Raw genomic sequence first — 60948 nt, 5'->3', positions numbered from 1 at the left:
GGGTTCCTGAGATTGCTGTCAACCAGCAGCAGCACAACAGATTCAACAGGATATGCTTCCTCGGTGTCGAGGAAGCTTCCCCTGTTGAATTCCTACTCGTGGAGCAGAGACGGTTGCCATGGATACAGCCCCCTTCGGTTGCTGCGGCCTCACAGCTATCCCAGAAGGCCACGCGGCGAGCCTCCGCCTAGGTCAACGCATCCCACTCGCCCCGCCCACAAGCCCTCTAGGTCCCGCCCACACGCAGACGAGAGGCGAGGGGGTCGCGCGCTATTTGCGTCACGGCGGCGACGTTTGTTCCCGGAAGAGGCAATGAGGGGCCGCATCCTGAGGGCTTGGCGGGGCGGGTGGAGCTGCGGTCGGGGCCGGGCGACGGTGGCCGGCGAGGCTCAGAGGCGGGAGAAGCCCCCTTGGAGGGTCTTGTTCTTCGGCACCGACAACTTCGCGGCCGAGACTCTGGGAGCGCTGCGGGCTGCTCGGTGGGTCACTCGGGGAGGGCGCGGAGGTCAGGGGGAAGCTGGATCAGACCTGGAGAAGGCGGGCAGCTCGGGTGGCCAGCTCCAGGTTGGGAAGTTCCTGGAGGTTTTGTGAGAGGAGCCTGGAGAGGGCAGAGTTTCGGGGAGGGAAGGACCTCAGTAGGGTGTAATCCCATAGAATCCATCCTGCAGAGCAGCCATTGATCTCTGTGGCCTGGAGATCAACTAATTCCGGGAGATCTCCAGCCACCTCCTGGAGGCTGGCAACCCTACCAAGGACTGGTGCGAAATGATGGGCCTGGAGGAAGGAGAGCAAAAGGGGGGAATTGAACTTGGGACTTACTGCATGCAAAGCTGACGCTCTTCCACTGAGCTACAGTTTCTCCTTGAGCTCTTTTTTTACCATCTGAGCACACTGGAGTGTAAGGAAGGGCTGTGGCCCAGTGGTCGAGCATCTGCCTTGTGTGCTACTGGTCTTAAGTTCAGCCTCAGGTACTTCCCAGTTAAAAAAGTGAGCTAGGACGTGACATGAATGGCTCCTGGAGAGCCCTTGCTCAGAGGACGTGAGGCTAATTGTCAATGTTATTCTCTCCTCTATTTTATTCTTTCCATTTTATTATCTTAATAAGGTTTGTCTGTTGTATGCATTGCAATGAAATACTTTGATCCCCTCTCTTGTATTTATTTGTGTCAGTTTAGTCGCATGGAGTGGAATCCCTGTTGGGAGCTGATTGTTATACTTGTAGATTGTATGGCATGAGCCAGTAGCCCCCATCCTTATATCTACTTGCTAATAAATGTGGATCTTGTTTTGGACACACCTGCCTCTACTACATGAACTCAAGAGCAGGAATCTTAGGGTCTCTCTACAAGAGAAATCTGACATGTGTCAGGAGATGCACCAAGAAGGGTAGTTTAAAAAGACAGAGCCAGCAGCAGGGCAAAGGCTTTGCTATACACTGGAGCTGTGCAAAGGGACTGGTGAAATTGACAGAGCCTTTGGGAGGTGAAGATGAAATTAACAAACCTCCTAAGGAGCGATCTCCACTGGCTCTGTCTTTTTAAACTACACTTCCTGGCTAATATTGCATCTCCCTATACTTGACAAACAAGCACTGAAGTGTCTTGTGTAGAGAGACTATTAGTGAATACCCTGTTCCTGACTTGCAAGCCAAAGAGAACATCACACTAATCCTGATAGACTAACAGTGAAATCCTAAACAGATTTAACTCTAGTCTAAGCCCATAGGATGTCACTGCAAGTGTAGCTTTGTGTATTCCCGATTCTGTTTTCCATTTTAAAGCTGCAAAGTGCACACCAGTGGCTTTTTTAGCATGCCCTAAAACATCCGTCTCAAGTATGCAGTATGCAGCAGTTCCTTTTAGTCCTCAACGGTTCTGAGAAACTGAAAAGCTTCCTTGCTGTTTTGTGATTTAAGTTGATCCTAATAACAATGTTTTATATAGCAGATTGGGGAACACTTTAAAATGCACTTGCATCTATAGTGTTTGACAGTTACTTTTATATTTTACTTATTTAGATATTTGTACCCTGCTCTTCTTACAAATAGGTCCCAGAACAGCTTACAATGTCTCTTCTCCATTTTATTCGTTCAATTTTATCCTCTCAACAAGGCAAATTAAGGGGAGGGGAGAGAGTGTGGCCTAACGCCACCCAGTGAGCTTCCATGGAAGAATGGGGACTTGAAGCTGGGTCTCCCAGATTGTAACTTGACCTCTGTATAAGAGTACTGTGTGAAAACATAGGTCACTGCTCCAAAGCTTCAACAGGTACTGGAAGGGAGATACAGATAGATACAGAAGAGAAACTGGAGAGGAAGGGGTAGCAGTGTGGGTATTGCAGTGACAGTAACTTGGGAGGGTCTTGAAGCCCTTCCTCAGGAATCTATTTTATCTCCTCCTGTTGCAGAGAGCTGGGACCAGATCCACTTGTAAATCGGCTGGAGGTGGTGACCTTGCAGTCTCAGCTGCCTAAGGGCCACGCTGTCAAGAACTACGCAGAGCAGTTTCAGCTCCCCATCCGCCTGTGGCCAGATATAGGGCCATGTGATGACTTTGATGTTGGTGTGGTGGCTTCATTTGGGCGTCTGCTGAGTGAGGACCTCATCCTGAAATTCCCATAGTAAGGCTGGGATAATGAGAACCACTGATTGCATCTGTATCAGCTTATTTTGCCGGTAGAAAAAATATATATAGCAAAGCTTTTATCTCTGAAGCTGTAGGGGAGATGTTGGGTAAAGAGATGTGTAATCAAACCCAATTCTATCACTAAAGGTGGGCAAGGCTTTGCTACCTGAAGTAGAGCTTTGTCGTATTTGAAAGCTTACACACAATAGCTCAGAGCCATGCCAGTATGAAGCATTAATCCAAGGAGATATATTCCCAGTGCAGTCCTTATTGAAGTTTCAGGTTTAAAATTTAGCTGGTCTTCTACTTCCAAGGTGAAGAATATAGGGTTTCCACCACAGAGATGCCAGAGCCAAAAGCAACACTGTTCTGCAGCTGTGGAGACTAATGCTTGTAAACTAGGTGGTTCTTGCCAATCACAAGGCTGGCAAAACCAGGCAGCCCACAGAGAAGGTATGGGCTCCCAAGTATACAGAAAATGACGATGGTTGTTGTGGGTTTTCCGGGCTGTATTGCCGTGGTCTTGGCATTGTAGTTCCTGACGTTTTGCCAGCAGCTGTGGCTGGCATCTTCGGAGGTGTAGCACAGAAAGACAGGGATCTCTCAGTGTCACAGTGCGACACTGAGAGATCTCTGTCTTTTGGTGCTACACCTCAGAAGATGCCAGCCACAGCTGCTGGCGAAACGTCAGGAACTACAATGCCAAGACCACGGCAATACAGCCCGGAAAACCCACAACAACCATCGTTCTCCGGCCGTGAAAGCCTTCGACAAGAAAATGACGACTTTGTAAAATGACCAAAGCAGGGTATGGGGAATGACCTCAGGAACACTACATATGCTGTAGGAGGCATGGAATGTAAAGAGTGATTCCGCACACGTTGGATAATGCACTTCCAATCCTCTTTATAGATCATTTGGAACGGATTTTTTTCATGTGCGGAACAAAAAATCCACCTCAAATGATTGATAAAGTGCATTGAAAGTGCATTATCCAACGTGTGCGGAATCATCTTTTAGAGGAAATAAGCCTGTACAAGGCCTAGAGTTTATGGAATCTGGGATGAGGTGGGGGTGAATTTCCAAATGGTTCCTCTTTCCTGCAGTTCCTCAGGTCACGGTTGATGGCAGCTTCAAATTTTAACTAGAAACTTAAACAGCATGTGTCTTTTTCTGTCTCTGCAGTATTGCCTTCTGGTTTGTATTGAACTGTGATGAAGGGCATTTTGTACAACTTTTGAGAAGCACGGCTAGAGCAACCAGTACTTTGTGCATTTTTACTCAGGAGTAGATCACATTAAACTCACTAGGACTTCCTTCTGAGTAATATGTGTAGATTTATATTGTATGTCTGACTATAATAGGGTTATAGATCCAGAGGAGTTAGCCGTGTTAGTCTGTAGTAGCAAAATCAAAAAGAGTGCAGTAGCACCTTTAAAACTAACCAATTTTATTGTAGCATAAGCTTTTGAGAATCACGTTCTCTTCGTCAGATGCATCTGACGAAGAGAATGTGATTCTCGAAAGCTTATGCTACAATAAAATTGGTTAGTCTTAAAGGTGCTACTGGACTCTTTTTGATTATAATAGGGTTAAATGCAATTATCCCAGGGTCATTATCGTGTGTTGCTTAGACCTGGAACAAAACAACCTAGTGTGGACCTTAATGTATGCACATGTACATCCACACTGTATGTTTATGCATGAGTGCAAACACGTATCAGCCTCTTTCCTGGCAATAACTCCACCAGCACCAGTATGCATAGCTGCTTCCCTCCGTCTCCACTTTCAAGCTCAGGTGGGATGCATTGGCAGGGCATAGAATTGTGCTTATGTGAGCATGCACGTCTTCAGTAATCCACCACCCATATCGGGTGTCTGGGCTGGCGTATCTGCTTTCTTCCTTTATCCTCCACCCCCCTTGTATCTTTGAGTGATTCCGCACACGTTGGATAACGCACTTCCAATCCTCTTTATAGATAATTTGGAACGGATTTTTTTGCGTGCGGAACAAAAAATCCACCTCAAACGATTGATAATGTGCATTGAAAGTGCATTATCCAACGTGTGCGGAATCAGCCTTTGTCTCTGAACTTCCTTCTGTTTATTTGCGGGGTGGAATGAAGAATCTAGCTTTTTCTTAAATATTTCTTTGGGGGAATTATTCAGTATGTTAAGCTGTTATTTGTAAGTACTCGCTAACATGGATAATGCCCACTTGTGTATGTTACAGAATTACTGGTCCTATTCTAATTTCCAAATGTTCTGATGCAGTGGCATGCTGAATGTCCATCCCAGCTGCCTTCCACGGTGGCGTGGCCCTGCACCAATAATCCACACAGTGCTCCATGGCGATAGAGTTACTGGGGTGACAGTTATGCAGATTAAACCGAAAAGGTATAGCAGCTCCTTCATTCCGGTTTTTTCCTAGTGTTTTAAATTTTGTTAACATATGCTTTGATAAAAATTGATGTGTTCAGAGCTGAGGCACTCTTATTTTTAAGAAGGTTTTGAATTGCCAGGTACATGAATGTGAAGACAGGTAGCTGCATTATAGCACTGGCTCATCTTGCCCACTACTGGTTACTTTGACAGGCAGAGGCTGTCCAGAATCTAAGACTGTAGAGTGCCAATTTCACCTAAATGGTTATTCATCGAATCTACGACTGTAGAGTGCCAATTTCACCTAAATGATTATTCATCGAATCCAAGAGAATGCCAGTTTCACCTAAATGATTATTCATTTATCTCCTCTGCCTGCGGTTGTTTGTTTATGCTTTCTTAGTTTTCATAGTCTGTTTTCAAACTATGTCTAGATCTTGAATTAGCAGAAAAGTTTAATACTCGTGTTTTATTTCAAGGTTCGATGTAGGTCCAGTCGTCAAACAGGAAACCTTTGATGTCCCGGCTGGCTGTTCAGCAAAAGAGCTGGAGCTGCTGTTGTCTAAAGTGGGTGCAAACATGGTGAGTTGGCGTCCCCTCTTTTCTGCAGTGTCGCCAAAAAATTTTTGAGGGAGAACGTTTCCGGGATACTGATTTACGGTTTCTGACTGATCAAAAGATATAAGAGGAAGTTTATTGCTGTGAGGCATTTTTTTGTAGGACATAATATATTTGGGGGGCTTTTTCTTTCTCGTAGCTCATTGCTGTGCTGCAAAATTTACCGGAATGCTTACGGAACAAGAAAGAACAACCAAAGGAAGGAATGACATTTGGTATGTGCTGGCTGTTTCATGCGTAATGTGGGTAAACCTGGTGGATTTATAGTTTTCGCATGCTTCCGCTGGTTAATTTTGATGGGGCTTCTCCAGAATCAAGTTTGCCATTTTCCATCTGTATCCACTCTCCCCCCACCCCGAAGTTCAGTAACTGATTATTCTAACGAATCACCTTAGAGCGTGGGAATGGGGAACAGGAGAGCAGTGAGAGAACTCCTTAGTTTTGGGGGGCCATCTGCAATAACCATTTCCTCCACCATGCACTGCAGTAAATGAATGCAAATAATAACTGACGTTGGGCAGTAGGCTCAGTTTAAAACAAAGCTAGAATTAAGAGTTGCAAGCCCCAACACGTGGTGTCCTGATGCCTCTTGCTTTTATTTCACAAGCTCCTAAGGTCACCGTTTCAATGAGTTTTGTCCAGTGGGAAGAGCAGACCTCTGAGCAAGTCCTGCAGCTGCATCGAGCCTTGGGAGCAACGGTAAGGCCAGCCTGGCAAATACGTTCACAAGTTTCTAGCCCATTTAAAAGAAATTCAACTTTTGGAGAGAGAGCTAGTTTCATGCTTGTAAATGTGTCGCACGTCTGGGGCTCTTGAGTCTCCCATTTTCTTGCAAGATTCTACTTAGTGACAAGCCAACTGGCAGTAAAGCAGAGTACTAGTCTCTTGGACGCCCTTGCATGGAAGTTGGCAGTATCTTTCTGGTGACTGTAGCGATCCTTGCTCTAGGTTTGTTTTTAAAATGATTTAATGAGGTTACAGTTAACTACACACCTTGTATTTTCATCCATAGAGGCCAAGGGGTCTCAAAAAAGTTGTACCCCATACCCCCCAAGTTTGGGATTATTGGCCCCTTATTTCCAGTACTGTTCGCTACTTGTAAAATATAAACATGCTCAGATAGCATACATGTCTATCTCGTGGCTGAGACTGTATCTGGGAACACTTCACTTCTGTTGATTTTCCCCCTGCCCTGAAATAGACTTTCTTCTAACTCAGCTAGATCAAGATGGGTAGCCGTGTTAGTCTGTCTGTAGCAGTGAAAAAGAGCAAGAGTCCAGTAGCACCTTTCTGAAGAAGTGAGCTGACTCTCATGAAAGCTCATACTCTTACCACTAATTTTGTTAGTCTTATAGGTGTTACTGGACTCTTGCTCTTTTCTAACTCAGCTGTTATGGTAGACATTGATGGTGTCATATCACATCAGTAAAATATGGGAATTCGCACCTGAGCATGGAACCAGGGAGTAGATATGAAATCTGGATTACTTTAACTGATATGAGTCTGCCTTTTTTCCAGATGCCTCTGCAAACACTTTGGATGGGCACCGTTATCAAATTGTTGGATATTGAGGACATGGACGCAGTCAATGGCCTTCCCGGTATTTAGTCCAATCTTTTAATGTTCCCAAGTGTGAGGCAGTAGTTAAGCAGAAAACTGGAAACGCTTGTGTAAAATGAAGGAGCTGTTTGCCCTTGGCTTTGATGTTTCCAAGAGAATTTCCATTGATTTGGCTCCTGACTGCCTATCAGCACAACTCAGGGCAATGCTTTTGATGTGTTGGAGGCAACTTTAATGACCAGCAAGGGATCAAAACCAGCATACCGAGGAAATGGCATCCTTTGTTGTATGCTGTTGTGACACCCAAGACCCAGCACAACAAATGAAATTGAAAATGCCCTCTTGCGTTTGCACTCCATAAGGAATTTGTAGGCTATACAGGGAGTTAGTCTCAATTGTATAACTCGTGAGCTGTTTCCTCTGATAGCTGGCCAAACCCTTGCAACCTTTCAGAGCTCTTGCAAGAGCTTTTAATTTGTGATGGCGTCGGATGTCTAAATTGGAGGCAAGAGGGGATAACAACAATTGACTATTATAGAAAAGCAATGTGTAGAACATGTATCTTTTGCATTCAGATAGGTTAGCAACTGAACATGGAACAGCCCCTGGATCGGTAGTCTACCATAAGCAGTTGCAGACGTTGATGGTTCGTTGCAAGGTATGCCTGGTGTTTGTCTCCTCCTCGGCTTTGCTGCTCCATGTGATTAAGGAAATGACTTGCATTTAACTTGCCTATTTGTGCCTATTTATTGCTTCTCTTATCTGAGAATAGAACCAAATAATTGTGCAAAGCCTACTCCGGGCACCAGAATCCCGGCATGCTCACCTCCCACTTTCTAAGATTTTATCATGCATCTCTCTGTGAAAGCATAGGTTGGGAAACTTGGCTTAAAGGCAAAATCGAAAACAGCAGGGGAATGAACCCTGCAGTAGATTCCTTACCTGCGCGGCATAATTGTGAGCGTGCTTGGCTACCATCTCTGCATTGTTTCCCCTTTCAGGAAGGCTGGGTTGGTGTCAAAGCCGTTATACTGAAGAAGAAGCTGACAGCCGCCGACTTCTACAATGGCTATTTGCATCCATGGTTTCAGCAGAATTCAGCAGAACTCTGGATGCCTCCCAGAGAGTGCAGGTTCCAAACGCTCAAGCTTCCCACGGCGAAAAAGAGTCCAAAAGGAACAGGACTCTGTGTGCATAACAGACAGCAGTGATATGGCAGGGCTTCCTGTGTTAGAAAACCTAGGTGCTTATTGGCGCTGGAATTTTTCCTGTTGGATCCACACATGAAATTTGATGGTCTGCGCAGACATCCAGCATGATTGAGAACTGTAACGGGAAGGATGGAAGGAGCAAAAGTCTGGCAGAGGTGGTGCAGTTACACAATTGCGATGGGTCTCCCAAAGAAATTCAGACTACCAGAGAACATTGAATGGTGTACTTCAGTGCTTGGAAATTGACCAGCTTTTCAGTTTTCCAAGAGGGGTTTACTAGGAACCTGATCTTGACGGTGAGGAAATGGTTTGTTTTGTTGTACTAAAGTGCAGGATTGCAAAGTCACTAATGCAGCAATTGCGGCCTTATTGTATTAATGAACAATAAATTATTTTTGTACGTATGTTTCTCTGACGCGTTCATCTTGTAATTTCTAAACAAAAATGTAAAAGGTTTTTATGGCCTTTGTCGAGTTGGATCCCGTCTAAACCGTGTGCACCGAAGCACAGCTTTCTGGACTTCTATCTCCTGAAGCAGCCATAAATGCTCCATTAAATGCCACACCTGCAGCATGAAGCCTGCCCTGGGGCAACAGGAATGGAGGAAATTGGTCCCCCCCCCCCCTCCACAGGCAAACCCATAATATACATTCAACAGACTAGTATTACAGAGTGAGTACTTAATAAAACAGTCAAGTTTCAGAGCCCCAGGTGTTATATTTGGGGTTCCCATGCCGTGCCCCTCTTCACTACTGACCAGCCCTCAACCCACTCGCCATCACCAAGATTGCTATGTCGTGTGCCTTCAGACACATCTGAGCTCAAAATACTAGCATTCTAATACATGCAAGTGCATCTACGACCCAAGTTCGATCACCCTCTGGTGCGCCCAAGAAATTAGAAGCAGGTTTGGTTCTCAATGGCTGGGAGTATAAAATAAAGTGTGTGTGGGGGGGGGGGTAACCTTGCATGTGCTTCTCTCCAGTTTTTGTTTTGCCATGCAGCCGAGCTACAACCATTCAGTCCTATGAGAAAAATGAAAGCAATCCGTTTGGGGAGATTTTTGATCATGACAAATCATCTCCTGGCACCGGTTGGCACAGGAGTGTGTGTGCCTGTGCAAAGGCTCACTGCAGAGAGGCACACTTAACCCCCTGGAAGCCACTGGAGTCCTTGGGAGGTGCCCATATGATCCACCCATCAGAATGGATATTTTGCCAGTTAGTATACTAAAAAGCCAGTAGAGGGCCCTCTGTGTTCTACATTTCATATATTTATGTTGTAGTTGAGGGTTATTGTTTAGTACTGCTTTGGTGCCCGCAATGGGCAGACTGGACTACGCTCAAGATTTTTGCCACCAAACTCAGAACAGGATCAGTAGGCCACGGGCAAACTTTTATCTGCTTTTCATCCTAAAATAGGCTCCTGAAACAGAAACAAAATCAGTACTTAAAAATCCAATGCAAACACTAATTAAGATTGATCTGACGTTGCAATATAACACAATGCATGCGGCAAGGGAATTTTGCCTTTTAAAGCCACCTGATTAAAATGTCCCAGCTGAAGGAGCGGCTGGTGCTTCTATATTGTTTTATTGAATGTGAGAAGATTGTAGGTAGAAAAAAGGCCCACCAATGGCCCTGGTAAATAACATCTCTGTGTGGTGCATGGTATTACATTTCTGCTGTGAGCTTTGAAGCAAGACGGACAAATTTTAGGATCTAATGTTTAAGCTGCCCAGGGGCCAAAACCTCCCCTAAAGAGTTGGACTGATCCTGGCAATGGCTCGCTGAAATTTCAGGCAGTTCTACAACAGTGTATTAATCCATGAATCCATACCAAGGAATTCAGACACACATAAGAGAGCAAATTGGAGCAATAAATATCATTATTCACATTTCAAGTACAAATTCTTACAGTTACGTTCACTATGAAGGAATCGCTTTATTCCTTTTTATTGGTTACCATTGGCTAACGAGACTGGAAAGTCTACATTATCAGGAAAATAGCTTATATACATTCCTTTACAGCTGATATTCTTGTCCTCTCTCCCCGCCTTGCTAACTTTTTACAATATTTAATATTCTGCAGAATTACAAATTCATAGTTGCTAGGTAGACGTTTGAACAGGGCTTATGTTTCAAATACAATATTACTAAAATGCAGTTCAAAACAGAACTTCAATATTCGGAGAAATCGGAACTGGAGAGTTGTTAAAATAGTTATGCCCAGTCTTTCCACTGTTGCTTACTGTGGCTGTTTGATAATGGTGCATGATTTGGGCCTGAAGCATGTGGACTGAGGGTATCATCTTTAGCAGGAGTGCAAAAAATGTTTGCAAGCCAGCAGAATTGGAGGGTGGAAGAGATGGAAGCCAGAGAATAATAGCAAGAAGATGACTTTGTTCTGGGTAATCTCGCCTGACCTTTAAGTTCTGCCTACCCTGCATGCCTTTGAGAGCCAAGCTACAAGTGGCGAATTACACTTGCCTGGCAAGTGAACAGACTCGTGTATTTCTCCCTGTTCACTTGCACTCCACTTGATCAAATGGAGAGCAAGTGAATGGCAAGTGAACAGGGAGGAATACACGTGAGTCTGTTCACTTGCCAGGCAAGTGTAATTCGCCACTTGTAATTTGCAAGTGTAATTTGTCACGTGTAGCTTGGCTCTCAGACAGTACTGAACTGATAAGTGTCAGGGTTCACGCTAAGAAATCATAATATTCACTGACACAAAGTGCCTATTTATAGGCTCATTTATAGGTGCACGTGGCTACTGGATGCTTAGATACCTGAACCGCTGCCTTCCTTTTATAGCGAATCAAATACTGGTTATCTATAAATGTTTCAATGCACTTTTAGAACGAGACCGAAATATCTATGAAGGGCATGGGGTGGCCAGCTTCATATCAGTTGAGGCTTTCCTCATGCTTTAATTTGTGGAAAAATTCTGTGCATTGCCACATAAAAAGTTCACTGATGGGCACTGAGAGGCACAATGCTGGCTCTTGCATAGAGTAAAGGCCTGGTATACAACATTTCATTGGGCTCTTTGAGGAATTCTAACTGAAGGGACACTTTTCCCCTGGATCTGAACCACACGTTTTTTGTTTGGTCTCCTTACAGCTGTTCTTTCTCTAAGGGGGCTTGCTGGATACTGGCTAGGCAGGTTTCGCAGTGTTTGGAACAAGCTTTGTTGCTGGGCATCTCTTTCCGGGCAGTTAAAAGTCAATGCTATACCCACGTTGTTCTTCATAATTCTTGAAGAACCATCCGACGTTCCATCAAAACATCGGCCCAGGGCTATTTCCTTGGCTGTCCTAGGATCCTGGTCTGTAACAGTGTAGATCCCATAGTTGTGGCCAAGAGGATCAAGAGGCGCCAGCATAGTATACTGGCTGGAGTCATTATTAACGGCTACCGGAAGATGATTCACCAGATACTCGTGTAGCATGCTGTTGACGCTCTCTCTGTGACAATTACCTTGCGGGATAATTTTCACCAATGTCCTGTCCACACGTTCTTGGTCATACAGCATGCCGCTGCACTTGAATTCCAAACATGCTGTTGAAAGATTGGGTCGCTCCAAGTCCCGGATGCTGCGCACATCTCTGATACCATACAACTTGCCGACGGTCCGGGGATGCGTGCCGCCCATGTTGCGCGACCTTACGTTAACCTCGAGAGGCCCGTTTATTTTCACCTTCACGAAACAGGCCCTAAACTCCATCGGCTTTGGCCACCAGGCCAAATAGTCTTCTGTCCAACTCATGGGGTCATCCTCGTTGAAAGGAACTGTGTTATAGTCATACCTGTCTCCCTCTACTCGGTAGAACCTGAAGTGAGCCGCATAGGATGGAGCTACTTCGCATTCTCTTCCTCGCTCGTAAGGATAGATGGGACCGTTCTCTTCAGCAGTATTGGGAGTTGGTTTTGCCACGCTGATCCGGAAAGCGGTTTTCTTTACGTTACGATCCACATGGTCTGTTCGCTGGTACTTCAGCTTATTGAGGTATGGTTGTGGGACTCCAACGGCAACAGGATTAAGCCTGGGAGACGAGGGGACGGCTTCAAGTTCTTCTCCCCCGAGGCTTGCCATAACGTAAGCGCTGTAGGCATCTGGATTCTGGTCATCACAGAAAGCTGGCACACAGGCTCCGTTAGAGCTGGTGACTGCGCTGTCAAAACGGCCCCAAGCTCTAGGATTGGTAGCATAGCCTGGTGTCGGTTCCAAGTTGATAACAGAAACTACCACCCCCACAATTTGTTCACTGGGCAGGTATCTCTCACTTCTGTATGCACGCACCTTGATGTAGCACCGTCTGCTCTCTGGGACGTCCAGATTGAAAAGTCTCCTCTCTCTTATCTCCATGTTGCCCACCAAAAACGTTCTCTCCTCTCGCTTGCTGCGTTTCTTTTGGTCAACATGGAAGTCTCCTTCCTCCTCCCATAAACCTGTGTGTGGATTGAGAGACCAAAGCTTCATTCCCTTCAGATGTTCTGGCATTCTGACCTGAGCAGAATCAAGATGGACTTTTACATTACCGGCGTTGAGCGTCTCACTGGCTGTTTCATCAGTGAAATCCATAGAAAACATGCCGTATGTCCGCAGCGGGAGCATGTCACCTTCGTTGTCTACGAAATTCAGGTCACTTTGTGCTGTGGCAGCGTTGGAGATATTCCTTGGATCCAGAAAGGTCACACTGGCTTTCACTTTTCCCACATAGGGTTCTCCATTTTGTCTATAAAACGCATTGGGAGGAATTTCCAGTTCGGCTACTGGATCGTCTCCTTCCATCTCTCCTAAGGTGATCACACTGACCTTTGTTGAGTCGAGTGTAACGGGCGGGTTCTTCCTTAACATCTTGATCTCATGGAAGACGGCCCCACCCTTTTTGTTGAAAGGCAATACTTTCGTCGTGTTCACAAACTTTTGCAAGCGATCGACAAATGTGAGAACCAGCCGGTCTGTGTCGGTGGGCACTTGAATCGAGAAGGTTCCCTTATAGCCCGTCATGCTAATCTTGTTGTTCCCCATGTATATATGCCCAAACCTCATGGGCTCCCCAGTATCAGAAGCCACAGCCCTTCCTCGAATCGTGGCCTTGGTTTCAACACACCTCTGACAGCCGCACTCTTTGGCAACTTTAATGGGAAGTATATATCCATTGCACGTTATTTCTTGGGTTTCCATTTGGGAGACTCCGCAGCAGTAAGCAGTGGCGTCCTTGCACCGAAGACTATTGTCTAATGTTCCTGTGCATGTGTCTGAAGGGCACTTACCGACATTGTAGTAGAAGCCAGTTGCGTTTTGGAAGCAGTCGTGCGGCAGTCGGATGAGATAGCTGTCAGGCGTGGGGTTGCAAGGAGGGTCGTCTTTTGCTGTGGAAATGGATTTTGTTCATTAGTATACAGCATGGATATTTCTGTACCCACCATCTCAGGTTTCTCTGGCTGTTGCTAAACATTACGCAGTGCTGTTATTCAGGGCAAAATAAAAAATATCTAAATTCTGGACCAAGATCGCTAACGCCATTTCCTCTGGGACAGAATATGGTGTGTGTGTGTCAAATTATGTGGTCCGGCTGCTACTGCATAATAAAACCCCTTATCAACCTCCTGGCTATAATTTGTTATATATAAAGTTAACATTTTTAACATAACAGAATCACAGAATCCTGCCTGTTCTGCACAAGAACTTTATAGCTTATGGATTTTGGTGTCACATTCGCAGTTGCATACCACTTGTATTCTTTGATATGAGTGAGGTCTGGCGTCTGCTTGTAGATTTTGGATTTCTTTTCTCTTGCATATTAAAACATTGCTGGGCTTGAACTGGAGTAATCTGTTCTCCAAGTCCTGAATGCATCATGAACCTTGCTGTCTCTCAGAGCTAAGCTACAAGTGATGCTAGACACGTGTTTTTTACTGTGTCAGGGACACAATTTTACCTGGGAGTTGTAGTTTTCGAAGATAGTTTTCAGACAGAGCTGTGTGGGATCACTGCGGGAGAGGAACTTTGCAATTGTTTTCTTACAGACTCAACAGAGAGTTGAACTACCAGCTCTTTCCCTCCCCTCCCCTGCAAAGTTCCTCTCCCCCAGTGACCCTGCACAGCTCAGTCCTAGAAAACTACAGTTCCCAGGTAAATTGCACCCCCATCACTTGTAGCTTAGCTCTCAGCCTAATGTACAGGATGGTTCTGAAGATAAACGTATGCTGCCCTGAATTCTTTGGAAGAATGGAAGGATACAGACTTGTTTCTCGAGTGGGGGAAGACCTTCACAGGGCATTTAAACATGCTTCTGTAGAAATCCTACTAAGTTATTTTTCCCAGGTCAGAAATGGATGTTTAAAACAGCAGGAATGTTGGGGGAAGGACTAGTGCAAGAGTGGGAGGTGAGAGTAGTAAATAATCTGAGCAAGAGTAGGTTGGGACCCTCCCTGGCCTAGCCTGATGCATGGTCTATACACACAACAGAATGAGGGGGCAGAGTGCTGAGGCTGTAGAATGAACTGAGAGCCAGGCTACAAGTGATGCCTTACACAGGTTGGACACTTGTCAGCTTCCCTCAAGTTTTGATGGGAAATGTAGGCATCCTGGTTTTATAGCCTGGCTCTCCATTACAGCTGCAAGACCAGGACGCCTACATTTCCCATCAAAATTTGAGGGAAGCTGACAAGTGTCCAACCTGTGTCAGGCGTCACTTGTAGCTTGGCTCTGAGCCCTTTCAGGCTAAGGGAATATCTTTTTCAAAGCTCCCCGAGATTAGTAATTTCATCAGTGGATAACATACACAGAATGCAAAGAGTTAGACTGGAACCTTTCTTTCTGCAGAGTTAAATTTTTTATTTGTACATTTTTTCTTTAACCTGGGACTGCTTTAGAAATGCGACTCTCCCTGTTTTCTACCACCTCTGGCTTCTGCCTCTTTATTCTGCAGCATGGCTGGATCACATATCAAAACTGTCCATTCCAGTGCACGCGTAGGCTCCCATTTTGCTTTGCACGTGCAATAGGATTTTCCCTACCTTAAGGTTGCCAACTTTGGGGTGAAAATTCCTGGAGAACTGGGGCTGGAGCCTGGGAAGGGCAGAGTTTGGGGAGGGACCTCAGTTGGGTATAATGCCATAGGATCCACTTTCCAAAACTGCCATTTTCTCCAGGAGTATTGGTCTCTGTTGTCTGGAGATCAGTTTTTATTCTGGGAGATCTCCAGGTACCATCTGGAGGTTGCGGTAACCCCCTATCCCTATTACATCTTTCTGCCTTCTCCTCCAATCAAGCTTCTTCCTAAAGTATCTCACCTATTAACGAGAGAGTGGCAACTTGTGACTTCACAGAGCCTGCATCGTTGCTGGTCTTGCAAAAATACTGGCCAGCTTGGTCTATTCTCAAGTTCTTCAACACCAAGCTGCCTTTGTCTTTGTAGAGAGAAGGGTCCAGTAAAGTTCCATTGTGGAACCTGTAAGAATTTTGGAAATGTGAGATTCAGAACCCAGCATCAAGACTTAACACACACACACACCCCACGCACACACAATTTCTTGCCATTTTGGATTATCTAGCTCTGCGCTAGCCCAGGCTAGCCCAATCTTGTCAAATCTCAGAAGCTAACAACCCAAGAGAGAGTTACAGTAATAGTTAATTAACAAAGGAAGACACCGTAACAGCCTAACTATTACAAATCAAGCCAACATCCATAATAATTACAACAATTATACAGAGCCAACTTGTGAATAAACTCATGATTCAATTTCATCAAGAAATATTTCATAAGCATAAACAGTAATAAGCAACAATTTTGGTCTCATAAATAAATAGTAATAAATACACTTGCACATTCCAGGTAAAAGTCAATAAAGTCAATGAGCACCAAGGGAGTCCAGGGTTGCTACGCAGAAGCAGGCAATGGGAAGCACCTCTGAATGTTTTTTGCCTTGACCCTATAGAGTCACCATAAGTTGGCTGTGACTTGACAGCATAAAAAAGAGCGATAGAGAAACTTCTTCCACACACGTTGGATAATGCACTTTCAATGCTCTTTAGTGATCATTTAGAACTGGATTTCCGTGTGTGAAACAAAAAATCCACTTCCAAAGGATTGCTAAAGTGTATTGAAAGAGCATTATCCAATGTGTGTGGAAACGGGCCAGGGATCGATCAAAAAGCTCTATTCTGCCCTTTCAGAAACATAACAGCTGCAGCAGACAAAGATGGGTACCCTTCTGAAAGAACACCATGGGAGCCATCTCTGCTGAAATAAATGCAGCATCTTGAACTGTGTATTAGAGCAATCCCAAAGAAACTGGTGAATTGCAGTATCAAAAGGGATACGTTTTAGCATGTTCCATTGAGTAGCTAAATAGCTTGATCTGATCTTAGAAGCAAATGACCCGTTACATGCCAACAGAAGTAACAAAGTAGTGACAGGGTGAGGTGGTGATACCTGACCCTCTCCCACCTGTTTTCCCCTCCTTCGATGCTTTCCCCCATCAGGGATTCCAAATCCATAATCACCCCTGTAAATGCACATCTTGAATCCTGCAGGAAGGGGTGTGATTTCAACAAAAAAGGCCAAGGGAGAAAAGGTTAAACAACCCCTACCCATCTATCCCCTGCTTTTTCAAAATCCCTCTCCAAAGCAGTTTTTCCTCTAACACAAATAGTCTTCTCAGGGTTTCATGCATGTATTATTCAAGTTCGGTATGACCTGCCTGAGGAAGTCAGAAGAGCCCCCACTCTCCTGGCTTTTCGGAAACGATGCAAAAATGAACTATTCAAAAAGGCTTTTTACTCAAATGAGAGGGCTGTATTGTAGGGAGGGTGTCTCCGATGCTTCGCTAATGAGTTAGGGACCATAGACTTCATCACTATATTCCCTAACATATTATCTATTGCTTTAAATATGTATTTCTATGTACCACCAGTGCTCCATGTTGTCTAATGTTAGTCCTAGAATTGATTATGTTCTGCTTTAGTATTTTTTCTACTCTGTATTGGATTCTTTTAATACTATGTCTTTTAAGCTTGTATCTATTTACCCTATGGCATTGTTTATGGAAATGTCCTTGATACTGTATTGAAATGTACTTGATACTGATTAGTACTGATTGTACTAATCTCATACTGTGTAATCTGCCTTGAGCACCAGTGAGAAAGGCGGACTATAAATGACAAATAAAAAATAAAGACTAGTAAGATTTTCAAGGTATAACCTTTGAAGAGTCAAATATCTGAAGAAGGGACCATTATCTCTCGCATGCTTATACCCTAGAAAACCTGTTGGTGTTTAAGGTGCCAGTGGACTCAGTTCTTACTGTGCTATTGCAAACCCACAAAGCTACCCACCTGAAACTATACAGGTCATCATTTGTTTGCCCCTTAACATGACTGCATTTATTTTTTTCAAAACAAAAAACGTTTAAGAAACATAATTTCTTTCATGGCTTGTATAAGAACACCATGCACCCTTTATAACCTGTTAAAGAATCAAATAACACACATGATCTTATATTAGTTTTCATACCAAAGATATTGTTCTGGCGCTGGATCTCCAGTGGCGTGGCAGCAGAAATTGACGCTTTGTCCCTCTCTTCGAGCTTTGTTCTCTGGGTGCTTGGTCATGTATGGTTTGTCTAGAGGAAGAGGAATATTGCCCTTGAAGACAGTTTGGAAACTTCAGCTGGTTTAAAATATTGATGTAGATACCCCAATTCCCAGTTTACTTCCAGGCCCAATTCAAGGTATTGGATTTCAACCTTACTAAAATCAAGATAAACAATGTCCACAGCATTCCCTTGACCCACCAAACTACTAAATCTCTCTCAAAAAAAGTGAAAAGGTTCATCTGACTTGACTTGTTCTTGAGGAATAGGGTTGCCAGCCCCCCTCAATCTTCCAGCGGGGAATTGGGGCCCGGCTCACGCAGCACCCCCCCCCCCCCGAGCGCACCCATGCTCAACAGGGGCTCATGTTGGGGGCTGCTGTGGAGCGCAGGAGCATTCCTGCTCTCTGCAGTGCCTCAAAATGGGCCCGTTTTGGCCCAGATTGGGCCCATTTTGAGCCACTGTGGAGCATGGGAGCACTCTTGCGCACCACAGCATCCCAAAATAGGTCCGATCCGCACCAAAACAGCCATGGATAGGGCCCATTTTGGTGCGGATCGGGCCCAGTTTGGGATGCTGCGGCACACAGTAGCGCTTCCGTGCTCCACAGCGGCTCAAAATGGGGCCCAAGCTGGGCCAAAACGGGCCCGTTTTGAGGCACTGCACAGCGCAGGAACGCTCCTGCACTCCGCAGTGCCTCAAAACGGGCCCAATCCGTGGGATCGCGTAGCTCCACAGGGGAGTGCACACAGAGGGTCCACGCCCCCCCCCACTGGCCAGGTAAGTGGGGGCGGGGTGTGGGGGGCGAGGGCAGGGGATCCCCCACCCCACCAGGGGTCTGGCACCCCTATTGAGGAACCATGCTGGAGCATAATCTATGCTTTAAAAAAAAACAATCACAGGAAAACTCCAAATATTGCATCCAACTAAATTCTGTAAGCATGCATGACACAGCTCCAACAATCCTACACTGTTAGCACAGCTTGTACAAGGTCCTTTAGCCAAGTGTTACCTTGTTTATCTCACACAATGGATTGGGCTGCCTGTATGATATAATGGAAATTTTAGTTCAGACTCCACAGGCCTCCATAGTGCAGTGGGTATATCTCATGTATGTATGTCCCAGTGTGTTGAAGTCAAAAGATGGGCCATCTCAAACTCAACGACTGCATGGAACGGCACTTTACCTGCTCTTTTCAAGTGGATGTGGACCGAGGAGGAACCTTCGGAGCTCTCGGGCATGGTGACGAAAGCGGTCTTGTACTTCGCCTTCTTGATCTCCAAAACAGTTTGGCCATCAGGACACACACCAGGAACTCGAAATGTCCCATCGCCATCGGACACCGTTAATAACTTTGGTGCCTTGGCTTGTAGGTAGATGGCAGCGCCAGCAGCCGGGGCGCCATCTGGGAGAGAGACTTTGCCGTAGAGCAGATGTTCCTCGCACATGCATGCGTCACACTCAGCATTCACGCGGCCCACGGAACAACTCATATTGCAAACTGAAATAGAGAGGAAACATCTGGTCAGAGTGCAGCAGTCGTTTTATCTTCAGAAACCATAAAAAATGTTGACAGGGAGAATGATGATTCTTATTATCTTGATTTTCCTGATACTACTTTAAAAGCATTAAATAAAAATACTTTGGCCGTTTCCACACGGCTTACCGCTGCTTGTAACAACCCGGAAGATCGCACAAAAAATGTGGAAGATCACATTTTCTCACGCGAGATTTGTGCAATGTCACGTGATGTCGCACAAATCTCGCGCAAGAAAATGCAATCTTCCATGTTTTTTGAGCGATCTTCCAGGTTGTTACGAGCAGCAGTAAGCCGTGTGGAAATGGCCCAGAGCATTTGCTCCAGATATTTGGATACAGTTTGGCACAGTGTCAGCCCAGGACTGGGAGACCCAGGTTCAAATTCCTCCGTATCTCATCACAGCATGAGTCCAGTCACATTTCTTCAGTTTCCCTTAGAGGGTTGTCGTGAGCATGAAATGGAAGAAAGAAAAGCCATACAGTACGTTTCTCTGAATGTCTTGGTTTGACCCTTAGACTGTCTCTGAACAGAACAATATCTTTGAGCTAGCTGTGATTCGTCTGCATGGAGGTTTCAGCAGGCACCTGAGCAAGGGGGTCCAACGCAGCGCCTGCCTTCCTCGCTCACTTCTTCGCACCGTCGGTCCTGGAGGCTTTCTACGAGGCACCTCCTGGTTCGGATCTGGACTCCAGCTTGGTCGCATTTTGCAGAGCACTCGCTCCATTTTGACCACGAAGACCACAGCATTTTTGAATCTTGAGGTAAAGAGCCTGGAAAAGATTATTGAAAACAAAGTGAGTCTCTTATCATTCTCCAACAGAAGCGTTTTTTTTGGAGGGGGGGTGTTGTGTGTGTGTTTTAATGTGTTTGCTGAATATTTGAAGCATCTCTTCTTTACTACACTGAGCTTTCAACTGATTCCCCCAAGATATTCATTCATTCATTCGTTCGTTCGTTCGTTCGTTCGTTCGTTCGTTCGTTCGTTCGTTCATTCTCTCTCTCTCTCTCTCTCTCTCTCTCTCTCTCTGTACATGTCTCTGTTGGCTGTCAGTTGCCTATGCACCAAGCGTGGAGAGTTTTTTTTTGGAGCTCTTTCCAGCCTAATTGGACTTTCACCAAGTACTTTCTGTACAAAACTAGCAAAGATAATCCATTTGAATGTACATTTTCTTCCAAGTACACAGGTGGATGTACAGAACATGTTGGAATGGATCCAGATAGGCCTGTTTTGATCAGCATGTGACGTAGTGTTGCCAACTCTAGGTTAGGACATTTCTGGCAATTTGGGAGTGGAGCCTGGGTAAGGCAGGGTGTGGGGAAGGAAGGACTCCAGCGGGTTGTAGTACCATACAGTCCAAAGCAGCCGTTTTCTCCAGGGGAACTGATTTCTGTAGACTGGAGATCAGTTGTAATTGGGGGGGGGTGTCCAGGCCCCCCTGGAAGTTAGCTACCCTAGTGTCATGCGATCTGGACGCACTGTTTCTACACAGTGAGAATTCTCTGTGTTGTTTTCATCCCTGCTGCAAATGCCAAAGCATGTGCCTTAGAGCCAAGCTACAAGTGACGCCTGACACAGGTTGGACATTTGTCAGCTTCCCTCAAGTTTTGATGGGAAATGTAGGCATCCTGGTCTTGCAGCTGTCATGGAGAGCCAAGCTGTAAGACCAGGATGCCTACATTTCCTGTCAAAACTTGAGGGAAGCTGACAAGTGTCCAACCTGTGTCAGGCGTCACTTGTAGCTTGGCTCTTAGTGCCATGTGTGGAAATTTCTTGCACCCTGCTCTCCTTTTTTCCCTAACTTTTCCTTTCCACATTTTCTCTGCAGAGACTCTGCATTGGCTTGGTGTTTGTATGAGTGTGTGATCATGTGTGGTTTGACAACTCACCCTTCCCCTTTTTGTATTCTTTGTGCATACACAATAGCACATTGAGAAGTGTAGCGGTTTAGAGTGCCGGGCTAGAATCTGGGAGACCCAGGTTCGACTCCCCACTCTGTCACAGAAACTGGCCGGATGACCTCGGACCAGTCACACACCCTCACCCTAACTTACCTTACAAGGTTCTTGTGAGAGTAAACTGGAGGAGAGGAGAGAAGAGGAGAGAATGATGTTTTGGGCCCCCACTGGGGGGAAAGGCAGGGTATAAATGAAATAAATAAATAATGTTTCTATTAAGATTTGCAACAGATACACAGCAATTGCTTGCTATAGTGCAATTACTGTTTTTTAAAAGCCCCCCCCAAGTCCCTCTAATAGCACAGCAGAATACAAATAGCACCCATGAGGGGCTAATGTAGGGTTGCCAGCTCCAAGCTGGGAAATTCCTGGAGATCTGGGGGGTGAAACCTGGAGAAAGTGGGGCTTTGGTAGGGAAAGGACCTTGGCATGGCATCATTCCATAGAGTCCACCCTCTAAAGTAGCCGTTTTCTCCAGGGGAACTGATCTCTGTGGCCTGGAGACCGGTTGTAATTCCGGGAGATCTCCAGGCACTGCCTGGAGCCTGGCGACCTTAGGCTAATGGGGAAATGGCACCAACGTGGTGGGACCTTTGGAAGGATGGAAAATGTGCAGCTTTCCTTCCTGACAGTGTACTAACATGCTTGGACTGTGTTCTTTTCAGAAGATTGGAGTAAAACAGGTTTGGCAGATGGAAAACTTGGAAACAGGACAATTACGGCAGGACATTGTGTGGAAGCCTATCCTCCCCTAGTGCTTCAGTTTGGAAGCAAAGGCAGAGAAAGGCCTCTGTGTGGAAACAACCAGCCAGAGAGGCAAGAGCCGCTCTGCAGTTATGGAATCTCCTTCTCCGTGGAGAATTGCCAAAATCCAAACCCATGCACTTTCCAGAAGCGGTGAAATTGAAAGAAGGGCTTGCTCAGTCTTGGCCAAGGAAACATCAACCTTCCATGTGGGGTTGCCAGCTCCAGGTTGGGAAATTCCTGGAGATTTTGGGGGGGTTGGGGATGGGAGGGTGTAATGCCATACAGTCCACCCTCCGAAGTAGCCATTTTCTCCAGGGGAACTGATCTCTGTCATCTGGAGATCTGTTGTAATTCCAGGAGATCTCCAGCCACCACCTGGAGACTTTAACAAAAACAAGAATCCCCTGTAACAAGTAGATTATGAGAATGACGATATAAATACTCTTGCCTTTGGAAGCTATGGGTTGGATTTAATTATCCATTTGTATCCAGAGTTTTTTTGAATCACCATTGGTTTGTGTATTGTGATCACACTGTTGATGATTACATCATTACGGGGGAGGGGATTCTTGTTTTTGTTCAGACCTAATTGCCATAACAGGCTTTTACCACCACCTGGAGACTGGTTACCCTACTAAGTTTTCTTCACGCAGCCACTTTTGTGTAGGACTTCCCGGTTTAGTGAACCACATTGGAAAACCTTGCCGGTGCACCAAATATGTCTCAGCACTTACCTACGGGGCACAAAAACCGTATGGCGTAATTCAAGCAGTTCTGCAGAGAAGGCTGCTCCCTGTTGAGGCACCAGAACCCCTCCTGCGCGCTGGAGTGGATCACCTGGCCCGTGCTGCTCGCAGGGATCCAATCGGTTGTGCGGGCTTCAATGCCAAAGGGCCTCGGACACACTTTGTCCCGGTAGTAAAACTGGATGGCGTCCAAGCGCTCGTAATCCCCGTTGCCCCCAGGATGGTCAATGTTGAACCAGGCTGTCCATATGCCCTGATCTGAAGAACAGAAAGACACAGAGGCTCATTTTGAGGATTTGGGCACCCTTGAGACTTTGAGAGCGTTCTTATCTTAAGTTTCTAGCCCTCTCTGTCATTTAAGGCTCAAGGAGGGCAAACATTGTAACAGGGGTGGCGATGGGGTGGGGCTGATCTTACACTATTCGTTTTGTGCAGGGGACATTGAGGTTTCTTGGATGGATGATAGGGTTGCCCACTCTAAATTGGGAAATTTTTAGGAGATTTGGGAGCGGAGCCTGGTTAGGGTAGGTTTTGGGAGGGAAGGGACTTCAGCAGGATATAATGCCATCGAGTCCATCCTCCAAAGGACCCATTTTTCCCAGCGAAACTGATCTCTGTGGTCTGCAGATCAGTTGTAGTTCTAGAAGATCTTCAGCCCCACCACGGGGTGGGAAACCCTATTAGATGACCTCTTTTCTCGAGCCTTGTCCTTTGAAATGTCCAACTGAAGTGGCAGTGAACATTCAATTCCTGAGCAGCCCCAAGGGATTTCAAGAAACTTGCCACTGGAAGAAAGGCTGCAAGCTGACCCAGCTTGTTGGAGCAAATGGAAGATGTCGAGCCACAGGAAAGGCAAGGAAAACCCCTGAAAAAGTTCTGCATCCACAGTTAGAAGCAGGATAGTACACAGAGCTGGCCTCAGCGTGATTTGGTTTTCTGTGTAAATTACAGTCCAAACTCCAGGCAGGTAACTGGTGCAGCTCTCCCTCTTCTATGATGGGGGAACTTCTTCTACTTTTTATGCCCCAGCTGCATGCCATGGGCCAAGAGCCCTTGCTCACGCCAAGAGGCTTGCACCTCTGGTGTGAGTTTGCCTTTAAAATGCGCAGGAAATTACCTGTTAAAGACCACAGGGAAGATATAGTGGGTGAAGATCAGGCATCCTTTGGGGGAACAAAGAAGAAAAGTCTAGCAAAAACAACTTCTCATAGCCCATTGAGACCTCCCCGCAAGGTCTACTCTGACCATCAGTCCGTGCTGAGGTGAAGTTAATGTCAGTTGAGGCATCAGTAAAGCCAGGCTCCAGAATTTTCCTTGGTCATGTTTCTTCTTCCCAATTTATTTCCTCACCACACACAATGTTCTTCTGAGGATCCTACACAGATAATGCTGCTTAGCACTGAGAATTCTGCATATGTTGTCTGAGCAAGCCTCACAACAGCCCTGTAAAGTAGGCCAACATAATTGTCCTCATATCTCACTTTGTGGTGAGAGAGGGACTCAAACCAGGGACATTGTGGATCACAGCTTACTCTCTTAGATACCGCACCAGCTCTCATAATATTCTGAAGCGCTTTTGTGCCGTAATGTTCCAGCTTCTTAGGAGATCACCAACTGTGGTTCACCATCCTTCTGGAATCTTCTGAGAGAAATGGGAGTAAGTGAGGTCTTGTGAGGAGGTGTGGACTGCAGCCATATATTTTGACTTCCAAACTAACAGGAACAGCAGCCAGGAAGACTCTTTTGGTGATCGCCAAAACCATTAGGTAGTGGCGGGAAATTAGTTTGTTTTCCATTACCAGAGAAGGTCATGGAAGCGAAGTTCTTGGACCCATCGTAAATTAAGTGTTAAAAAAGGGAAAATGGCCCAGCCCATATGCTAGGCATCTTTCATCTTTCCTAAAGCGAAATGATTAGCTGATGGAAAATTACTTACTGTTTGGGCCGTGTTTGATCGACAGGCTGAAAGGTCTCTGTCCAGGCCAGATCCGGCTTACCGATTGCTTCAGAACACGTTGGCCTTAGGGAGAAAGGTCAGGGGGGAAATTATGAAACAAGTTGGAGGAAAGAACATGCTGAAGTGAATACAGAAGCTTGAATTCTGTGATGAGTGACAGAGAGGTGACGGGCAAAATTTTCCCTCACAGCTGTACATTCTTGACTTGGAAGCTCTGTCTCCTAATGCCAGACAGTCAGAATGGCATAGCGGTCAGAGTGTCGGACTAAGATCTGGGTGACCCAGGTTCGAATCCCCTTTCTGCCTCAGAAGCTCGCTGGGTGACCTTGGACCTGTCACTTGGACCTCTTAGCCTACGCTATCTCTTGAGGGAAAAGTGATGTTGTAAGCTACTTGGAGTCCCTATTGGACAGAAAACTGGAGTATAAATATCCAAATTTACATACGTTGTAAGAACTGTTGTGATTACTCACTAATGAGAAAAATAAACTCTGCATATGTTCAAAGGCCCCTTCATGCTAGTTGTGACACTCATTTTTATTTTGCATTTATTTATATCTTGCTCTTCTCCTCAGTTAGGAATTCAAAGCAGCTCAGAATATTATCTCCTCCATTTTCTCACAACAACCTTGTGAGGTAGGCTAGGCTGAGGTGGTGTGACTATACAATGGTCACTCAGCAAGCTCCCATGGTAGAAAGTGAGGATTCGAACCTGGGTTTCTCAGGAATCTGGTCCGACTATCCAGTATGTCTTGCTGGTTCTCACTCAGCCCTAGTAAAGCCTGGCTCAGTTGGCTACAACAGGCTAACAAGGCTCTCCCTCCACAGCCTTGGTTCTGTCAGCAGGGAGTCAGAAAACAGCCCTCATCGTACCATCAATGAGCATGGTGTTTTATAGAATAATGTAAAAAGACAGACCCGTTGGCCCACAGAGCTGAATTTGAACTCTGATAAAAGGTGGGGCAACAGGGTGTGTGTGTGTGTGTGTGTGTGTGTGATGTTTGTCCCTTTGTACTCTCAGCTGAAAAGGAGCACCATGGTGGTGCCAGGGACAGATGCTCATCCCCTCAGCAAAAGGACTCTTCCCCTCCTCCATTTGCTCCCTGTGGCATATGCTTTGTTGCTCATAACGCCAGGCAGCTGAGCAACAGCTGCAGGGGGAACTGTCTGGGATATCCCCCTCCACACACACTCACACACAGTTGGCGCAGGCAGAACAGATCAGTGAACACATTTGAGCAACTGGGGGCAGTTATGGGACAGCAAGTGGTTACAGGTCTCCTGCAGCCCTTTCCGTCATCCTCTGCGTTATACAAGATACATTATCCAGTAAGATTTACTATTTTTCCACCGGGTCTCCAAGACGGAGATATTTCACCAGGCATATGGCTGAGGCCTGCTGGTCTCTTGTGTGTGTGTGTGGGGGGGGGAATCATCCCCCCTCTCACTCTGGTTTCCACTGAAATATTAATATATTCTGCCCGTTCCCACCTCACAGAATGTTTTTGGTTGGGGGTTGAGCAAACTGGGTCGCCGCCCAAACGTTTTGCTATCGTTTTATGATTTCAATGCTGTTTTTAGTGTAATTTATTTATTAGTGTTGTAATCCACTCTGAACCCGTTTACGGGGAGAGAGGATAATAAATCCAATAAATGAATGAATGAATGCTAGGATGCTTTTTTAATGCAAAGTTTGATAGCAACTGATATTGAGAAAGAAAAGCAAGAAGCCCAGAAGTTAGAAGAGCATACTCATTCATGCAACCTCCAGTTCTGTAGGTCTGCTTGCACAACGCTAGCTGCCCGTCTTATGTTTCCTTGCAGAGGGGGAGCTTGCTAAAGGCAGAGGTCTGGTGTTGATCTTTTTTCCTAGTCAGTTTCCCTATCCCCACCCCACTGTGCAGCCAGCCAGCAACATCTCTGTAAAGGCAGGATTTCCACTGTCTTTGGCACCACGAGGGGCTTTATCCCAAATAGCTGGTGGACGCCAAGCCGTTTTCTGGATTTCGTCTCTTCCCGTTTCCTCCTTTGCCCCATGGGCAGCCCACATCTGGCTTCACTCCTGTTTCCGCTCCCCCTTCTCCAATCTGTGTTTCGTATTAGGGAAGAGCAATACAGGTCGTTTCATCATAAGCCAGTCTGGTCAACCCAGACATTACAAATCGCAACGCGCAGTTTGACCTTAAGACCCTTGGAGGGGCAAGTTTCCACCAACGCCAGGGTTTGTGTGTGTGCAAGAAGTATTTCAATAAAAGTATTAATTTCAATGATGCTTGTTGTGCCTGTAGTTAATTTCACGGTAGGGCAATATAACAGCTGCTTCTGGAAGACCAAAATGAAAGATTTGTCTCTGCACTTTGCTGGGTTCTGTTGAAGTGTACCCACCAACAGCTGCCTGCCCAGGCTGCAGAGCAGAGCTGAGCACATTGCAAGCCCACATCTGTGGCATCTTCCTTGGGGTCTATGTACAGAGCTCATCTTGGGCAGAAGCGAACACCCAATCCGTTCGAGCAACCTTTACATGCATTTACATTATGTGCTTTCTCAACCCTCCTCAGCTACTGAGCAGTCGTGTTTTTGACCAACATGGGTTAGCTTTTGAGTTGCGCAAATCTTTCTGAAACACCTTTGTTTCTGAGGGCTCATTCTCACAGAGGTGATAGACCTCCTCTGGGCTGCTCTACGGCAGACTACTGCTGTGTGATGGGATGCCCCTCCATTCCCTCCCCCAAATTCTTAGAAAATCATGGAAAATGATTAATGTTGTCCACTCTGTGCCATCTATGAGCCAAAGTAGACAGATCCACGCCCATTTATTTCCTCATCTTCCCGTTCATGTTTTCTCAGAAAACAGAGCGTATGGGTGAGGGGAACTCTACCCTATCCTTGAGAGGAACTCAAGCCAACTGTACTCCATTGTAAGGAGCCATTTTATCCAAGTCTGGATGCTCTGACCTGGGAAGAAGTGGATCCCAGAAGACCCCTACTCCATATCTAGTTTGGCCCTGTCTGGAAGGAGTATTCATTCTTGTGAGCCCCACCTGTGGGCTGAAGTAATCCAGCCCAGTGACGTCACCTCAGGCCTCAGGCCTGCAGCTCTACCTTGCCTCTACAATTTAGAAACCTTCAGAGGGACTTCCTCACCTAGCTGTGCAGCCCCTCTGAAAAAGTACTGTTTTCACCTTCTGCCCATTGGCACCCCTCCCTCTCCTGCTCTAGTTTCTTCCCCCAGCTCTTGTAGCCCACCTCTCTCCCTCGGGTGGCCAGGACCCTTCATCCTCTGGGAGGGAGGCGGGAGGCCCGGCACTCACCTTTCTAGATGTTTTCACAGGCACGCACACTCCCAGGCTGTGTGATAACATCACTTTTCAGGAAGTGATGTCGTTGTGCAGGGCCTCAGGCCGCCCCTGGGAGCGCCCCTGTGCTCCACAGCAGAGAGATTTCAGCCTGTTTGGGGCCTAAATTGGCCCGCTGAGAAGCGCAGGAGCTCTCCAGGGTCCTGGATGTGCAGCAGCCCAATTTTACTTGGGGCTGTAAGAGCAGGGGGAGAGGGGATATATGTAACCCTCCCCATGTGTCATTTTCCTGACCAGAAGTGCCCCAGAGGAGCAGCTGTTCACCCTCTTGGGGAAACTTAGTTGTAGCCATCCGTGCATGTAAGTTTTATTTATTTATTTGTTAAAGCGCTTTTAACCCCACATTTGCTCGTGCTTCAAGAGGGCTTCCAATAGTGCTAGCACTTCTGCAGAGCCCTATCAGATGCCAGGGGAAGGAGCAAGCCCCATCCCTGCAGCCATTTGGGAATTAAGCTCCAAGCACAGGATTCTAGATGTACATTTGATCAGAAGTCTTTGGGGCAGTTACACGAAGACCATGGTTGCAGAGGCAGGCAATGGCAAACCACCTCTGTTAGTATCTTGCCATGAAAACCCAGCCAGGAGTCGCCTTAAGTCCACTATGACTGGAGGGCACTCTCCACCACCACACAAGGGCTTTGTGAGCCACAAGGTGGGAAGCACCGTTGCTAGGCTAGCCAACTCTGTCCTCAAAGACCACACCCTGGGTTCCTCTTTTCCCCCTCCCTGCCAGGGGCCAGAGGTGTCTGTGGGTTGTTCTGGGGAACATGGGGAGATTAGAAGATACAGATAGGTTTGCCATTCCCTTGGTGGGCTCTGCCCCTCTGCCTCTTACCTGGCTGGCAAGAGGAAGAAAAATGCAGGAACATGAGGGGGGAACATGCCCCCATGTGCTCCAGAGTGCCCCCGCATGCGTCAGGAGTGATGCCGTTCCTAGCGTGATGCAAGGTGCTCATGCAACCTCCCTGTAAACCGCCCCCTCCACCCACCAGTTTGGTGCTCCAGGGACCTGGCAACCCTTCAAGGGCCATTCACAAATAGAGATGGGTATGAACCGAAATACAAACCAAAATTAAGCACGAACCAGGCCGGTTCGTGGTTTGCAAACCATGGTTCGTCAGATCTAATTTCTGACGAATCACCATGAACTTTAGGTTGGTTTGTTTGGTTCATTTTTTGATTTGTGACTGCAGACAGCCTGGTGCCAATCAATCGGTTTCCTAGGCAACAGGGGATGGACTTCCTGCAGACCTTCTGCTGACCCCAGAAGTGATGATTTTCTGTCCCGGATGTGACGTTTTCATGAACCAAACGAACCAGTTCGTGAACCAGGGGCAGGTTTGTGAAAGTTCGTGGTTCATGGTTCGTGAAATTTGACGAACCACAAACCGCATGGTTCGGTCTTTTTCCGGTTTGTGCCCATCTCTATTCACAAAGCAACTGGTAGACAATGCAGCAACTGAAGTTATTGGTTTGCAAAGTTAGCATACCATTTACATAACCTGTCAGTTAGGGCTGCCAGGATTTGTTAATGAGAACATGGTAACTCCACCTTTGCGCTCCCCAAAAACTTGTGAGGTGTCCAGTGCTCATGGGAACATCAAGCAAATCCCTGTTGAGATTCCACTCCCCAGATTTCCCCTTGAAAGGGGTAATAGGGACACTTGTTTCCCCTGACTGCAGCTTCTTCCCTCACCTAACTTCCCACAGACACTGGCCTTCCGTAGGCAGCCTTCTGTATATTGGATCAAAGTCACACAGAACTGAGAACCAATGTCCTTTGTTTTAAACCATCATGTTCCACATGCATCATTCCCTGCATTTCTCCGAAGCAGATGCAAATCCTAAGATCTCAGAGCTGTTTTAAACTTGGCCCAATCTATCCCAGGTATCGTTGGGAAGAAAACAGGTCTTACTGGATCCTGGCATGTCTCAGGGCCAAGCTACAAGTGATGAATGACACTTGCCTGGCAAGTGAATAGACTCAGGGCCAAGCTACAAGTGACGAATGACACTTGAACGGCAAGTGGATCGAGTGGAGGGCAAGTGAACAGGGAGAAATACACTTGCCGTTCAAGTGTCATTCGTCACTTGTAGCTTGGCCCTCACTTGATCAAGTGGAGCGCAAGTGAATGGCAAGTGAACAGGGAGGAATACCCGTGAGTCTGTTCACTTGCCAGGCAAGTGTCATTCGTCACTTGTAGCTTGGCCCTCAGCTTCTGTGGAGAAAGCCTTTCTTCATGGCTGGGCAAGTGAAGTCAAAGGTTTGGCCTGAACTTTGGTCCTAACAAACGGAGAACCCCATAATTTGTTGGAAGTGATGCTCACCCAAAATGGAAGGCACTCCCAGAAAGATGAAGAAAGAAAGACGCCATCTTTGAGTTGCAGCCATCCTTTTTCTGTAGGGGAAGAACTTGTTCCCGAACAGCTGAGGGCCAGTCAAACAGCACACATTCTGACGTTCCCGTGGTGGCTTTTGGTTTTTTAGCCTTCCTGCCTCGCACAATCTAGGAAGAAAAACATCAAATGGGCCAGATGCAAAATGAAAACACCCTTGCCTTCTTTGACTGGTCTCTTGGGAGTAAACCAGGCACGGATGTCATGACTAGGGAGGACCTGGGTCCCGAGCATCTTGGCCGGGGAAGGCGCAGCCCATATGGTTCAAAAGTTGGTTGTCCTTATTCTATCTCTCTGGAAAGTTGGATAGATTCCCTCCCCCCCGCACACGGCTGGCACCTTTCCTCATGTATAACAACGAGGAAAGATGTATCAGGCACAATGTCCTAGTATTTATATCTGTCTATCCACTTAAGCTTCAACCCTAAATCTGTTCTGCAGACGACTGTTTCCTCCCATCCTCATTGGAGAATCCTTTTAAAGGATTAAACGCCTCCAGAACCGGGGATGACTCAAGAATGCTGAAATAATGGAGCTTGACCGTTCCACATTCATCCTGAAACTTAATCCTTCCTCCCAGGATCTGACATTCCCGGGGACACATGCTAAGAAAAATAAAAAGTTCTGCCAGAGTTGTTTGCAATCCGATAGGAATGTGGCCAGTAATTTTGATATTTCAGTAAAACCCTTCAGTGTGTAAACCTCTCCTATTATCTTGCATGCACACACAATAAATATGTTAGATAAGTATGTCAGATTGATTTTAAAAGTAACTTTCTAGTCCTCTTGGTGAACTGAAAAAGAATTTTAAAACGTGTTAATCAAGGCATGATTCTCTATTGTCTCTTACCCCCCAAATAGTGTAGAATTTGAGTTCACTTAAGCAGCTTGCCATGGGAGGAAGAGACCTCACAATCCTTGAAATTCCCGTTGAACTCCTCTAGCTTTAGAAATTTCAGCAGGTGCTGTCCACACGCATTATAGTCTATATTGACAGCCATGAAGGTTAGAAATTTACTTTTTATTTTGAAATTGAATGCTGACATTCCCAGGAAGTTCAAGTCTATTCATAATCACGATGTCATCTGAGGTTTTTTTAGCATTTGGGGGAGGAATTGCACAAAATCTTAGTTATATCCCCAAGTCAGATTGGCACAACAAGTCTAGAATTGTAATGAAAACTTACACGAACCCATAAGATGCTTAGGAGAAAGCGAAGCCCTTTGAAACCCGCCTAATTTAAACAGCACATCCAAATTTTCTCCCAGTGAAATTCTGACGTTATTGCAAATTTGAGTGTTTATTTCTTGGAAACCTAAATCTTGCACTTTGTATATAATATATATTTAAAACATGCACGCGCTCTGTGTGTGTGTGTGTGTTGTGAATGAAATTTGTTAGTTTCTGTGTTTGTCAGAATGTTTTGGAGAAACTTACCCAAACTATGAATGCTGGTTTGATGGTGTGAATCTATTTACATGTAATTGTTCTATTTTGACTAATGCCTCCTTCTGCCTTCCCCAAATGCATTGTGGCTCTCTCTGCTGCTCTAGATTTAGAATCTCTGAGCTATCAAGTTGTCCTATCTCTAAACACACCCTCAATTATTTATTAATTTATTTCATTTGTAGTCTGCCTTCCTTGATGAGACTCAAGGCAGATTACAAAGTTAAAATCAGTACACAATTAGCAGTGTAATAAACAATGTGTAACTGTTTTCACAGACATTAAAACTAGGACTCTAGTAGTCCCTTCATAAAAATGTTCTCCTGAATAATTCCTTTTTATGCATTCTGCAGAATGCAAAATGTCTACTCGCCACTCATCAAATTTCCAGTGCAATGGTTCCACAATTATCAGTTACAGTTTTTACATAAAATGAGCATCAATATAATTTCAGGTCTCTTTCCTTCCCTGTTTCTTTATGTTGCATATAATGCTACAAATCCCACATAAATGCTACCTGCATACCCCGCAAAGATTTTTTTTTTAAATTCAAGTTCATGAAAGTGAAGTTCAAAAGTTGTTTCATTCAGTCCAGTTGGCTAATGCTAGGAGAAATAACTGTTGTAGCTTACCTTCAAATCTTGTATTTTGCGTCTTCCCTGAACTCCACTCCAAATGCATTCTTTTTGAGTGGCTTCTAACTGCCGGGGTCTCTTATATAGCCTCTTGTGGAGCTTAGGAGGTGGCATAGAGCCACACAGATGGAAAACCTGCACTGACAGCAAGGAAACCAGAGCTTTTATAAATCCCTTTAAACGAGGGATTGTAAAGCTAACAGTTTCTGCAAGAACAGGAACATTTTAACAGCTTGCAAGGCAATGAGCAGTTCTCTGAGGAAGAAACCGAAGCACAACAAGAATGGAAAAGGAACCCTGAAAGTGTCGGTTAGCTTGTGATTCCTTTTTATACCAATGTCACAGACCGGTGGAGAACCCACAGAGGGGAGGGGAGGATGTTGGTCCCCAAAGGGTTGTTTGCAAAGGGCCCCGAGGCTTGTGAAGGGTGCATCATCCTGACTGTGAGGCCAACTTGTTTGAAGCAGCAAAGAAAATGAAGGGCAACAAGACAGGACATGCTCAGTTTCTTCTTCCAGTTTATGTGGCCTGCTAGGGTGCCAGGTCCCCTTACCTTCCCAGTAGGGGGGACGGGACCTGGCACTCACATTTCTTGTCATCTTTGCATGTGTGCACACTCCCAGGGCAGTGTGATGACATCACTCCCGGGAAGTGATGTCATCACATGGGGCCCAGAAGCCCTCCCACGCTTTGCAGTGGCCCAATCTGGGCCACAAACAGGCCTGATTTAACCCATTTGAAGCCTAAATTGGCCCACTGCAAAGTGCAGGAGCACTTCCTGGGTGGCACAATGACATCACTCCCAGAAGTGACATCGCATCGTCGTGCCCCCTGGGAGGCCTGTTTCCCTAACTTTGCCCTCCACTGGCCAGGTGTGTGGGAGCGGGGAGTGGCGGGTGGGAGTGGGGGGATCCCCCACTGGGGGACCTGGCAGCTCTATGGCCTGCTGAGGGCCCACACAATAATGGCACCAGAACTGTCTGGAAGAGTCAGAAAGGGATCCCACACACACAAGTCTTAGAAAGTGTCAGTGTGATATTGTGGTTAGGGTTTTCATCAAAGATCTGAGACACCTGTGTTCAAATCCCTGTTCTACCATGGAAACTTGCTGGTTGACCATGCGCCAGGCAGCCTCTTTCACCTCATGGGGCTGTTGTGAGGATAAAATGAAGGACAGGAGAATTATGATATCAAGTGCTTTGGGTTTTTCTCAGGGAGAAAAATGAAGTATAAATAAATATTGGCCCTTCTTCTTAGCAATCGGGGATCTGACAGGAACAAGAAATAGAGGCCTTGGCTTAGACAGTGGTGTTCGCGACTGATGTTGTAATAATGGCAGACTCCCCCCAAGTTGCTTTGAAAGATCCCTCCATTTTAAGAATTGGTTTGCCGTTTGGTCGTTGTGGAGAGCAGCAGTTCCTTAAGAAACATACACCAAATTCCCCCTTAGCGGATCATGCAAAGGTATTCCCTGTTGCCACCTTGGTGGGGGGTAATATATTTTGAAGCCAAGAACATGCCCCAGGCACATTAAAAAGGCCTCTGAAACATTTCACAGACATGGTGGAAGCGAGTTCCTTCAGTGCAACCGTTTTCTAAAAATAAAAATAAAAATTAGCAGCTCCACTCTATTCTTATTGCAAAACTTTTTTTAGGCTTTAAGGGATTAAGAATTGGACGAAGTTCATCATCACGCCTCTTTGGTTTCTTGTGCCCGAAAGCTCCATCGCTGTGATCAGAACCACCAAAGGGAAGTTGATTTCTTTTTCTCTCTACAAGAACAGCCAGCGTTCGCTCTGCGGCACGGGGCCAGCTCAAGATATTGCCGTCTCCTCTTGTGTTGTTGCTGCTGCCTGCATTCATATGCACTCCAGACGCACTACCACGTGCATTTGAATTTGCGTAGGATGCAGCAGTCGAGGACTTGGAAGGCCTGGGAGGTTGAGGGCCGCCCCGTTTACCCAGTCCTCCTCCTAGGGCAGGATGAGACCAAAGCAAAGAGAAAAATGGTTTGCTACGTGGTCACACAAATAATAACCAGCCTCCGACTGTCTCAAGTTCAATTTAGGTTTGCAGAGAAAAAGAACAAAAACAGATGAGGTCATTAAAATTTTATTGAGACAACAAAAACAGGAGTGTTTTTGCTTCCTGTGCATTAAAGTGTAGCTGCAGAGCAGTTTGTTTACTGGCCCTCAGACAGGAAATTACACTGTTCTGGCAAAGGGTGGCACCAAGCCGAACTGAAAAGGGAAAGAAGCTATGCTCAGGGCCGTATTATCCATAAGGCTGACTAGGCCGAAGCCTAGGGGCCCCGTAGGGAGTGGGGCAGGGTTGCCAGCCTCCAGGTGGTAGCTGGAGATCTCTCGGAATTATAACTGATCTCCAGGCAACAGAGATCAGTTCCCCTGGAGAAAATGGCTGGCATGATGGGTGGACTCTATGGCATTATACCCCACTGAGGCCCCTCCCCTCCCCTCCCCAAACCCTGCCCTCTCCAGACTTGTCCCCCCAAATCTCCAGGAATTTCCCAACCTGGACCTGGCAACCCTGGACTGGGGGGGCTGTCAATTTTTTTTTTTTGCTGAGGCGCACTCCAACATAAATTACAATTAATTGATTCTCTCATATAACCTCTATTAATAAGATAATTAACTGCTTCCTTATTGAAGTGAAACAAATTGTCTCTTATATTACAACAATTATCCATAAATTATATATATTTTTAATAAACAATAAAAAAATCCCTTCAAAAGAATACAGTATTGAACAAGTACACCCCCAAAATGTGCTTTCCTGAAGAGCTCTACTCGCGCAATAATTTTTTTAAAAAAATTGTGAATAGAATTCTTCCGGAGACCCCCAAAATGGATACAAGGCTATGTACTGCGGTCTAGTACCAACCATAACAGGGTCAGGCTGTCAGCTGTAGTGGGGTGAAAGACTCAGGGCCAAGCTACACATGACGAATGACACTTGAACGGCAAGTGGATTGAGTAGAGGGCAAGTGAACAGGGAGAAACACTTGCCGTTCAAGTGTCATTCGTCATGTGTAGCTTGGCCCTGAAGTGCTGGGGGCCCCAGAAATACCTGAAAGCCTAGGAGCCCGGCCATGGGTTAATATGGCCCTGGCTATCCTGATGCGCGTGGCCCCTGTATCTCAACGCACCCTGCTTCCTGTCATGTCCAGTTAAGGTTGCCAGTCTCCAGGTGGTGGCTGGAGATCTCCCAGAATTACAACTGATCTCCAGGCCACAGAGATCAGTTCCCCTGGAGAAAATGGCTGCTTTGGAGGGTGGACTCTATGGCATCATACCCCACTGAGGCCCCTCCCCTCCCCAAACTCCACTCTTTCCAGGCTCCATCCCCCAAATCTCCAGGAATTTCCTAACCCTATGTCCAGTATAGCACTAGCCCCTGGTTCTACACAGGGTCCACACTGGCTGCTTGCATTGTGACTAATTCCCTCCCAGTCCATAACACTGCCAGGTGTCTGTTCTTCCCAAAGATCAGTAACCCAAAGAGGCATGCCATCCCTGTTTTGCTTAGGCTCCTGCAGCCCATCTTGTATTCCAGTTTGAGAAGGCATCCCTCTTGACCCCACAGGGCAAGTCACTCCTTTGCAACCTCCACTGGGGCAGGGGGAGGAACAGAACATTGATTGGGGCTGTATTTGTCAAAACATGGAATCTCTGCTGCCAGCCTCCTCGATCATCAGATCTCACTCATTTTTCTGTGTGTGTGCATGTGCGTGCACACACACACCCTATATGGAAGTGGAATGGGACTCTTGGCTCCTTCTGCAGTGGAGAAAAGCAGCTGTAATTCAATTTTGCTCAGGAAGAAATGTTCTTTTCCCACAGCCAAGAGCTCATGCGAGCTGAGTGAAGTGTTTATGTTCAGGTTGCAAAATCATGGAAGCAGCAAATGTGTGTGTGTGTATATTCATGTGCAACAAGGTGGGAGAGAAGAGGCCTCCCAGGCAGATGACCTCATAGATGCTACATTCTCTTCCTCTGCAGTATAGTTGGGTAGAGTTCAGAGATTTCTTTCTCAAAACTCCAGAACTGATTACAGACAAAGGAGGAGACTAGAGGGTTTTCCAGGAAAACATGAGAAAAGCAATGTTCTGGAGCTGTCACTCAGAGAAGTAGAATTGCTTCAGTTCCCAGCCTCCAGGTGGAACCTGAAGTTCTCCCAAAATTACCTCTGATTTCCAAACTACAGAGATTGATTGCCCTGTAGGAAATGGCAGCTTTGGATGGTGGTACCTATGCCATCACATCTCCACTGAGTTCCCTGCCCAACCTCCATCCTCTCTAGGTGTCACTTACCAGAACTGGTCTCCTTGCAATAAAATGACTCATGGGGGAATTAGCTAGCAAGGAGAACGGCTATGCAAGAGGCCGGTAACCGCAGGCATCTGTCACCAGGTTCTACCAGGTCCCTTCCCAAGGTAGCAAATGAGACTGGTTCTTAAGGTCCAACAATAACTTTTATTAAGAACAAAATGACATGAACATACACGCAGAATTATGGGGTAAAAATAATTACACACACACACAGCCCTAGGAAGCTCAGTCAGAAGTTGGGGAGAGAGAGAGAGTGAGAGAGAGAGCAAATATATCTACCTATCCTGAAGAGGGGCCCAGTCCACGGGAGAAGAGAGTAGCTTTGAATGCCAGCATCCTTGGCTAGGAGAGCAAGAGGTTTGGGCAAACCTCAAGGGCTTGTTGATCCGGAAGCGTGTATGATGAGAGAGAGGCTTAGGGAAGTGACCCTAAGGGAGCAGTGCTTGGGCTCAGGAAGCGTGCATGATTTGAATGAGTCCAGGGCCCTACCTTTACAGGTAAAATGTGCCCTGAGTTGGAAGAACCCACCTACCCGTTAGAACAAAGACTCCAACGGTCAGTTCCTGGGTTTGACAAAAGGCTTGAGTAACTTGATCGGTAGCTGCCGGGATGTGTGAAAGCAAATGCAAAACATGTTCTAGTGCTGTACAAAAGGGATAGTTTGTTAGTGAATTCCACCAGAGCTAAGTTGATGGATTGGGGACTGTACTTTCCCAGGAACAACTGTATAAACTTATAAATGTCATTTGATTAGCTCCTCAGTCAAGGACAGGAGATCTCATCATGGAAGGAGGGAAAGGAATGTGTTAAGTGGGGATGACTCTGTGAGAACTTTGTTGCACTGGGCACCTATGGGGCTGGCGGGACTGCACATCCAATCACCTCTTAATCACTCCGCATTCCTGCGCGGTATTCCATGCATGCCGTGTTCTTCTGGGCGGGACTCAGCAACTGTTGGGGGCTCTCTGGTGGCAATACAGCAGCCATTTTAAATCTAGGGGCTTGGTGATATTTTTCATATCACAAGCAGCCCTATACAAAACTGCTTATTAAAATGGCGGAGGCCAGGCTGACCGCTTACATCACCCCCAAATCTCCAGGAATTTCCCAAACCAGCAACACTAAGAACTGCTGGAAGTCATTTCCTGGTTACCCCTCTGCAGCCTAGGACAGACGGTTTCCTTAATATGGACCAGTGTATCATCCAGCAGCCCCTTCCCAATCTTAGTGACTGCTCCAAGAAAAATCTGCTAGTTTGCATGCTAGTCTAGGGCTGCAATCCTAAGAACATTTAGGGAGCAAGCCCCCACTGAGCTTAGTAGGGCTTACTTGTGAGTAAACATGCTTAGGATTGCATTGCCAAGTGTTCTTAACTTTGGCTAAGGAGCAGTGGGCAAAATGGGAGGTTTGGTTTGTGTATGACAAATCAGACAACACATTTACAAAAGCCTGGGAAGCTGCGGTGATTAAAAGAAAGTGTTAACCCCCATTCCTGGGAGCAGGGCTCATTTTGAGGGGGAATGCACAGGAACGCAGTTCCAGCAGTTCCCCAAAGAGGTCACATGTCAGGTGGCCCCGCCCACCTGACTCTCGGCCATTTGGGCCCGTTTCAGCCTGGATTGGGGCCGAAACAGCCCAGATCAGGCCTCTGACAGGTGGTGGATCACTCTCCCACTCAGCAGCGGCCTGATCCTGACCATTTTGGGCCCCTTTTCGGCTATTTTCAGCCCCATTTTGCCATTTTGGGCCCAATTCCGGCCCTGAATAGCCAGGATTGGGTCCAAAACAGCCAGGATAGGTGATGTCAAGGGTGAGTGGCATATGCAAATCAGTTATGCCAATGACACACTTCTGTGATGTCAAGGGGCCTGGCATATGCGAATGAGTTATGCTAATGAGTTCCTCTAGCTCTTTTTCTACGAAATGACCCTTGCCCGGGAGTGAGTATGTACCCACCCCAGTCAAGGATGTTCAAGTTTGGGAATACTCACAGGTTGCTCTGTGTTGCAACTGTGTTGCAGTTAGTTTAACTGATAGAGGAATCAACTAAAACTTCAGCTGATGTGGACGGGCTGTAAATCTTAGTCCATGGAAGCAAATTTAATCAGCGAGACTAAAACATACAGTCAGGTCTGTCAGTAGAAGCCTGGAGGTTTTTTGCCATCTTCTGGGCATGGAGCTGGGGGTCACTGGGGGTGTGGGGGAGAAGGTAGTTGTGAATTTCCTGCATTGTGCAGGAGGTTGGACTAGATGACCCTGGAGGTCCCTTCCAACTCTATGATTCTAAGCCATTTTCAGTGCAATCCTATTAGGATCGGTTGGCTTTTAATTCTGTTTTTATGCTGAACTTGCCGCTTCGTTGATTTGATAGTTTGCTGTTTCATTTCTGCAATATTGTCTTTTATTGTCCATTTCTGTTCTTAGCCAGTTAAAGAAATACGCCCCCTACTCCTGTTTATTATTTTAGTGTGTTCTTGCTTGTGCCAGAAAAGATATGCATGGAATTTTTTCTCTCTTGAGCTAAGATTCAAAGAAACAGATTTCTGGAGTTAGAGGCTCATTTGAGCGTGAAACAACCTTTGTTGATGACATCATTAATTTTAATTCTAAATCGGAATGTTGAAGGATGCATCCCATAATTCCATGGTGATCGTTTTGCCCAGGCTGACTGTGGCTGATTAGATCACCCTCCCCATTTTCCATCTCAAGCAAATCGGGAAGATGAATGAAGCTTGATCAAATTAGAATGTAATCTCACTTTGAAACAAAACAAGTGAAGATCCGTCTTCTTGATGTATGGTGGCGGCCAATCCCTTTGGTATCATTATACTGGGCTTCAGTGCCTAGATGTGTATTTTTAATTCGTTTTTCCATCAGAGGATTATATGTCTGCTTACTAAAGAAAGAGAGGCGGGGGAAATCTAGTGCTCGGCTAAGACGTTGGACCGTTGAGTTTTGGTAATGAGCTCTGGGATAGGAAGGTAAATGGAGTTTTAAAAAGCAATTGTTTACACACTAGTAACAGTGTTATGGTTTCAATGTGAACAAGTTCACAATCTCACTTCTGTGAAATGATACCAGCAATGACTCCATTTTGTGTCTGTGAGACAGGCAAAGATGGTCCTAGGAGTCTACTTTTCTGTCTGTCAGAAACCTCCGAGATGTTTGGTCTCATGCCTAACTTCAGGTTGCTCTTACTCCTGAGGTGGCCGATGTTCCCACTAGGCCTGAATGTGTGGGAATCACACTCTGGCACAGCAGCGGCAAGGATGCCGTCTGGCCTCCATTCAGCCGTCTCCATGTGCGTTCTTGTGCCGACATGTGATTTGCTTACCTGCTTCGATCAAAAAGAAACAATCGTGATATACTAACGAAATAAAGATTTGAAGAATGCAAAACTATTTATATTGTTGATTCGTAATTCAAATTGCCATTCAATATGTGTCAGTACAGTCTTCATATATAGACCTGTATATAAAGTGCTAGTGCATAATAACAATGATGGTATTCCCTATGAAAAGTATAACATCTCTCAAGTTATACCCTGCATACCCTGCAGCTGTGGACAAGTTTACATCAGGACCACACAGCGTAGCATCCAGACAAGAATAAAAGAACATGAAAGACACTGCAGACTTGGCCATCTGGAAAAATCAGTTCAGCGGTGGCTGAACATAGCCTAACTCAAACAGGACACAGTATCCTATTCCAGGACACTAAAATACTGGACAACACTTCCAACTACTTCGTCAGATTGCACAGGGAAACCATGGAAATTCATAAGTATAAGCACAATTTCAACAGGAAAGAAGAGACTTTAAGAATGAATAGAGCATGGTTTCCAGTCCTGAAAAACACCAGGCTAACAAAACACTCTATACCCTACAATAGTCCTGCAGAGAAGATTAGCATATCAAGCACCAATCCATATGTAAAAGAACCTCCTCAGAATACAGTGAAGCCTCCCTCCCTTAGCACTCCACACCCTGGGAAACTCTTACAGGATGACTCAGCCCAAACCCACCTTCCTGAGTAGATATAAATTACCTGCCAACATCTTCTCCACACTGTGACACTGAGAGATCTCTGTCTTTTGGTGCTACACCTCTGAAGATGCCAGCCACAGCTGCTGGCGAAATGTCAGGAACTACAATGCCAAGACCATGGCTATACAGCTCGGAAAATCCACAACAACCATCTCTCAAGTTCATGAACCGTTTATAAGAAACTCAAAACAGTTCATAGGATCTTCATTCAAGTATAGGTCCGAATATGCAATATTGTTATTTTATACACATTGTTGTAATGGATGTATGAATGTTCCTAAATTGTATATATATTTTTGTATAAGACTTCTGAATGGTGGGATTTCCATTGGTGTGACACCCATCTTTGATAAAGATACGGAAACGGGACCCTTCAAACGAACCGGTCAGCCCGTTAGATGGTCTATTCCAACCTGCACATATTTGGACCTACACTTGAATGAAGATGCTATGAACTGTTTTGAGTTTCTTATAAATGGTTTATGAACTTGAGAGATATTATACTTTGCATAGGGAATACCATCATTGTTATGTGCTAGCACTTTATGTATAGGTCTGTATAGGAAGACTGTGTGTACTGACACATGTTGAATGGCAATTTGAATTACGAATTAACAATATAAATAGTTTTGCATTCTTCAAATCTTTATTTTGTTAGTATATCATGATTGTTTCTTTTTGCTACTGTTCTCGTGATCGCTATCTGCTTCTATCAAGGACATTTAACAGTTAAACACAGTAATTCATAAACAACTGGTCCTTATTACTTAATCGCTGAAACCAGGAGTTAGCAAACTTTTATAATTGAAGAGCCAAACTATATCAAAATTCAGAGCAAGAGACCAACAAAGATCACAATAAGAAAGCTCAGGCCTGTGACTGAAAATACACTGCTTGTAATTAACACATGGATTAATAATCTATAACACTTTAGTGCATAATTTTTTTTTGCTTGCCGCTATCGTCACAGATTGGTGATTCCAGCATCCCACGTACCCTACAAGAGATTTGAACAATAATTTTCTTTTCTTTTTAAGAGTCCTATTTCGTTTTGTGTTGAGCCAGGGTTGCCCTAGATTGCCAACCCAGAGTTAAACATTTAATATATAAATCCCTAACCTGGGACAATGGAGTCCCCACCCCAGAGTCCAAGGATAGCAGTAGAGAGCTGTGTACTTATTGAATATGCTTGGTTGACCAAATTTCAACAATAAGAAGAGACCTAATAGCCACCCTACTAGTAGCCACAAAGAGCGTGAAAGCTACCTTTTGGAAATCTAAGTCTACACCCTCAATTGATAACTGGCACAAAAAAATCTGGGACTATTATATATCAGAAAAGTTGTATGATAAAATTTACCAAGTAGAAAATTTTCCAAGAACAACCAACTTTATTGAGAAATGGTTTCTTTTCTTTGAATACCTTGAAAATAATAGTTCCTTACCTGGTCTTAAACATATGCAAATATATAAGTAATCTGTCAATTTAATATGTTAGAATTTACAAGTACTTTCTCCTTATATTTGTTCAGATCGATGTTCAGATATAACCCTCTAAACTGCTTTAAAATGCACTCAATTGTTACTTATTATGACATGTTATGTGTTTATTAATTTTGATGTATGCATTTATTAACGGATTTTAGTATTAACTTCTTGTATGACTGCAAATTCATGATTGTATATAGTTTAATCATTTATTGTTATCATTTTTTAAATAAAAATATATTGATTTTTTTAAAAAAAGAATATGCTTGGTTGTCACCTATGTGCTATGTCAGACTGTGTTGAGGCTAATAATCACACCAGACACTTGCATGGGTTAGAAATGGCCACAACTTTATTGATTACAGCTGGATGGAGCATTGGCCTGGCAGCTGGGCATGGATCCCCATTGGCATCATAGGCCTGGCTGCCGACCGATGCATCACCCGCCAGCCTCCTGCTGGCACCTCGGCACACGTTGTTCTGTCGCCAACCCTGCCTGGCGACCCATGCTTACAGATCCGTTGGGGTGAGCAGACCCGAAGGCCCACTCACCCTATTGGGATCCGGCCCAATGCCTCAAAAACCACCAACCCGTAAAGTTGTGACAGTGCCCCCCAATGGTCCTGAATCAGCGGAGGGTGGGAGGGTGACCAGCTGCTCCGGCAGATGCTCGGGTATAATGGCACTGACCGTGTGGCTGGGCCAGCGCAGGATGGATGCTCCTCCTCCTTACCAGTCCTGCCTCCACTCCGTCTTGCACTCGGTGCCAACCCAGCTTGCCGGTAAGTCATCAGCTTCCTTTCTTGCAGAATAAGACTTTTTGCTCCTCTAAAACTTTGTTGTGTTAATTTTTGCACCATTTCAGTCTGGATCAGTCTGGCTTTTGACCCACTTCAACTCATGAACCCTCCCAACTGATACTGAAGAAAGCCTTTGATTTGGGTTTTCAAATGGCCGTTTGTATGAAAGAAAGTTCATGATCAGTGTAAACATCTGTATAATTCATTGGGCACAGCTGGAAAATGCATCAGGAGATGAAAGTATAAGGGAGGGGAGTTCCGTCTTCTCTCTTTATGTTGTACAAAGAAATAAATTGATGCTTTTGAATCTTCTTTTAACTTTATTTTGATTGCTAAACTAAGCACTTCTAAAGGAAACTTGACAGGGCAAGTAATTAAATGCACATTTACAGCATCGGCTCCATCCAGATGAGACTTGTGATATTTTTTGTAAAAAAAATAAATAAAAAGAAAATAAAGCAGCCTAGATTCGTGGATTGTTTCCCCCTGTCAAATCCTGGCTTTATTTATTTGAATAGATGTTTTTGGATCACAAGGTCCTCCACCAAGTTGCAGCTAATTTATGGCAACCCCTCATGGGGTTTTCAAGGCAAGAGACAAACAAAGGGTTTGCCTTTGGCTGCTTCTGGATAGCAACCCTGGATTTCCTTGGTGGTAGAGATACATCTGATTAAGAGAGCTGTGGTTCTTGATAGCTTATGCTACAATAAAGTTGGTTAGTCTTAAAGGTGCTACTGGACTCTTTCTTTCTTTCTTTCTTTCTTTCTTTCTTTCTTTCTTTCTTTCTTTCTTATTTATTTATTTATTTATTTATTTATTTATTTATTTATTTATTTATTTATTTATCTCCCACCTTTCTAACTGAGACTCAAGGCGAATTACATAGTGTGAGATTAGTACAATTAGTGGCAAGGAAAAGGGCAGGCATTTCCATACAGTGTCAAGAACATTTCCATAAACAATGTAATGGAGTAAAAGAATAGAAGTTTACAAAGATATAGTATTAGCAAGGATCCAGTATGGCATTGAGGAATTGCTGAAACAGAACATAATCCATTCTAGGACTTACATTGAACAATATAAAGCACAGGTAGGATATAGGAGTACATAGGAGTACAAAGGGTGATAAACACATGGAATTCGTTGCCACAGGAGGTGGTGGCAGCTACAAGCATTGCCAGCTTCAAGAGGGAACTGGACAAATATATGGAGCAGAGGTCCATCAGTGGCTATTAGCCACAGGAGATAGATGGTATTCTCTTTGTGGGGAGGTGGTGCTCTGTTGTCTTGGTGCTGGAAGGAAGGCAGTGGGAGGGCTTCTGGTGTCCTGGCCTCACTGACAGTCCTTTAGATGGCACTGGATTTCTAGCCACTGTGTGTGACAGAATGTTGGACTGGATGGGCCACTGGCCTGATCCAACATGGCTTTGCTTATGTTCTTATGCTTATGTTCTTACATATTGAAAGCAACAGATAATATGTAAGGCAACATAATGGTGAAATCTATGGTTTCTAACTCATTAGCGAAACATCTGGGATCCCTTTCCAATAATACCACCCTCTTAGCTGAGAGAACTTCAGTAACCTGATAACACCCAATTCCAAAGATAGAGATGATCTAATTTAATGAACTCATGTATCTCAAATGTGAGGCCCCAAACTTCAGAATTATCTTCTTACCACAACACTGTGGTGTAGTGGTTAGAGTACTGGTCTAGGATCTGGTCTAGAATCCCCCCCCTGCCGCCTGCCAGCTGATAGTTTAAAGGAATCTTTAAAGGGCCAGGTGAGTTTGAGGGGGCTAAGGGGGGGGTTGGGGGGGTTCTGGCCCCCACGAACAACGAACATGTTCGGGAACAGTTCATGTTCATTGTTCGTTGTTCATGGATGGCAATGAACGACGAACAGGGTGTTCGGGTTTTTTCCCGTTCGTGCCTATGTCTACTTCAAACCCACAATAATATTCTCTCTCACTCTCCCTTCTGAAGATCCATCTGACAGATTTCCAAGGAGGAAATCAGGAAGTTTTGTATAAAACAGAAAAGTGTAGAAATGACAGAAAATCTGAGAAACAAGAAGCAGGGAAAATGGCAACTTTGGCTGGCCGTGTAAATCGTGGACAAATGGTCCAATTTCACATCCTTGTCATGGTGAAAAAATAATCAAATTTCATAGTTTGCAGGGGATTAAGAGCAAGTTTGGCCCTGATCTTGTAAATAGTTTTGCTGCCAGTTGGTGTTTGAAATCCAAAACCAGATTCTATTCTGCCATGCATTTCTAGAGATTCTTACAGCATATAGATCTGTGAGAACCTATGAATTTAAGATTTCTTATATATAAGGAGTGGAATAAAAGTCCATCTAGTCCAGAAGTGTATTTCCAACTATCTTTTTCAAATGCTTCTGAGAAGCAAACAAGCATCATAGAAGTTTCTTCTTGCTTGTCCCGAGCATAAGCTATTCGGAGATATACTGCCTCTGTACATGGGGGTTCGATGAATCAAGTCAGCCTTGACGAAAAGCGGCAGTGAACAAATACAACTTTTGTGTGTATAGCTCTATTGGTGACCTAATCCAGGACCAGTCTTCAAGGACAGCGAACTATGGTTCTTTGGAAACTGTGTTTGGACAGCCAATGAATCTCAGAAGCATGTCAATCTATGCCTACAGTATTTGCTCAACTGTTTTCTAAAATGAAGCGATCTGTTTGAAAAAATAGCACAGCCAGTAAGGGTTATGCCAGAGTTTCCGGCTTCCTAAATGGTACTTGTTTTGGAACATCATTTCCACACAAACACACCACACAGTAGTGCTTGCCACTCGCCAAGAGCGCTCCCTTCTTCTCAACGACCCTCTCTTTCCAGATTCATCTAATTTGGATCACCTCGGTTGTTTAGAGCTTCGCGTTGTTCCCTGGAACATCATGTCTAGGTAAGATACTCCAGGGCTGTTTCCATTAAAGGTGAAGAACAACTTCATGTCTGGAACCATCATGCGGTTTCCAGAGTGGACCACCCAGAGCCGAAGCCCCAGGATGGGATGATGTCTGCGCCAGAAGAAGATGAAAAGACCTGGACACAAAAAGTCCCTGCAGAAGGCTACTTGGAAGCAATAGACCACGATCACAATTGGATCTGCGATTTGCCATGGAAAACCTTCACAAATGTGAGGATTGGCGAGGAGTGGCCATTAAGATCACCAGGAAAATAGCTGGGGAACTGCTTAAACACTGAGATTGCCAGCATATCTGATAAATTGAATTTGGTCAGATGCGCGGCTTAACCGGTGTTCAGTTTGCTGGTCTATACATTTGTCTTGCAAACTGTGCAACTGGGAGCAAGCAGAACTTACACTGGGCCAAGCTACACATGACGAATGACACTTGAACGGCAAGTGGATTGAGTGGAGGGCAAGTGAACAGGGAGAAATACACTTGCTGTTCAAGTGTCATTCGTCATGTGTAGCTTGGCCCACTGTTGACAGTAACAGGCTCTCTGTGAATTCTCTTTCTATAGAGATTTCTGTCTTTGCTCTGAAATTCTTGTCTGTCACAATTCCAGATTTTTAATGCTGGGTGAATCATCCATCCGTAAGCAGAGTGTAGTTTTTCAGCTATCTGGAGCATAAACCAGCCTTGAAACAGGTGGCTTGTGAGGGGGTGTGAAGTTCCTCACAGCTGGTGCCAGTCAGGAAATCATAAATCTGTGCAAACAATTTTGCCTTTAAAAAGTTTTTTTAAAAAAAGACACTGAAGGCATACTCGCCACACAAAGAAGCAATTCACCGATGCAAATCCGGCAAGAAAATTCGATGGACGTCGTGTCTCAAAACATATTGGAAGCAATCTGGAGACCAATGTTGAGGCCAGTTTCGCAAGCGCTACACTTGTCAATGGATTTGTAGGTTTACAATCCTCCTTGTTCACAACATCGAGTGAAGAAGTACCAAGGGTGTGCACAGAAACTGGATTCAGAACCAATCTGTTTTGTTCAGCAGTCATTTTGTTTTCTTTTTAAAATGTTATATTGCACGGGGTTCCGATTTTTTATTCTATTTTGATGGGAGAGGCATTTCTGGCTGTGACGTTTTTGTGTTCCATCCAACTTGGATGAATTTCACAGGGACCAAAGTCCTTGCCTACGAGATGCAATCCATCAAATGTCAAATGCACAGAACACAGCTACATTTGTAAGTTCCCTTATATAATCCATAGACATAACAGCGTGATCTACGCTTAAAATGCCCCAAGGCCAAACTCAGCTGCCCTGTTTGTTTGTGCATGTGCCTGCCACATTCACATGTAAAATAGTGGACCGCAGGACCTAACTTTAACATCAAAAGGAGGGTGGTGGTGAAGGGGGCAGAACTAGAGATGGGCATGAACCGAAATACAAACCAAAATTAAGCATGAACCAGGCCAGTTCGTGGTTCGCGAACTGCGGTTCGTCAGAACCCATTTCTGATGAACTGCCACGAACTTTTAGGCTGGTTTGTTTGGTTCATTTTTTGGTTCGTGACTGAAGACAGCCTGGTGCCAATCAATCAGTTTCCTAGGCAACAGGGAATGGACTTCCTGCAGACCTTCTACTGACCCAGAAGTGACCTTCTACTGGTCTGGAAGTGATGTTTTTCTGACCCAGATGTGACATTTTCATGAACCAAACAAACCGGTTCGCGAACCAGGGGCAGGTTCGTGAAAGTTCGTGGTTCGTCAAATTTGATGAACCACGAACCGCATCGTTTGGTTTTTTCCTGGTTTGTGCCCATCTCTAGGCAGAACTCTCCCCAGATTGGTCACTTTCCCAATCTGCTAAAAGGAGCTGTAGAGAAAAGGAGTTTGAGAAACAGTGATATGGAGGAGATCAGCTCCCCACATTAAGACACCCCCTGCTCTGCCACAGAAGCATGCTAGGTAGCCTTGGGCAAGTTCCCACTCTGTCCTACCTAACCTACTAGCCTGACCTACCTTGCAGGGTTGCTGTGAGGATAACATAGTGACTGGAGGGAATGATGTTGTAAGCCGCTTTGGATCTCCACTGGGGAGAAAAGTAGTGTATAGATGAATAAGGCCTTATCAGTAGATGCTACTTTGTACCACGGCAGTCTGCAGGACCAGCCCTCTATTTATTAATTAATGCTGCTGCTTTTGTTTCTGTATGGCTTGTGGGTTAATACATCTTGTATGATCCTAATATCTCCTAAGTAAATACAATGACTGCAACTAGCAAGTAATTTTGTGAAACTGCAAATTAAGATAAAGTTACATAATTTAAATGTAATTGACGTTATACCTCGTGCGACATCTTAAATTTATTCTCCAAAGATAATGCAATGGCTTCCAAATGTTTTCTTCACTCTCCTGAAAAGAGAATTTGGTTCTCACTAGGTAGTGAGACATAAGGGCCATATTTTTTTTTTGCGTTTCCTGGGGAATGTAACCATTTTAGAGCTTCTTGCTCATTAAAAAAACCTGGCACTGGATACCAGCATCAGCTCTGCATCTAACATCCACAGCACGGGGCAGACTACGCTAGAATTTTACATCAATTTCTGAAGCTTCTTCCACCCCTCCCCTTTTTTGGGTAACATCCAGCCTCAAGAAGAGCTCTGGAAGACTCAAAAGCTTGCGTACTGCTCAGCATCATTTAAAAAGGTAAAGGTGCAAGCACCGAGTCATTACTGACCCATGGGGGGGGGGGATGTTGCATCACGATGATTTCTTGGCAGACTTTACCCCTAGGAAACTGGGTACTTATTTTACCAACCTCAGAAGGATGGAAGGCTGAGTCAAGCTTGAGATGCTTACTTGAACCCGGCTTCCACTAGGATCGAACTCAGGTCATGAGCATAGCTTGAGGTGCAGTACTGCAGCTTACCACTCTGTGCCACAGGGCTCTTGTGCATCATTTAGTTGTGCCTAATAAAAGGTGTTCTGTAGACAGGGACGGCACATCTGTTAAGGCAGGTCTGGCAGCCACCTCGAGTGCTGAGGCACCAGAGGGGGCACTGGGGGTGGGGGCGCGCCCTGTGGAGCTGGTGGCAGCAGCACTGGCGGCTGAACGGGAGGGCTGGGAAGCTGCCCACATGCCTCCCCAGCCGCCTGCCACGCCTGGCTCGCAGCTGCTGCAGCCTCCCAGCCCTCCTGCTTAGTTGCCCCGTGCTGCCACCGCCACCTGCACACAACTGTGGGCCAGGCGCAGCAGGTGGCCAGGGCGGCATGGGGCATGTTCCACAATGATGTCACGCACAGTGACATCATCACACAGACAGGGTGCGTGCGTGCACGCGGGGGGTTGGAGGTGGCAACAGCCCTGAAGCTGCCCCTGGCCACAGGCGCCAGAGACTCTGGCACCGGCCCTGTCTGTAGATACTGGATTTGGGGTTTTTTCTAGGATATCTGTCACTCTAAACCTACTTCTCACTCTTACCCTGGAGTAACTTTGCAATTTCCTTCAATATGGTCTCACATTGCACGAATAAGACAGTACGTTATTTCAGTGGCTATTACCCTCTAAACCTTTATAAGTGGTACCTGAAATTTACTAACTTTAAACAGTGTTATAGTTTTAGAATGCTACCTAGATGCCCATAAAAGACACCCCTAGTAGGCCCAGTGCCCTGAAGCCCAGCCTCCCGCATAAAGCAAACCTTATATAAAACTAGCATGCTGAGAACGTTCTAGGTGGCCCTGACATCCTAGCGTGTGGGCAAGTATTTATTGTTTGATCCCTACAGGCTGAAATTGTACTGCCTGGCGACAAATATGTTGTGCGAGGTTTATTATTCCTCTCTGCTTTCAGATTTGAGGAGCCTCCAGAAGAAGGCAGGTACAATGCTGAGGGAAAGAAATGAGTCTCCTAATCCCCCCCTAGCGTTGCTGGGTCTCCTTACCCTCCCGGTGGGAGGGGGGACCTGACACTCCCCTTTTTGGAAGTCTTTGCACGTTCACAAAGCATGGGCGCACTCCTGGGGCGGCGTGATGACATCACTTCCAGGAAGTGACATCATTATGCAGTGGCCAGGAGCGCTCCCACGCTTTGCAGAGGACTGATTTGGGCCACAAACAGGCCCAATTTGGCCCATTAGGGGCCCAAATCAGCCCACTGCAAAGTGTGCGTGTGCTCTCAGGAAGATGCAATGATGTCACTCCTGGGAGTCATGTCGTTGTGCCGCTCTGGAAGGACATCCAGGAAGCCTATTTCCCTGCCCCCACCCCCGCTGGTCAGGTGAGTGGTGGCAGGAAGTGGAAGATGGGGGCAAGGGATCCCCCACCCACACTGGGGGACCTGAGACCCCCAACTCCCTCCCACACACACTTTTGCTTCCTGATCTTTTGTTAGTTCAGTGTCAAGTGGTCCCAAAGACTTTACAGATAACCTTGAACGGCCCAAAATAACAAAAAAATAGCCCAAACAAAACACAAAAATAGCCCAAAATAACACAAAGCCATGGAGAAGCATTCTAGTCTTCAAAAAAATCTTCATCAGACTGTATTTACAAAAACAAAAAGGAAATAGAAAAAAAGACATTTCATGTAATTAAAAGGTCTTGAGCCAACTGCCCTTGTCCTGGTAAAAAAGCCCTGCAAACTTAACAGGTACTGGGTGGTGCTAGGGTTGCCAGCTCCAGGTTAGGAAATTCCAGGAGATTTGGCAGTGGAACCGAGGAAAGGCAGGATTTGGGGAGGGGAGGGACCTCAATCAGGTATAATGCTGTCGATTCCACCTTCCAAAGCAGCCATTTTCTCCAGGGGAACTAATCTCTCTAGTCTGGGAGATCAGTTGTAATTCTAGGAGAACTCCGCCCCTCACCTAGAGGTTGGCAACTCTAAACCCTATGTTGGTATCAGCTTGCGAGTTGCTACTCCAGCCCTCTAAGAAGAAGAATGTGAGACTCCAGTTGCAAAGCCCACTGCTTAATTCATTTTCTCTGTCTTTAGATCGGCTTGTACGTGTCCAAATTAACATCTGCAAACGGTTTGGGCAGGATCAGTTTGGGCAGTTTAGATAAGGCAGTCTCAGACAAGTTCTGGTTCTTCAGAGCTTTCTCGGTGGAGGAGCAGCTGCAGTTCTCGTGTTTCTTGGGTAATTCAGATATTAACAGGCCCACAGGGGAAAACTGGGCTAGCACTCTGGGACTTTCCAAAGCACTCTCTGTTGACCCGGCTCTCTTTCTGTTGATATTAATGGCCGTTTGAACACTCTTTGGCTTCAATAAAAAAGGAATTAGGTCAGTGTTCAGATCACTGGAAAGATATTTTTGTTTTATGAGAGGCACCAGCATCAAAAAGAAGAGGATTACTTAAAATAAATATAATTTCCCAGTCTATCCTGTTCATAGGTCTTAAATTTTCTTTGTGTCACTTACCAACCCTTTACCATAGAGGTCTCAATTCGGAGGTGTAAACAACAACAACAACAACAATACATAATACATAATACATAATACATAATACATAATACACCAGACATAACAGTAGTGGAAAATCGAAAAGTCTGGATAATCAACATTGCAATTCCTGGGGATGCCAGAGTCGAAGAAAAAGAATAAGAAAAAATGATTAAATATAGAGATCTGGCAATAGAAACCACCCAATTATGGAAGAAGAATGCAACAGTAGTCCCCGTTGTCATCGGGGCACTTGGAACCGTCTCGAAAAACTTTGCAATTCGTATGGGAAAACTGCAGCTTTCTGATGTAACACCTACAGAACTGCAAAAGACATCACTACTTGGAACATATTATGCCAATATCTGGTTGATACTTAGGTCTCCGGAGGAAACTTGTATCAGCTTAGCAAGGCCAATCAATAATAACTTGTGATCTCTGTTTATTGTTGATTGTGTTTAAGATAATTTGAATAATAATAATAATAATAATAATAATAGTAATAGTAATAATAAAAATATTCAATTTATATACTGCCCTTCAGGTCAACTTAACACCCACTCAGAGCGGTTTACAAAGCATGTTATTATTATCCCCACAACAATCAACCTGTGAAGTTGTGGGGCTGAGAGGGCTCTGAAAGATAGTGGCGCTGAGAGAGCTTAAAGAGAGCTGTGACTGACCCAAGGTCACCCAGCTGGCTTCAAGCAGAGGGGTGAGGAATCAAACCTGGCTCTCCAGATTAGAGTCCTGCTGCTCTTAAGCACTACACCAACCTGGCTATCCAGGACTAAATAGGTTCTCCCTGGGGAGCTCTGTCCTGTAACCCTGCCCAGACACTCCCATTTGCCAGTGCCCCTCCCATTTGTGGCCACACCTCTTCTTGAGAGAAACAGATATGATGTGATGCTATTATCTAATTAAAAGATATCCCTAAGCAAGTACAGAATACATTTATCTCCTGTTTATCACCAAAAAATCGATTTAGGATTAAGTTCCAGCATTTGAAATATGTGTTATCTATTCTTGCATTCGTTACATACAATGTTGTTTATTATTATTGGCCCTGCCACTGGTGTGGTGGAACTCTGTTGACACTTGGGTTCTGTGGGACAGGTTACAGTTTCGCCAGGCCGGTAAGACAGAGATGTCCTGCCAGACCTATGGTTATGGTTGAGGGGCGTAGATGAGCTATCCAGCCAGCTTTCCTGCTGTGGCCTCTTTTGGCCCACTCTGTTGGTTGATCTTGGCAACCTGTTGTGTCACACCCCACAGTATTTGGGTGTTTGAGTGTGTTATCTGGAAAATTACAAATGCCGCTTCCTTGAGTTAAAATGTGTTAAAAACTATGTTGTATTGTAGTCATTTATATTTTATTCATATTTAATTTATTGCATGTTTTAAGCTTTTATCTGTTTATTGCATTATGGATTTGTTGTTGTGACCCCCCCCCTGATCCCACTTGTTGGGAGGGCGGGCTATAAGCCTAATCAACTAAACTATTAGATGTATTATAATATTGTTTGCTACTCTGGACCTTTCAGCTACACAGGGCATTGTGCTATAATTACTAGTACCAGTTTGGTGTAGTGGTTAAGAGCGCGGGACACTAATCTGGAGAGCCGGGTTTGATTCCCCACTCCTCCGCTTGAAGCCAGCTGGGTGACCTTGGGCTAGTCACGGCTCTCTGGAGCTCTCTCAGCCCCACCCACCTCACAGGGTATTTTGTTGTGGGGATAATAATGACATACTTTGTAAACCACTCTGAGTGGGCATTAAGTTGTCCTGAAGGGCGGTATATAAACCGAATGTTACTACTACTACTACTACTACTACTACTACTACTACTAAACATAATAAACAGCTCTCAGTTCACAGGATGTGATTTCCCTTGTTGCTAAATCCAGACAGTTATTACTCCAAAACTCTGAGGATCTGGTTGCATTGCTGCAAAGAATACTATTTAATAACTTGTCTGCTTTATTACCATAAGCATCAATGGGTGGAAATTTCCTCCTCTGCAACTGAGTGTTCTTGCAACAGTTTGCCCAGGGACTTTGTTGGCATTGGATCCTAAGGCTAGATAAGAATGTTTTGTAATGAGAAAGATTTTTTTTAAAAAAAATGGTGACGAGTGTATTTTTTTAAACTCCTGGCCTTTCTGGCTGCTAGAAAGGATCTGGTGTGCCACTGAGATCATTTCCCTCCCATCCCATGGAAATGATTTCATGTTTATTGATATTTATTTGCATGGCCCAACATCCCCCTGACTAGACGTTCTAAGATACACGCTGGGACAGATGTTTCCTTGGACATGCCACTTTGACTTGAAGCTTTTGAACATCATGCTGCAGAAGAAAGGGTAGACAACGTGCTGCAGAAGAAAGAGGGGACATAGCCCATGACATGCAATGCCTCTTCCACCATAGAATTTTGGATTTCCCGGAGCACCTTTTCTATGGAGTGCTACCGAATTTCACAACCCCATCATTTTGACTTGGAAAAAAAATCCATTTCAGTTTCTCTTGGGCGAATCAAACCTGTGGGTCTCTGTTTCTGTGTGATTTTCAGTGGCCTTGCTCCAAATCTGCACAATTGTGATATTATGCATTTTCTGTAAATTGTAGTTAAACAGCACAGAGTGTATAGAGGGCGTAAAAATGATGTAAAAATGCAAAGCAGAAAGAAACCAGTCAGGAACACCACCCATGGAAATGAGTGAAACAAAAAGCCTCAAATTGATGATATACTGAAACAAAAAGGGGAGCCAATTTGGTGTAGTGGTTAAAAGCGCAGGACTCTAATCTGGATTACAGAGTTTGACTCCCCAGTCCTCCGCTTGAAGCCGGCTGGGTGACCTTGGGTCAGTCACAGCTCCCTGGAGCTCTCTCAGCTCCACCCACCTCACAGGGTGATTGTTGTGGGGATAATAATAACATACTTTGTAAACTACTCTGAGTGGGTGATAAGTTGTCCTGAAGGGCAGTATATAAATTGAATGTTGTTGTTATGTTTGTACACTTTTGTATTTAACTTTTCTATAGAGTTTGAGCAGATGGGAAGCAACTGTTCGCACACACAGTATTGGATCTTAAAGCAACATCTGTCCAATTCCCCATTTTTCTTGAATTACTTGTACGTGCCAGGAACATAATCTTCCCCAACAAAATCCAGTCTCAAACAGACTTTCCCCCCGCCCCTCTGCACATCCTTATGACTGCAAAAACTGGCCCCTACCAGGCCAAAGTGGAATGTTACGCAAACGTGGTATCAAAAGCCGCTATCCGAGAAGATTCTTTGTGGGGAAAACCTGATAGCTGATTGGGAGGGAGAGATATTCTATGAGTGCCATATGCTCCAAGGTGCCACATGAATACAATAAGTGTCCAGAAACATACTAAGAACAATCACTTTGTGATGCAACAGGGAATTTTTAAAAAGGACTTTTGTTCATTTATACAGTGGGTGGATCCATGCAAGCTCAGAGCCTGTCTACACGGGTCATCTTACATGGGGATGCTCAAGTATAGAGAGATGCAACGTTAGCCGGGAAGCATAGTCTAAAAAGACAGAGCTGGCGGAGATGGCTCCTCAGAAGGTTTGTACATTTCATCTTTGCCTCCTAGTGGTGAAATTGACAGATCCTCCAGGAGGCGAAGATGAAATTAGCAAACCCTCTGAGGAGCGATCTCCGCCGGCTCTGTCTTTTTAAGCTATGCTTCCAGCTAACATTGTGTTTCCCTACGTTGAGCATCCAGCGTAAGATGTCTCGTGTAGAGAGACTCTTAGAGTTCACCTTTCCCCCTTCTTCCTGAGCCTAGTTAAGCTCCAGAATCAACTGCTTTGCGAGTCCCCAAAAACTCAGGCATACAAATGAGGGGGGGTCCAGAATGGGGCCTCAGAATCATTGCCAGCCTGCTTCCTCCTCCCCGCTGGACCAAGGAAGGGGAGTCCCTTGTCCCATACAAGGAGGGCAGGAACCACTGTGGCCAATGGAAGCCAGCTGCCCCAGCCCCATATGAGCCAGGCCTGTACAGTGCCAGGACCCTGTTCATTTTTCCACTTCTTTCAGGGGGACATGGCTATGGGGGGTCACTGCCCCCCACCGTGTGGGGCCCAGAGCAGCTGAGACCACCCCTGTATACAAACAAATGTTTCCTGAGGACAGCAAATTTGCAAGAAAGGAATACAAAATAACAGAAAAACAGACACCAACTATGGAGCTGAATATGCTTTCGGAGCACTGAAGTTCTGGAGAGACTTTGGCATGTCTGTCAAAGCTGCTTCCAGTCCCTGGTGCTTACATATACCGAACCCCCTGCAAGCTCAGTTACGAGATTGGAAGATGCGTACGCCAAGCTTTAGGTCTGTTTTTCAGGCTGTGTCACGGATTCCAGTAAACAGAGATTGCAGGTTTCCACATGTCCTGTCTCCCCATCACGCCAGAAACTTCTCTGTTGTTCCTATAACTAACGATCCCTAAACTTCTGGCTCCCCACATTTGTATTGTGTGGAGACACAAGTCAAGCCTGTTTCTCTGCTGTTTGGTTCTGCAGCGATTCACTCAAAACAATTCCTTTTTTCCTCTCCTGGCTTAACTGAAGAGTTGCCAGTTCCCTTTCATCCATTTGTAGGTAGATATATTTAAAACTTAACTCAAAGGAGGCACAGTCCAGTTCCTTTCACTTTAAGCTGTAGCTGATCCATCATTTCCCCTGAACTCAGAGTGGAAGTACAAGATGTGAATTACCTGGGGATGCTCAAGTGCAGGATTTTATGTGTGGTCCTCAATTCACGTGCAGGCTGTTCTTGCTTTGTGCATCTGAATGCTGATTTCATAGGAGCTCCGTTTGTGTGATTGCATCTGCAAGTGATTCTGGAGGGCAGATGTCAGATAGGCTTTCAGCTTATCTGCCATGCATCATATGTATTTTGTCTCAGTGCCTCTGAGTGAGGTATACCATCCCGGATGACCTGTTAGGGGTCTCAGCCAACAACCTCCCACTTAAGGAGTGGATCTACAAGTCAGATGCAGTGATGGATTGGCTATCAATGTCAAAATCTAAGGCAGCTCCTTGGTATAAACTAATCAAATTTGCCCATTCAAGATCTCCCTGCCTAGCCAGTATTTCTCATTACAACCTCAGAGTGTCTTTCACTGCTCTGCGCTTTCAGATGATGCAGACGGCTCTTTAGGCAGGGCGTTATTCTCACACCCCTATGGAACATCGCACCTGCATTTGTGGATTACCTACAGTGGAGAACCTTTCCCACTACCTACTTTATTGTCCATTATATAGTGTACCCAGAGCTAAATTTATGGCTAGAATCCTATCAGTGACAAACACATACTCTGAAATCGAGAAGATTGTGTTTTTGTTATCTGACGCTGATAATCACGTGTCCTAGAGTCTCTCAGTTTGCACTCGCAGCCAAAAAGATAAGATCTAAGGTGGTACTGAATGAGGCTGTTTCGTGACTCCTGGGATAGTTTGGCATACTGTATTGTTTTAATTAATTTTAGTAACCTATACAAACTGTGATAAGGGATTTAATTGTTTATTAGTCAATGTTTGGTGAATTGTGACGGCCTATGGCTATAGACAATAAACTCTTTTGACTTTGAGTGCAGAGAGTACCAGAACTGTGTAGACCTGTTGCTAACTGCTTATCTTCCAGGCAAGGCGACCTTGGATCCACTACAGAGACTGAACCAAGCTCCTCCCCACCCCCCACCCCGCTCCCTTCTTCCCAGGCAATGTGTGTCAAAACTCCTAACTGCCTCTTCTTCCTGCGGGGGGGGGGGGGGCGGGGGCGGGGCGGGGAGGAGACACTGACCTATAACTGATCTAACTTTCCCGCCTTTAGTCATTCCAGTCAATCCCCTTGTTATAGCATCTTGATACCGCTATTTACCTTAATAAAACATCTTTAACTCATACACTGGAGTGATGCAGTGAAGTGTTTGGGGTAGTACCTGGCAAGACCTGACAGCAGAGCACCAGTTCAGCTCTGTTTTAGCTGCAAGAACAAGTACTGTAGTCTCCTTTGACATGCCAATATGCATTTCTTTAAGGGGTGAGAAAATCTCAAGATCTGCAATTCTATGAATGGATGCGGAGGTGGGGGAAACTGGGATACTTTTAGCAGTTGAAGACTATCGAACACATGAATGTATTCACATGGAGCAAATTGAAATGTGACCGTGTGAGCGAGTGCATGGGGAGTTGGAGGGGGGACATGTGAAATGAGGTTCACTTGAGCATCCCTAGTTACTTCATAACATGTATTTCCACCCTCAGTACCTGTTGCATTGTGTGTCTGTTGCAGAAAGGCATATCCATATCAGCCTATACTTGCCTTCCACTTAGCACTATATCCTAGTTGGAGATGCTCACATCCAGGGCTTTTTTTTCAGGGGGAACGCAGTGGAACGAAGTTCCGGCACCTCTTGAAAATACTCAACAATAGTGCTTGAAAATAATATTATTTCAAAGAAACCCGTGTGTTTCTTCCTCATTTCCCTCTTGAGAGTTCTGCCACCTCTTTTCCCAGAAAAAAACCCCTGCTCACATCAAAGTCAGAAAATGTGGAAAAATCTGCCCTCCAGTCAGGTGCATGGAGTTTTGCCCCATGAGAAGGAAACTGAAATCCTTTAACAGGCATGCATTATGCAATTTCATACATCTGCACTCCTTACTTTGAATGTTTTGCTCTCTCTGGAAATGGTGCTAATTAAAAACAAAAGATGAATGCATTTGTGACCACTTCCGCACAGCGTTTTGAGTGTTTCTCCAAGGGGACTGATCTATCTATTTATTTTAAACATTTAGTAACCACCTTTCTAACTTGCAGGAACTCGAGGCGGCTTACAATATAAATAAAATGTCAAAAAATGAATCAATCAGAGTTTAAGAACTCAGTCATCAAATGAATAAAACAAAGCTTAAAAACACAATCGAGAACTTCCAATAAACATAGAAACAAAGTTAATTAAAGGGCAGTCCTAAATATACAATCTAGAGATCAGGTATAATTCCAAGAGATCTCCACACCGCACCTAGAGGTTGGCAAGCCTAGGTGTATTCCGTTTTATTTTCTCACAAGAGTCAACACGTGCCCAAGATTGCCCATACAGGTTCCTGGAAGAGAAGGGCTTCAAACTCAGGGGTGCACCCACCATTCTAGCCATTACAGAACTTTGGCTGGTATGCACGCTAGCTCCGTAGCCAACTATCAAAAGCAGGTTCCAGGGATGAGTCCATTGAGCATCTGGATCAGAACTCAGGTTACTCTAACACGGTTCAGTGTAATGAGGACTCCCTTCACCGTGGAAGTTGGAATATGAGTTCCTCTGAACGCATGGCATCACGGCTCACTAGCATTCCCGAATCTGCAAGTCTGGCCCACAAGCTCAGGGTTTTATCCTCCTCTTCAAGGTTCTCCAGGGGATGGAGAGAACTCTCAAGCTGAGAAAGCAGAAACAAGGGAAAGCGGCTGACCGAATTTACTCGAAAGGAAGATCACCCTGAACGTAAGACAACCCCCATAACAATGTTACACACATAAAAATATTATTAGACATAATTTTAACTTGCATGAAAATGTAAAGGGGCCCCTTTTTTTGATAGCATACCTGGAAAAAAACCCTAGAGTTGCCAGGTCCAGGTTGGGAAATCTCCAGGAGATTGGGGGGTGGGGTGCCTGGAAAGGTTGGGGTTTGGGAAGGGGATGGACCTCAGTGGGGCATAATGCCAAACAGCCTGCTCCCCAAAGCAGACATTTTTTCCAGGAGAACTGATCTTTGACACCTGGAGAACATTAGTAATTCCAGGAGATCTCCAGCCACAACCTGGAGGCTGGCAACACTGCACGTTGTGATTGAGTAAATATTGAATTTCTCAGCTTTCCAGCCTAAACCTTCCTCCTCCTTCCAGCATGTATTTCCAGTCCATCTTTTGTCTGTCTTCTAGCACACGTGAGCCAGTGAATACCAACGCAGATGTTCTAAGGTTAATTTGAAAACATACGAGAAACGGCAATGATTCTGCACTGGAGAGCAACTCAGAAATATTTGAAATTTCTTTTTGAAACTCTAAGCATCCAAGGTTTCCCCCTGAGGCCCAGGGACCTCCCCCAAGGCCCTAGGCTCTGTCTCTTGGGCATCAGGGTCTGACTTTCCAGAAACCTGACCTTGAGGCCAACATGAAATGTTTAACCTCCCCAAGAGGCTGTCCCAGTTTGAGAAGCACATCCCAGAGTCCACCGCACTGCAGAATCAGCCAGTGGTTGGAGATTTGCTCCTGCAACCTCTGTAAGGGATTCTGGGGCGCGCACGCCTTCTTTGACACCCCCGATTGTTTGGATTGCTTGAGAAGTCCGGCTGGCACTGAGGTTGTATAAGCTTTCGACTGTAATCTTCTGAGGAAATTATTATGGAATTACTTAAACAAAGTTGAGACGGGTTGGCAGCAAAGAGGGATTTTTCCAGCGTGGGTCGCCGTGCTTCCTAGGGGACAAAAGAGTTATTATAACAAGGGCCTAATCTAGAAAACAGGACAATGAGAACCGAGTGGGGGAAATAACCACTGGAATTTCAAGGCAGACTAATATCCAACAGGCAAAGCAGGGGGGGAAATGTTGATTTTTCTACCCACCCTTCATAAATCCTTCAGTTTGTCTTGAGGTTTTCACACCTAGAATGTAATGTTTGTTTGTTTTTTAAATCTGGCACATGGGCAGTGTTTTGGAAGGCCATGGCAATTTAAAAGAGTTTGAACCCCTTTTCAGTTGAATTCTTATTTATGTTTTCAGTTTACCCAAGTTACTGCTAAAATAATTTATGTCGTAATATTAGTGAACTCCTAACCACTCGCATTTCCTTGGTGATGACAACGGCTGTTTATTGAAAACAGTGCCAGATGCAGTATAAGGCTGGTTCCCAGGATTTGGCCACCTCAGACAAGGTTATCCATCTCTTCCTTGGCTGGTGCCACTGCCGGTCAAGCCCAAGCCAAGGCCTTTGGTTCTTAGAGTTGCCAGGTCCCCTGACCCTCCCGGTGGGAGGAGGGGGGACCAGCAGGGGCACGATCAC

At 45.2% G+C, this 60948-nt stretch overlaps 2 protein-coding genes across 2 annotated transcripts; one reads left to right on the top strand and one right to left on the bottom strand.

Moving 5' to 3' along the window:
- Window positions 1-294: 294 nt before the first annotated feature.
- MTFMT (mitochondrial methionyl-tRNA formyltransferase) lies at window positions 295-8793 on the top strand. The gene is made up of 9 exons (XM_055002896.1): window positions 295-479; window positions 2407-2619; window positions 4899-5021; window positions 5486-5588; window positions 5764-5839; window positions 6232-6323; window positions 7143-7224; window positions 7760-7842; window positions 8186-8793. The coding sequence occupies exons 1-9, from the start codon at window positions 313-315 to the stop codon at window positions 8393-8395; spliced, it is 1149 nt and encodes a 382-aa protein (XP_054858871.1). The 5' UTR covers window positions 295-312; the 3' UTR covers window positions 8396-8793.
- Window positions 8794-10266: 1473 nt separating this feature from the next.
- Window positions 10267-32819, bottom strand: CILP (cartilage intermediate layer protein). Its single transcript, XM_055002894.1, has 9 exons — window positions 32782-32819; window positions 30635-30813; window positions 24930-25013; window positions 22982-23251; window positions 20129-20314; window positions 19191-19505; window positions 17925-18033; window positions 15703-15860; window positions 10267-13776 (listed from the first exon to the last, which is right to left on the bottom strand). Exons 2-9 carry the CDS (start codon window positions 30696-30698, stop codon window positions 11435-11437), a joined length of 3528 nt encoding a protein of 1175 aa, XP_054858869.1. The 5' UTR covers window positions 30699-30813; window positions 32782-32819; the 3' UTR covers window positions 10267-11434.
- Between the last annotated feature and the right edge of the window lie 28129 nt (window positions 32820-60948).

Source organism: Eublepharis macularius, chromosome 18 (assembly GCF_028583425.1).
Source record: "Eublepharis macularius isolate TG4126 chromosome 18, MPM_Emac_v1.0, whole genome shotgun sequence".
Classification (NCBI taxonomy): Eukaryota; Metazoa; Chordata; class Lepidosauria; order Squamata; family Eublepharidae; genus Eublepharis; species Eublepharis macularius.
Note: the sequence above shows the minus strand (reverse complement) of the source record. Positions and strands in the feature narration are given on the sequence as shown.

Excerpts from the sequence above, each read along its gene's own strand:
- MTFMT (XM_055002896.1), top strand. The coding sequence starts at position 313 with ATGAGGGGCCGCATCCTGAGGGCTTGGCGGGGCGGGTGGAGCTGCGGT. Across the intron at positions 2,620-4,898 it reads CTCATCCTGAAATTCCCATA|TGGCATGCTGAATGTCCATC; the intron begins GTAAGGCTGGGA and ends GTTCTGATGCAG. Across the intron at positions 7,843-8,185 it reads CGTTGATGGTTCGTTGCAAG|GAAGGCTGGGTTGGTGTCAA; the intron begins GTATGCCTGGTG and ends TTCCCCTTTCAG.
- CILP (XM_055002894.1), bottom strand. The coding sequence starts at position 30,698 with ATGGCTGCAACTCAAAGATGGCGTCTTTCTTTCTTCATCTTTCTGGGA. Across the intron at positions 19,506-20,128 it reads CGTTGGACCCCCTTGCTCAG|TTTGCAATATGAGTTGTTCC; the intron begins GTGCCTGCTGAA and ends TCTCTATTTCAG. Across the intron at positions 18,034-19,190 it reads CATCCACTTGAAAAGAGCAG|ACAAACCATACATGACCAAG; the intron begins GTAAAGTGCCGT and ends CTCTTCCTCTAG.